We start from the raw sequence: 65903 nt of genomic DNA, 5'->3' as shown, positions 1-65903 counted from the left end.
GAATCTCCATGTTCGTCCCCAAATGGATAAAAGTCTTCAACTGATATAGATAGATATGTTGAAAAGAAACCGGAATAAAAAAACCAGATGAGGCAAAGATTCTTCATGGCGTTAGAATTGTTAAAACAAAGTGCACTATAGTTTATATACATGTTAAAAAGTGACTGACAAGTGAAACTTCCAATCATAATTGTCCACGCGACAAGGCGGCATTTGAACATAATTATTCACAATCAAAATTGAGTTATCAGTCTCTATAGTATTTTTTAAGAAAAAATAACATTACAGTGTCCGTCTGGATCACGGCTGCCAGCCATTATCCGCTGGCCTTTACACAAATCAGGAGTTGTATTACGTGGTAGATTTGATCCTGTTCCGGATCTACATGTTCCGTTAATTCGATGTGAGTAATAAAGCTAATAAATTTGGCAGGGTTTTAGTCGTTCTGTTGAAATTGTTTGTCAGTGAATCCTCTAATCGGAATTGATCTTTATCTAAGTCAATGACATGAGTAAGAGTTACTGTGTGCAGGGAAATATTCTCTTACCCCCCCCCCCCCCCCCTCGCCCCTTTTGCACTTTCACCTTGAAATTTACTGAATGAAATAAAGTATTCTTAAGTTAATTTCAAAAAGATAAATACATACCTACCTCCTTTAACAACTTAAAACAGTTAATCAAGGTCTGGTATATTGATGAAAATAGTTTTATGATGTTTCTTGCAAAGAAAAAACATAATTCTATTACTTAAATTAGATATAATTACCAGGAATGACAATTTTTTTTATCGAGCCGCAGGTCAATCGGTCGGAAGAATTGTAACTATTTGAATTTGTAATCACCAAGATACTTGCATATTATAAAGTGGTTTCTTTAAATTTTTCATTTAACAATTCGCCAGATATTTATATTCGAACAATTGAATGTAAACTGGAAAGGATATTTAAAATTCAGAAAAATAGTCAGTATATATAAATTATATAACACTATTAAAAACATGCTTCTTTCCCTTTTGTCAGGTTCAGCAGTAGAATATAACATCACTTTAAGTACCATTACAATAATTATAGGTACATGTACATAAATTTATTATGAAAAAATACATCATTTTTACAACATACTAGTGTCATGAATTAAAAGCATTTACAGCTGCTTAGTCCGATCTTTCATCACATTATAAACATCTTTTAAAGAAGATGGATGGATAAGATATTAAAAAATAGAAACATCAATTTATCTGATATTTTTTGTTTCACAAAAATTGTTCAAAACATAATGCATTTAACATATCATCGATTTTTAACCTTTAAATATGTTCAATACTTGAAATATTTTGACTTAAACAGACGTTTACCTATTAAAACCTCTAGATAGTGTCATTTTGTGGAACTTCAAGGCCTTTTCTTTTATAGACTCGGTCTGTGCTTATATTTTTCTCATAGTCTTAATATGATCTATAGAAAACAAACCGATCTCGATCTTAGTCATCAAAACCGTGAAAAGATGACCTACTATATACACTAAAAAAATTATTTTGTATACCAACAATTAAAATTTTCGAAAAAATAACACAATTTTGTAAATTCATGGTTAAGGACACAAATAGTATTTAAACAGCCTACAATGTACTTTGTTGTGATTGAAATGTACTCCTCTGAAACCAAAAGAGGTAGATGCTTTAAACTTTACCAATGTCTTCAGTACACATAGAGGGTTCTTCATTCTTTCATACCGAAACGATCTGAGGCCCCCTTCTAGAAGTTAATGCCCCTGAAAGTATTTAAATTTCTATAAAATCACTTACAACTTTTTTATTATTTGTCATAGAGACTTCGGACCACTAAGGATGAACGTCTTTACCTTGGCTGATCAAAATCTCATAAAGGTCAAAGGTCAAGGTCATTTGGAAATTCGTTAATTAATGAGTTTTCAAATATCTTTTGTTTAGGGTGTTAGAGAAAAAACAATTCATGGATGTAGTAGGACATTTTTAGATAATCTAAAATAAGCCTCTTTGCTCCTACTTTTAAATAATTAAATAGTTATTGCCCCTATTGTAAAAAATGCTTGTAATTGCTACTCCTTTGAAACCAAACGAGATAGAGACTTTAAACGTTACCAATGTCTTCAGTACATATAGAAGGCTCTTAATAGTAGTTATATTGCCCCTGAAAGTATTTAAATATCTATAAAATCACTTACAACTTTTTCATTATTTGTCACAGAGACTTCGGACCACTTGGGATGGAAGTGTCTACCTTGGCCAAACACAATGACATAAAAGTCTAAGGTAAAGGTTATTTGGAAATTCGTTAATTTTTTAGAGTTTTTAGATCTCTTTGTTTAGGATGGTACATAATACTTTTTCATGAATGTAGACATTTTAAAATGTAACCCTTCAGCCCCTACCTTGAAACAATTATAGAGTTATTGCCCCTATTGTATAAAATGCTTGTTATTGCTTTTTCTCATAAGCCGTTAGAGGTAGAGACATCAAACTTTTACTAATGTATTCAGTACATTTAGGGACTTCTTCAATCAATTCACAACGAAAGGGCCCGAGGCCACCTTCTAGCAGTAATCGACCCTGAAAGTTTCTTAAGTTTACACCTCCAACCTTTGAACCTTACATTGTAGGGCCATCAAACCACTTTAAATTGAACCTTTTCCAGTCAATATGACATAAAGGTCAAAGATCAAGGTCAAAAATTTGTTTTTGCATGTCAAGGTTTATGACTTTTTTCATAAAGTAACACAGAGAGAAAATGATTTATTAGTTACATTGGAACAAACCATAAAAAATAATGAGGTGAAAAGACCTCTAATTGTTCGAGAACAATTAATCTACTAGTTCACTTAATTTTCCTGATAAAGCAAATTTTTTGTGTAGCAAATGATAGAAGAAGGCCTCAGAACCTTTCATTATGAATAGATTGGAAAAAGCTTCTAAGTGTACTTCAGAAAATGGTACAAGATCCAAATTTGATCTCTTATGGTTTCAGAGGAGTACCAATAAAATACATGTCTTTCTTAAAGGAAAATAACTTTGGAAGATTTAAGAACAAAGGGTCATTTAATATCATACATTTAAATGACATAATTACATAAAGTTTAATTGTTCAGATATAGATCTATTAACAAAAGAGTAACTCGGAGTAAAATAGGAAAAAAAACAATAATAACAAAACCTAAGATCGAAAATAGAGATCGAAAGATCGAAAAAAAAATTCAATAGGAGAAATATATATTAAACAATTTCATTTTGTCTAAAACAAAGTGATATCTCTTTTTCTCAATGTGATAGTTAAATCAAAATCTGCCCAATTCCGCAAGAAGAAATTCTTTCACAAAAATTTCTGATCTTTTCTGCATTTTTTTTTTTCATCACTTTAAAGTAACATAAGTATTTAATATCAGTTCAATCATCAGTGATGCTAACGTCAGGGTTTGCTTACTTTGTTCTCATATAGTTACAATAAATTACACTCATATAGGTACAATAAAGTACAGTCATGTAGGTTCAATAAAGTACACTCATATACAATAAAGTACACTCATATGGGTACAATAAAGTACATTCATTTAGGTACAATAAAGTACACTCATATAGGTACAATAAAGTACATGTACTCAAGCAGTTTGGAGATAAATGATTACATCCTAAATAGGGTAAAAAATCTAAGCATTGTCTTTTTTAGAAAGTATTAAAAGTGCGTTAAAGTTAACACCATATCAATGCATTTTAACTTTTCATTCTACGTGCGTTATGCATGGACTTGAAAACATACTGGGGACATCAACCCGCTTTGAAAACAATAATTATAAATCAAACATTCTTGACTTCGTATTTATTTAGAAGAAAATTAAACTTAAGTTTAAACATGAATCTTCAAATACTGCGGAATATGAGTTACCGTCATTAGGAAGGGCACACTGAAGTCAAACTACGATATTATAATATAAATTGAAAGGTTGAAACACCTAATTAAGCGATCAAGGGGTTAAATATATTATAATAAACTGAGTGATACCGCCAAGTTCTCGATTTGATAATTAAATCAAATTATGTCCTCTTTGGCGAAAAAAAAGTTTCTTTTTCGACAATTTTCGATCTTTATTAAAAGTGCGTTACATAAAGAATTCAGGGTTAGTCATTAAGGAGACCCAAGTCCGCTTTAAAAACAACAATTATGCATCAGGAATTCTCGACTACGTATATAGTTAGTTGAGAGTATGATAACGGTGTTTATATTATTAGATGAATATAATATACAGTTTACTGCCATCCGAAACGGAAAGGGAACAACCAAAGATACAGTTAAACCACCGTATCATTATATTTAATTCAAATGTATAACATTAAGAAGGTTCATGTCTATCAATTTTTTGAATTCAAATCAAAAGAATCTATACTTATAAATTAAGACTTTTTGTAAATAAACTACAAAATGCCTGCACCAGAGTAACTGCTTTCGCCTTTGGTATGATGTTTGTAATCCATAATCGAATGTTACGTTAAAAGTAATTATTGTAAAATTAATTAAAACATACTTTCAATGACGATTAACAAGCCCAAAATAGCAAAAATGAGAGTAAAATAGTTGACACGCTTTGGTTGATAAAAGTCAGGAGTAGTTTGCATCAAATTATACTATTACAATTACATAATATTGAATGAATACGCAAAGAGTAAATATATTTACTAGGAACCTATTTATAGTTTACATATAAGTTAAGATTTGACAAATGTTGAGTAAATAAAATAAGCCAATTCGTTTCTTCAATGCGCGATTTTAGTTTTGATATTTATTTGCATGCGTAATAAGACCTCTGGCGAGAGAATGGGATTGAATTTTCCAGAACGTAGTAACCAAGGACGCAGGTTGACTGCTTAAAGTAAGGCGAAAAGTGCAGGACATCATGTGTCGTTCATCATGCGTCGCGGGCAGATAACTTGGATCTTACTCCGATAAATACAAAAAAAGTTTATAAAGAAAATGGAACAATTTGATCTGATTTTTGTTTTGATGGAAAAAACTTTCCCAAAAGGGATGCCCAGAAACGTGTTGACTAATTAACTTTCTGGCAGAAAGTGTAACGCGAGTTAAACGTCGGGCAGATACTTTAAATCTGACACATTTGGTTTAAAATATGCAAATGAATATGCATACACTAGCGTTTTTTTTTAAAATTACATACATTTTTAGTAGTAAACCTTGGATATTTATTTGTAATTAATGAACAGCTTGTGTTCTACGTGTATATCGATAATTGGTGTTTGAGTAAAAAGGTGAAGATTAATAGGGACGATGACTCCCCCCCCCCCCCCCCCCCATTTTTTTTTATGTTCATACATTTTTATACCACGACATATTGGTAGTAAATCTTTAACATTAATTTGTAAATAATAAACAGCTTGTGTTTTGCGTGTATATTAATAAATGATGTTAGCGTAAAACGGTGAAGTTTAATGGGGATAATGGGGATTACCCTCCCCAACAAAAAAAGGGTTTTTTTTTTTTTATCAAAACACACTTTTATCTGACAATATGGTATTGAAACAGTATTATATATAGTATTGAAAAAAAAACTATAGTAACGCAAATTACAAAGCAAATACAAAACAATTATAGTAATACAAATTATATTAAAGTTTGAACTTAAGAACCAAATATAGAGATATGCACTAGATACCAATCCACTGGTTTGATTTAAAATTTTAATAAATAGTTTATATTTTTCCGTCAGCTGCAACTGACAGAAATAAGGCCAAATTCATGTTGATATTATCCGCTTCAGTTAAGATCTCTGCCCGTTCCTCAAAATATCCAGCCATGCAATTGGGATTTATTTCAGTTTAATTTTAAAGAATAAGTGAAGATAGCAATTAAAAAAAGGTATATACAAAAATGAAAAATAACAAAAAATGTGGTTCGACATTGTAAGCACTGTATTATATTAATGTGTAAAGTGTTAATTCCCGCGCTTGCGCAGGGTTTTATTTAGTAATTATATAATAATGCAAAATATAAACAAAAGCAAAAATCATTTTATAAATAAAGTGTACAGACCTCAAAGCATTACATTCAAAAAGTAATCCTATAGTTCATATATTAAGAGCAATTTCATAAGAAAAAGAAAAACTAAAGATTTTCCTCGCGATGTTTCGTCTACTCTTCTTAGGATTTAACAATTTGTTGTAATGGCAGGGTTTTGATTTCAAAATTAAGAATCATCACGATAAAAGGGGATTGTATCCTAGTATCTGTATCAATATAGCGTTGAGAATTTGATGCGAAAAAGAGTTTACCCTTTTTTCTCTTATACTCTTTATTTGACTGTTTAACCTGTTCCTGGGTAAGACCATTTGCTAAAGGTCATGGTTTGAACATAAAGGCTTCGTTGAAAACGTTATCTTAGCAGTTTTTAGGCAGTGATTCTTGTCTAAGGCACTCATTTTTTCACAGCCCTCTTTATGAGATATCTCAAAATTTTAACCTGTGCAAGCGAAGTTTAATCGGGTTTGATTACATGTTTTTGGATATTAAGTATTTCCGAAAGTGCCCAGTCTTCCACTTTCCTTCAAGACAAATTTTCCATCAGCATATAAAGGAGGAAATCATGGAACAGAGAGCCTCTCCTCTGGTTTGGATGGTGTTCATACCCCCCTCCCGGATCTTCTTTTCATATGGTTAAAAAGTAAATGTTTATGCATATCTCGGATAGTTTCTCTTTTTTAAACAGGTTTTTCAGAATAAAAAAAGATCCAAATATATTTCATGAGTGTGGCTACACCACTGCAATAGTTTTAAAGAATGAATGCTGTGTAAAACGATGAATCTTATGCTTTATATATATATATATATATATATATATATATATATATATATATATATATATATATATATATATATATATATATATATATATATATAATTCGATATTTTTAAAAGTAACATGTTATGACTCAATCTCCATCACAAACAATTCGTGAATCGAAAGATTGTGCATGTTTTTTTTAAAAGACACCGATGGTGCACTGTCTTAGTTTTTTATGCGTTTTATAAAAATAATTTTATTCGTAATATATTGATGGACAGCAAGATCTGTCGTAAAACAGATACATTTTTAAAACTGCTGGATATAGTTCCGCTAAATTTAACCATTTATTAAAATTCCTATAAAGTGAATGTTCAGATCTTGGTGAAATTCAAATCTATTCTGGTTATATTTGATATTCTTAGCACCCCTGGAATGTTGTTATAATGTAATTGTAATGTGTTGTTTTATTTATTAATCCCGTTTTGTTATACATGGATGCTCGTTGAGAAAGATAAAAGTTAACTTTTCATTGTTGTTACCATAATATGATTGTTTTTCGTTAATTAATATTTTTTTTTGTTCCTGTTTTTTTTTTGTAATGCATTGACGTGTATATTCGGTCAACTTTTCTGTCCATGGACAAAGTTGGATGCATATTTTTGGTGATTCTATCGAGCCATAGAAAAGCAAAATACTTCAAACCATGCATATGAAAAGTCAGAATATTACTATTGGTCCATTATATGAGCATTAAATTGCTTGATCGACCGTGCTCATTTATTGTATTGACATCTATATATTAATTGATCGATTGGTTGAATCTTTTTCTGCAAATCACACACAAGATTTCTAATAGCACTTAAATACTGACATGTTGCAGATATTTGCCTTGTGTTTGAAAGCATTTGATGCGACCGTGGTAATCATAAAATACCATGAGATTGCGGCTGGTCAGCTCCTGCATGATGAGTAATGTTTTGAACATTAATGACCATCTGTTGTCTCTCCTTAATGTCCTTTTCTGCCTATTACTGCTGATTAATTGATTTCCCCTCCATCATAAAAGCACTTTCAATAAAGTGAGCTATATCTAGTCAACATTTGCATTTGTTATAAAACTTTTTACCATATTTATTAAACGTTGTTTGCTATTATAATAGTTTTTTTCTTTATACTTTCTTTATGGATCCCCAATGTAAGCGCAACCTACTCCTCAAAATTTTGATTTTAACGAATTGAAATCTAAATTATCTGAGGTTGCTTTCACTAAAGTTACAGCTTTTTTTAGGCAAATGGTTTTTGGAGGAAGATTTTAAAAACTTTTTCTCTATATATTCATATGTAAAGATTCCCCCCCCCCCCCCCGGGTTGTGAGACATCTTATCCCCAGGGATTTACAATTTAACAATCACAATTTAAACAAATTTGAATCTACCATACCTGAGGAATAACCCAAACAAGTGTCAGCTTTTTTCTGCCCAATAGGTTTTGAGAAGAAGATTTTTTTTCATATTTTTCTCTATATATTCCTATGTAAAAGTTCAACCGCCCATTGTGGCTCCACCCTCTCCACTGGGTCCCACCTTTCCTCTGGAGGTCATGATTTTAACAACTTTAAACTTACAATAATGCCGATGTTTCCACACAAGTTTCAGCGTTTCTGGCTAACTGGTATTTGAGAAGATTTTTGAATAATTTTCAAAAATTCTCAATAATTCCAAATTATCTCCCCTTGCAAATTTTTTACAACTTTGAATCCCGTTTGCCAAACGGTGACTTGTGCCAAATTTGTTTGAAATCGGCCCGGTGATTATAGAGAAGATGTTAAAAATATGAAAACTTACGGACAGATTGACAGACGGACGACATACAAAATGTGATCAGAAAAGCTCACTTGAGCTTTCAGCTTAGTTGAGCTAAAAACCCTTTTAATTTTAAGCATTTATTAAAAAATCCCTATTTTCAATCTGAACTATTTTCCAACTTATTTTGAATAGAAGTGATGCGCTGGTTGGTGAACATTCTATTCAAAAGACTATAAATATAATGCTTAACAATAGAAACAAGAGGCTCATGGGCTACATCACTCACCTGAACAACAGTTCCTTGTATCATTTTATATTAATTTTCTAAACATTTTACCAATATATTTCTAAGTTAAACTTTAAACACCTCTCGGGACTCCAGTATAAGGGGTCACATTTTTTACAATTAAGAATCTACACTATTTGAGGATTCTTGCATAATATCACAAATTGAAAGATTTGTAAACATTTTCCCTAAATATTTCTATGTTAAACTTTGAATCCTTCTTGGGGCCTCAGTAATAGTCCAGCCATCACGATTTCAACAATATAGAATCTACATTATTTGAGGATGCTTGCATAGTAATATCAGAAAATGTAGTATTGTTACAGTAGTTCTTGAGAAGATGTTTAAACATTTTCCTATGTATATATTCCTATGTTAAACTTTAAACCCCTCATGGGGCCCCAGTATTGGTTCGGGGGTCATGATTTTAACAATTTATGATCTCCATCATTTGAGGATACTTGCATAGTAATCATGGGGCCCCAGTATTGGTCCGGGGGTCATGATTTTAACAATTTATAATCTACATCATTCGAGGATGCTTGCATAGTAATATCACAAATTGTAGTATTGTAGTTCTTGAGATGAAGATGTTTAAACATTTTCCCTATATATTTCTATGTTAAACTTTGAAACCCCTTTTTGGGCGCCAGTGTTGGCCCGGCTTTCATGATTATTACAATTCAGAATCTTCATTATATATACAAGCATTGGTGTAAATATTGGCATTTCTGGTGCAGTGGTTCTTAATAAGAAGATTTTTTTAAAACATGCACCCTATTTTCACTGTTTTGCAATTATCTCCCTTTTAAAAATGGAGTTGCCCTTTAAATTAAAATTTAGAACCCCCTTCCCATAAGAATGCTTTGTACCAAGTTTAGTTAGATTTGGTCTCGTGGTTCTAGAGAAGAAAAAAATGTGAAACTTTTACAAATGGAAGGACGGAGGGGCGGTTCAGGTGAGCTAACATGTGTTTTTAACATTTTTAGCTGATTTTCGTACAATTTTAAAAGGTTGAATGTAAAATAAAGTAAAATAAATCAATTTACACTTGAGTAACTACAGGAATTTGATATGATGCCCTCTGTAATTCGCTGTAAAAAAATTTGTGCATATCTCTATCTAGGAAAAGAAATCAGCAATGCTTTAAATTTCAAAATGAGCATGTATTATCGTGCAATCACTATTGTGTCCATATGAGGCATCCGACAAATGTGCTTCCACGTGCGCACACATTCCGCTTGCATAAGTAGTTCTTATAAAAACTTGAAGTTTGGTTTAGTATTTATATAACATTTTGCTCAGTTTTATTTCATTTCATTTACCTTAAGAGATGCAAATATACATAAAATACAGTTCGACCAATAATGCACATTTTGTCTCACGCGTAAGAATGCAGTTGACCTCGATGGACTGACCTGAATCATAAGAAGATGCTCCATGAACTGACCTCGATCTATTGATGTTGCATAATAGTAGCTAGGAAGACGGCTTGATTTATAAACAAGGTTACGTTATAATGCGACCTCAATAGCAAGTTATGATGGCATTTAATGTTTTTCAGTCGCATTAAATTATTTGCATACAACTCTTTCTTTGTATACGTGTTAATGCTCTTTTAGAGCCCTACTCAGTATTCTGAAGAAGAAGAATAATTACGTTAAAAATATTAAACTAGACAAGGAGTTTACGAACGGCTTTCCCCAAAATTTCTTTCAAAATTAAATTTGTTGACGGTTTATAATGATGAAATTATGGTGTACAGATTCAAAATATTCAATATTTTTTTAAAAATACAATACTTTTACATCAAACTGATCATGTTGACTGCTTCTTGCTATCAATATATCATTATTGCCGATCATTCCTTTAAAAGGAATACTTGTCCCACCTATTGTATATGGTTGATTTACAAGCATGATCATTTTCAGTTATTCAATTTCTTTTAACGTACTTATAATTTTGATTTGTAATGTATGATGCATTTAATATATTAAATGTAAGTGTATTTGGTTTTTTGGTAATTCCCCCCAGAAGATAAAGAAATCAAAACGACCCCCCCCCCAACACACACATTTGATCAATGTCTTTATTGTACTGTAGGAATGTTTATGAAAGGTTGCAAAGACGGAATATTAGTGAAGAGCAAGATATTCATAAATCTCAGAAAAAAAAGGCTCTTAAAACAAAAGATAATATAAAGAACAGTAGCAAAACAGATATAAGTATAGAAACACATGATAGCGGTTTATGATTTATAAAAGTCCATACAACTTATAAAAGTTTAAATATATACAAGACGATATAAAGATATTCAAAGCAAATTTCGTTTGAAAATCGATTATCTAAAAATAAAAAAAATAAAACGAAGATCTTTTTTTAAGTTCTTGTATTTTTGGTAAAATCAATACGTTTTTAATTTTTTTTAAGGCTATCTATAATGTTTCAAACCTCAAAACATTGACAAAATGTCATTATTTTAAACAAAAAAAGTCAAACCCTCAGTCATGTCATGTCCTATGCTAAACGTTTGTTTAAAACGGCTTTGATATTTAAAGATTTTAACATTTAGTGAAACATCTTAATAACAAAAGATACTAATTTCATTAAAAGTGACACCGACTCATTAGCCTAATCAACTTTCTGTGATTTTTTTTTTCAAATCCAAATAAGTTTGATTTGAAATGAAGATCAAGACATTGAAGTATATTTTTTTTAAAATAGATCCAACAACACAATTGTCTGAGGATTCTAAAGTAAAACGTACTGAAGTATATGTAAACCCTTCATTTATGCAGAATATGTATACAATTAAAAGAGTTTATACAGGCATGTCGATTTTATTTTAAATTTTTACAATGATCTATACTTAAATCCATCGCTTGTAAATTTTTGCTGGTAATTAACGTGTTTGTACATTTATACATAACAATGTTTTTAATGTTTTAAAAAATGATATAAAAACTGCAAGGTGGTATATCTATAATAATTAATCTTGTAAGATTTACATGTAATTCTGAATCTTATAGGTACATATCTAGAGTATTAAATTTTTGTATATCACTTGATAAATAGTTCATGTATCTACATGTTTATTCGTTTGTAATTTTACATAGAAAATATTCACGGAGGTGTTATAGTTCTATGATATGACTCTCTCTCTCTCTCTCTCTCTCTCTCTCTCTCTCTCTCTCTCTCTCTGTTTATCTTCCTGTAAACATGTTGTTTTCCGGAGGAAAGAGATAATTGTTGAAATGGACAGGCATGATCAATTCTGTTATATATTAGTTGATTTATTTCTATCAGTCCTAAAATCAAATTAGCAGAGAAGTCAAAACTCGCCTGGTAAATATTTTAAGAAAGTATACGTCTTCAACTTTCGCAAGTTGATTAAATAAAGAATCAACACTGTTCTGTTGAAAAAAAGATAAATAAATTAATACAGCACGCGAACGTTAGAAGTCAATTTTTAAACCAATCGGAATGAACTGACTTTTTATTTGTCTCACTCGTTATCTCTTAACCTACGAGATATACAAGTACAATGTATACTGTATTGTAAATCTGTTTTGTTCTTATCGACTTTTATTTATTGTGAACATTTAAAAATAAAGATATTTAAAGACAGTTTTTAGGTCACCTGAGTCACTCTGATGACCTATGGCAATTGGTCTTTTTCCGTCGTCGTGCGTCGCAAAATATGCAAAAAAAAGCCAAATTTCAAAAATCATCTTCTCTACCCCCCCCCCCCTACATGGAAGGAAAAAACTGAATGCATAGTTATGATGTTCATAATGCCCTCTACCAAAATTGTGTATTTCGTGGCCCCTGGGTCAGGGTTTCACGTAACGGTTACAGGATGGGGCCAATTAGGCCATATATTAAAATGTATTAAATCTTAGAAAATCTTCTCTACTTATAGAATCTTAATGCATGGTTATGATATCCATGGACTCTTCTATCAAAATTTTAAATTCCAAGTCTCACAATGTAGGGATATGAATCTAGGGCGGGGCCAAAACACTCATATAATGTATAGGGTAGGGATTCTTAAAGTAGGGTACAAGGTCATTTAGTGTTAATGTATATAAAATGTTTAAAAACCGTCTACTGGACACAGAATAAAAACTAAATGCTTTTTTTTTAAATATAAAGCTGTCATCTTTAATAATATCTTATGTCACCTAGATATAAGGCAATGGTTATGGCTGGGAAGGGGGAGGAGTATTTGTCGTTTTATTTTATTCTGCTCATGAATTTCAATGAAAGAAATGAGTTAATTCACATGTTTTAGAAAAGAGAAAGAATGAAGCTGTCTATCAAAGTTGTCAATAAAATATTGTGAAAGCATTTGAAAAGAGTTCAGGGCAGTTAATGGAGTTATCTTTCCTTGATTCTTCATAATAGAGTTATCTTACATTCATTAATTAATCATTGAATAATATATAATTAAGAAGTTGTATGATCAAAAGAGTTATGCTAGTATACTAGCCACCTTGTTTTAATTTTTCTATGATAACATATACGCATAAAATCTATCATGTAAGTTAACCGTTATTGGAAATATATTGTTCAGAACTTTGCACCTTTTTAATATAAGGTTTTTCGCTACATGTATATTATAGGGTTCAGAGTCCTTTTTGAAAGATTTGAAACTGGGAGGAGGCTGTCATTACGATATTATAATTTTCTACTCCAACAGGAAACTCAATTAAAAGCATATGTGAGACTCCTCGACAAGTTTGTGTATGGGTTATGGTACTCAGGTGACCGCTAAGTTTTTTTATACAAATATTTGAAAAAATAGTCTAAATTTAAGAAAACTGGTTTAAACTACAGTTTACAATTTGTCCAAAGTTGAATTCTCAAATGAGTTCTAAACAGTGTGTAAAGTGTAGCTGCACACCGGATAGAATTTAAATACTAGTAGTACAGCATACCGTGTGTTCCAACGATATGTGATTTATGGTTTTGAAACCGAACTTATTTTAATGTAACAACCAGTAAGGCTATTTGGAACCTTGATTGAGTTCTGTAAACATATCATTATTTGCCGTTACTTTACTTACTTACTTAAGCTTGTCGTTCCGTGAGGTACATGGGCCATCAGCAACAGTCCTCCAACGAAAACGTTTCTGGCCTGCTCTGGCGGCGCTGTTCCAGGTCATATCTAGTGCCTGTAGCTCTGCCTCTGCATCCCGCCTTCAGGAGCTTCTTGGACGTCCCCTTTTCCTTTTGTCGTGTGGGTTCCAGGTAAGGGCTTGGCGTGTACTGCTGGATTGTGGTTTCCTCAAGGCGTGTCCTATCCAGCCTCACTTCCAGAGTCTTATTTGTATTTCCATTGCTTCTTGTCCTGCTTTTCACCACAGGTCTTCATTTGAGATCCTCTCAGGCCATCTGATGTTGAAGATGCGCCTGAAACAGGTTTTGTAGAAGGTCTGGATTTTCTGCATGGATGTTTCTGTTGTCCTCCAGGTCTCCGCTCCATATAGTAATATGGACTTAACGTTGGAGTTAAGGATCCGCAGCTTGGTGGTAATGCGGATGTTCTTAGAGGACCATATGTTTTTAAGCATGGAGAATGCAGTCCTTGCCTTGCCAATTCTTGACTTGATGTCAGAGTCTGTGCCACCCAGTCTGCCCACCATATTCCCAAGATAAATGAAGGACTCGACTTCTTTGATGGAAATACCACCTACTGTAACTGGTATCTGGGCAGTGGTGTTTATCTACATCAATTCTGTTTTCTTCAATTTGATCTTTAGTCCAATTCCTGCAAATGTAGTTGCCAGGCGAGTTGTCTTGTCCTGCATCTGATTATGGTTGTGTGAGAGGAGAGCCAGGTCATCAGCAAAGTCTAGGTCGTCAAGTTGTGTCAGGAGTGTCAACTGTATTCCATTCCTTCTGTCTGATGTGGCAGTCTTCAGAATCCAATCGATGACACGGAGGAAGAGAAATGGCGACAGCAAACATCCTTGACGAGCTCCTGTACTGACTTCAAAACTGTCAGACAGCTGGCCAGCATGGGTAACTCTGCATTTCCTGCCTTGGTATGTAGTACGAATTTGGGAGACAAGTTTCTTGGGTACTCCATAGTGCCTCAGTATCTTCCAGAGAGTCTCTTTGTCCACACTGTCGAACGCTTTCTCATAATCAATGAAGTTGATATAAAGTGGGAACTTCTACTCCAGTGATTGTTCAATTATGATAAGAAGGCTAGCTATCTGGTCAGAACACGATCTGTTGCTTCTGAATCCAGCCTGCTGGTTTTGGGTCGACTGCCATTCTCTCCAGAAGTATCCTGTTGCAATTAAAGACCTTGCCTGGCACTGACAAGAGCATAATTTCCCAGTAGTTACTGCACTCCCTTAGGTCTCCTTTCTTTGGCAGTTTGATAATTATGCCTTCTTTCCATTCCTTCGGAATACTCTCTTCCTCCGAGATCTTCTTGAAGAGGCTATATACAGGATGTTAACAGATGTTTCAGTATCAGCTTTGATGGCTTCTGCTGGAATCTCATAAGGCCCTGTCGCTTTCCGTTCTTGAGCATGTTGATTGCCCTTTTGATCACTGTTCTTGTTGGAATGAATTCACAGTTGATCGGAAGATCAGTGTCGGCTGGCTGTATGTTCGTAGGTCTTTCAGGTGCTGATCTATTTAAAAGCTCCTCAAAGATTTCTACCCATTTCTTCAGTTGTTCATCAGTTGTCGCGAGAGGATTCCCATTTTTGTCCTTTACTGGTTTGTTTGACTGTTGAAACTCGTTGAAGAGCTTCTTGGTGACCTATCTAGTTACCTCAAGTTTCCCTGTCCTGCTGCCTCTTTGGCTTGTTTGGCTAGATTGTCAATATGATCACGTTTATCTTTCCTAATGCTTTTCTTTACTTCTTTGTATGTAGGTGTGTATTCCTCCTGAGCTTTTACTTTTGCTGCCCTTGTCCGGCTGTTGTGCCGCTTTCTTTTCCTTCCTCACATCTAACTTCTTCAGTGTGTCTGCAGATATCCACTCTTTGTGCTGAGTCTTTCTTCTTCCAAGGACTTCACATGTGCCACGCCACATCTCGCTGATATGCTCCCACTGAGTTGCGATGTTGGTATCAGTGCTTTCTAGCTGACCTTGTAATGGTTGGAATCTGTTAGACAGGCTGAGGTGGAATGCTCTACTCACTTCCTTGGTCTTGAGGAGACTGACATTGTACTTTTTCATCTTGTTTGTTGTGTTACTGAACTTCTTGAGGCGGAATCTAACTGCTGTCATTAGTAGATGGTGGTCTGATGGAATGTCTGCTGCTCTCATCACTCTGACATCCTTCCATGCACTTATCACCATGTAAAATGTATATTTTACATGTTGCAAACATTTTCTATAGTTTAGCTCGTTATTTTACAAACAAGCTAAACTATAGAAAATGTTTGCAACATGTAAAATGTATTATCACCATGTAAAATGTATATTTTACATGTTGCAAATATTTTCTATAGTTTAGCTTGTTGGTAAATTAACGTTATTTACTATTCTTAATTATCGTGAAATTCCTCCTGACTGTGATGTGATAGAATGTAAATTAATGTTTATCAAACGTCTTAACTGTAACAAAGAAATAGGACATCAAAGTAATCAAGTGTAGCTTTAGGAAAGATACTTATTAGAAAGGCAGGATTGAAGGACAATGGTTTCAGCTAAGAAATGTGTGTTTGAAACTAATAGAGTTAATGCAACAATTACACAACAATTAGCCGATTAACGCAGGTGAATAAATGGGCGTTTACCTGGACAATGGTCAGTTAGGGATCAAGAAATATATTCTCTGATTGGATGATTTATACATGTCAATTATTTAGAGGGTCACGCCAGTAAAATAATATTATATGTTTTAGAGATGATTGTAAGTTAATCTTAGAGAGAAGAGTGATAGAGTTCGATAGTTAGAGGTTAAGAGTCAAGATACAAGCCGTCTGGATAATCCGTTACGTTTTCCCTCACTGTCATATGTAGGTTAACATTAGGTTAGAATTATTAATAAGCGAGTTTCCCCTTTTTAACGTGTACGGAGTGGGGAGTAACTGTTTATATAATTGTGTTATTAACTGGAATAAATGTGGAAAATACAGCGAGTGTTGAGCTAATTCCCTAGTAATCGTCCGGTACGGAAAATACCCCATACGCAGAGGCGGATCTAGCAATTTGGAAAAGGGGGGGGGGGGTTCCATTTGATGAAAATCAATATGTGCAAAATTCATCATTTGTTTATAAACAAGGACTTTTTGAACGTTTTCCGTGCGTATACAACTGTATCTAATAAACATTTATCTCATCACTATCTATTTCAAATCTATTTCAACATCAGAGTGCACTGCATTATTGAGCGTTTTGCCGTTTTGGTTTAGGTAAGGAAGATTTGCATAATATCTAGCATCAAGAAACCCAAGTCTCCAGCAATGAGAAAGTGCGTCTATGCTTGATAGAAAAGAAACACTAAGAAACAAAAGATAACTCAGACTAATTACGACAAACTATTATTAAAATGGATATCTTGGTATTTGTTTTTATGTCTTTGATGTTTTTAAATTCTATCGATGACTTCTTAAATAGAGGTCTAAATGATAGGATATGACAAAAGAATGGGGATAATTTATCTGCTGAAAAGATGGTACGTGTGTAATACAATGGTAAAAGCAATTGTTGTCCCTAGGAACTTGATGTGACCTCTGTAATGGGTGCGCTACATCATCCGGACTAATACAGATGCGATCATATTTAAAAAAGTTTTGAAAAGTTGTGCATTTTCATAATGGTTTACATATAAACCCTTTACACGATATTTTTGTAACAGAATTTCCGATTTTTGGAAACAAAACAAAACAAGGCTTTCTTTTGTGTTTTATGTGGGTATGAAGGTAGCTAGCATTCCAGAAAAATGGCATAACCCGCATAATCGGGTTATGTAGTTTATTTTGTATTTTTCGTATGAAACGAAGTAAAACTCATCTATTATAATTATTTAAGTTAATTAACTAAACAATACATTTGAAAGCTGCTTTTTACAGTAAAACGAATGCGTGTACTCGTACTTGAACGTCGTTTTACTCGATGGCTTGTCAGTTCAAAACTGTATGAACTATAATTGATTTTTTTTAAGAAATAGAGTAGAAAATACTTTGTAGATGTTATTATAAATCTGTGATACTGCTTAATTTTATGTATTTTTTCTTTAATTTACCACATGTTTACTCAGTGTAGTAAACACCGGATGCTGAAGTGGAGTACAATGTACTTTATTTCGATAAAAAATCGATAGGGTTTTTTCATATAAGAACAAAATTATGGGACGTAGTACGAAATTCTTTAAATAAGCAATTTTAAAAGCATTTATTTGAGATAATTATAGTATTCCTATTATAAATGGGAAAAATTGTCTTTAAATAGGCATTAAACGTTTTAAAAAATTGATATGTCCCAGAGAAAGGGGGGGGGGGGGGTTCCGACGGTCATTATTTTACGCAGAAAAATGACCCCCCGGTCATTATTCTACGTCGAAAAATGACTCTCTTGCTTGAAGAATAACTGTCATTTTCATAAAAATGAGCACACTCCACAGGAAGAAAAGTGACCCCTGTAGAATAATGACCCCCTTGTACAATAAAGTTTTTCAGTATATTTTTTTTATTATTTGTGAAATAGTTTTTACACTATTGTAATTTTTACTGCTGCAGTTTACAGAAAGTAACAAATTATAATCTATATTCAAATAAACTTAAAGTGAAAGAAGGGGTATATCTAAGAAAATAAAAATACTTCCGTTATAACAAGACATTGATGTATTGCATCGGGGTATGGTTGTCATCTTAAAGGGGCATGGTCACGATTTTAGTCAAAAATTATTTTTCCGATTTTAATGTTCACAATGCTTCAGTAAGGCATTTTCAATAGGCAACTAAAATTTGAGTGTCATTCGTTGAGTTATAAGCAAGTTACAGAGCTTGCAATTCTTTGCTATGTAAACACAGCTTTTGTTTACATTTTGAATGTTGAAGTGAAAATTCCAATTTTAGACCGAATGAATGTGTTTAAACGAAAGGAATTGTTTATTTATGCTTAAAATGAATAAGAAGATAGACAAATCAGCTTGAAAAAGATTTTTTATCGGTATATTGAACATATGTAAACAACAACAGGGCACGAGCCTTGTTTACATGACAAAGAATTGTGAGCCCTGTATCTTGCTTATAACTTTACAACTGACCCTCAAATATCATTTGATCAGTAGAAATGCTTTCCTTAAGCATTGTAAATAGTGAAAACAGAAAAATAGAATTTGACCATAATCGTGACCATGCCCCTTTAACAATTACATTTACATATATCTATGGTGTTCCGATAGGGCCACTTCGACCTTAGGGCGAAGATGCGAAGTTGCGAAGGCGATAGTGCGAAGGCGAAGGAGCAAAAGTGCGAAGATGCGACGACGAAGCACGAAGATGTGATGCCTAAAGTGCGAAGGTGCGAAGGCGAAGGAGCGATACTACTATCGCTCCTGCCCAACTTCGCACTCTGGCCTTCGCATCTTCGCACTTTCGCCTTCGCCTTTTTTGATTGTATTCACCAAGTCTCGGTCGATTACATAGAATTTAATGCAGGCACCGTACTCGCCAAGGTTTTCCGATTAATCCAGGCTATTATCGGTACGCATGCGCTAGGCCATCGCGCTTACTATGAATGTTTATAAATATTTTAATGTGTACATGTGACATATATGTTTACCAGTGCTAGCTATGCCTAATCATTATCTACTCCACAAAAAATTAAATGTCCACCATAATGTGAACATATGCACTTCCAGACTCCTGTCAATTACCAGCCGTCTGTTTACCGTGGACCAAACACAGTGAATTTTGAATTTTATTATGCGACACCCCTTGCTCATGGATGTATGTAGAGGGGGAGAGGGGGTCCGTACCCCCGGAAAATTAAATATTAATAATTTCACGCAGTAAAAGGGGAGAGGGACCCTATCCCCCTGGATAATTTAATTTTATTAATTTTATAAAAATAAAATTTTCAAAATATGCATCGGAACCCTTAAACGATAGAGAGCTCCGCAATTATAAAACATCGGTAATCACAGATTACAAAGCTTACCGAGACGAGGCATCACCTTTATGAGGCATCACCTTTATGAGACCACCTTTATCATATTATATGAAAACCATCCTTTATGATCTTGGATATTCATGGATTCTGTTTCGACACAATATCGTGTATCATCTGTTAAAAAACTGTATGATAATCATATGATCATACATGTATGTTAATCAATACAATAATATAAAATTAAAAATTGTATCCTATCATACTTACAATATATATCATATAATACCATAAAATACATAAAAAAAATTGTGAGATATGATATTGTAACGTATGATATGACATTGTATTGTATTATACAGTATTGTATTTGATCAAATAATACAATATCATAAAACATAATACAATATAGTATTATATGAAAAAATATCATATTCCAATAAAACATCATAACATTGAAACATATGTTATTATATTTTATAATATAGTATGATATTGTATTGTATGATACTGTATCATATTTGATAAATAATATGATATTGTACTATATGATACAATTATATTATACATATTGTATCATATGATACAATAATATATATGACAACATCATAAAAATACAGTTTCATGTGATATGATAATATATCATATATTACAATATCATATATACAATTTCATTTGATATAATTCTATATTACAGAAACCAATATCATATTATACAATACTGTATGATACAATATCATAGAATATACAATATTATATCATAAGATGCAATATTTTATATTGCAATATCATATGTAAAAGTATCATGTGATTAAATGATTAATTAATAATACAATATAATATAATACAATATTGTATCATAATATACAATACTGTACATAACAATATCATGATACAATACCATATCATAAAATATTAAAAAATAATACAAAATTATATCCTATCATATAACCTTTTACAATGTAACATATGGCATTATATTGTATCCTATTCAACAATAGTGTTTCATATCATACAATACTATATTATAAGAATCATGTTATATCATTTAATAACCACCACATCTATCTATCAAGCAGGTTTGAGTGAGGTAGGAAATTTCTTTAGCATCCTTGATAATGGAGATCAGGCTCTGCATCTGAAGCAACCTCTTCGTTTCATTTATAAAATCGTTAAATCAACTATGCAAGCTATCATCTATAAAACATGTGACCTGTTCCAAAAAACTAAACCTCATCAAGCATCATAAACCTATGGCTCAGATTCAGCATTCACGCCTGTCAGTGCATCAGTATCATAAGACGCACCATCCATGCAAGTTTGGTGAAGTTAGGACCCATAATAATTTAGATATCATCATCAGAGGGCACCAGCAATTAAAATCTTTACCTCCTCCAGCATCCCCAACCTATGGCTCTGATTCAGCATCCATGCCTGTCAGGTGCATCTGTATCATAAGACACACCATCCATTCAGGTTAGGTAAAGTTAGCAAGTTTGGTGAAGATAGGACTAGTAAAAGCTCAGATACAGGACCTGCAACAAAAACTTTAACCAGCTCCAGACGCCGACGCCGGGGGTATAGCATAAGCTCCCCGTGAGCTAAAAAGGCGAAAGTGCGAAGATTCGAAGGCGAGAGTGCGAAGTTGCATAGGCAAAGAAGCGATAGTAGTATCACTTCTTCGCCTTCGCAACTTAGCACTTTCGTCTTCGCATCTTCGCGCTTCGCCGTCGCATCTTCTATATTCTTCATATTGTTCATGAATTATACTTGCATTGAGGATTTCCACTATTACAAACTGCTGGGTATGCAAGTGCATCACCCAGAATTAATGATGAAACCAAAATTATGAAAAGTTTACTCCACTGTTAGGCATTATAACCAAGCTGAAGTTAGTAGGCACTGACAGCAGCCATTACACCAGTAGACTACTAGAGGTTAACGGCCAATAAGGAAAATCGTCAAAGTACTGAGAGTACTCGTACAGAAAATATATTTTACTTTATTGTCGGCATACTTTAGTAAGTTAAGTTAATATCAAGATGATTAATGCATCAATAGTTTGTATGAGCATTGGTAACTTTGGATACAATAAAGATCGTGTGATCAAAATCAAGGGAGATATAAACCCCTAACATAGGCCATAACCTCCTATCAACGCTTTTAGAAACGTTTCTTATTATAATCGATCAGTGTTTATTATTAAGATTTACTATAGGTACTCTTCACACATTTGCTCTAAAAGAATAAAGTCTATTCATGATCACAAATACAACATTACAACAAATGTTTAGAATATTGATGTTCATGTATTACGTAGAAGAAAACAAAACTAACGCAAAATGATTTTTTAAAAATCACTTTCCTCAAGAAATGTAAATATGAAGTATTCATATTCCTACGTTACCTGCCCCCTTAGTCTTTTCCGTAAAGATATATACATGTATCATTCTAAGATTGACAATTCATTCACCAATGAGTATTGCTTATATTATTACAACAATTATTCTTTCATGATTATTGTTCTTTAATTATCACACAATATCCTCATTGTGTATAAATCTTTCTTTATTTGCGTCATTTCTCGCCGTATGTCGACGAGAGAAGTGACGTTACTGTTAGCAATCAATTTGTGGCAATGTAAGAGTGTTTTGTGTGTGCTTGCTATGGATATCAAAAACTATATACAGCGATTTATTTACAAATTCGGTGTTTGTTACTTCAAAATCAGTTGAACAGAGTGAAAAATTAAGTAATTTCAAAGTCATATCTTGGATACGGGGTAACCAATTTCTATTCATGTTTACGGGGGGGGGGGGGGGGGGGGGGAGGGACATGAAGAAAAATAACCCCTGGGTCTTTTTTCTTCAGAAAAATCCAATTATTCTTTAGCTAGGGGGGTCATTATATTCTACGTCGAAAAATGACCCCCGGTCATTATTCTATGGGGGTCATTATTCTTCATTACACCGGCGGTTACAATTATTATCGCCATGTAAAATGTATATTTTACATGGTGATACTATACCGGATTTCTTGTTTATGCGGATGTGGTCGATCTGATTCGCTGTGACGTCGTCTGGTGATCTCCATGTGGTCTGGTGAATCCGTTTGTGAGGGAAGATGCTTCCTCATATATTTGCCGTTATGGGGTCTTTTATATTTAACATAGAATCATAATAAGCCGAGATAAGAATTAATCTGATGTGTAATTGCATGATGACAAATGCGTTATTCAATCTATATAATTATGCGTATGACAGATTTATTTTATTTAATACTGTAATGCTGTTTAACTCTATCTGATTCAAATGCACCTTTTCTAAAAACAAAACTTTAACATTTACTTGTAGGTTGTATTTTTGAAAACAATTTTCTTCTTGGGAAGCCGGAAATGTATGCATGGGGTTTTTTTTCAGGAAAAAAAAGAAAACACTTCACTTGGGTCCATTTTTTCATTTATTTTAACTTGTAACCAAGCTAATCAAAAAGGCTTTAAATGTGTTCAAAATACTCAATGACGAAAGATAAATTCATTAATTGTGCCTTATATTAATTTGGTATACAATGTGAGCTAGCAGTTTTAAACACGCACTAATTAAACATTCCAGCAAAAATTCGATAATCTTTGACATGACGGTATATACGTACATGGCGCCGTGTGCGATATTATAAAATTGTTTGAACATATCAGTGATGAGTTATTTATTTGGTTAGTGTCTCTACGATTGTGCTCTCCTATCTGATAAAATATGTGGCCCTGGATTTTGTTCAGTACATGAAATACACATTTAAACAAGGTCAAACGGGTGCACACAATCATGCCAATAGTAATTTAATCTGTCCTCAAATGGTGTCATTAAATCTCCACGAATGTACTTAGTCCTTAAACTGTTTTGAAGACTTGTTTTCAATGCATAAGTCCCCTGTGCATTCCTTTAATAATCTCTTAATTTTTCATAACACATACATGTACACCTCTCTCTCTCTCTCCCCTCTCTCTCTCTCTCTCTCTCTCTCTCTCTCTAATAAGAAGAATACAGTTAATGACATAAATCATTTAATAACAAGATATAAACAGAACAGTTGATTTGTCATGACTTAATGTCCCAACAAAAAAAAATACCCATTAAATAGGATTTAAAAGCATTTACTCTAAGTTTTTTAAAATACAAAAACAATTATTTCTGACAATGATTGTGTAAATTTGAACCCCATCACTAAAAGGACCTTATAAGTACTGTAATATTTTGAATATGACATAGCATTTTTAGTACATGTAATGTTTCATATAAAATTATACTTAAGCATTATCAATGATCTTACACATTTATATAAAATTGGCAACAACAAAAGTACATAAAATTTTATGTCTTGTTTTATTTTCCAATTCAAGAACTTCTTTTATCTCCAAGCATTTGGCAATAATTAACATAAAGTTAATACATTGTATATTAGGTTCTTTTCCATCTTAGCCAATAATAAAAAGTTGTAGCCACCTTAATTAATTCCAATTTTTATCATTGGCAAAGTAAATGTAAACCAAAGGATTTGTTTTAAACTGTCTTCAAATGTGTTGTAATACATGCACCATCTCTTCCACAAATAATACTGAAAGCCCTGCTCATTAAAATTATGTTAAAAAATCAACAAAAATAAATTGCAATTGAATAAATAAAATTGTTAGTAATTATTACATTGATTAATAATACTTAAAGAAAAACAAAAAAATAATACTGTGAATGCAACAGATTCAATCAAGTAAATGAAAACAAGAGATATGACCCCCTCCCCTCCAAAACTTCCGATATCCACCTCACCTCCGATTAGTATCAAGCATAAAATTCCAATATGGCTTTTACTCAAAAGGGGGGGGGGGAAAGGAGGGACAGAATGCAATACATGGGGAGGGTCCCTTTAATATTTCACAAAGCACCAAGATGTATCACGCGTAGCAATAAAAAATAAAACAATGAATCCATTAAACATGTTAAAACCAGAGAGTTTGCATTGTACATTGTTGTATATGTGTAATCACTAATAAAATCAAAATTACATGAATCACAGTCTTCAAGCTTTGTGAATAAACAAACGTAAACAATAAAATCAATCAATAATTCAATATCACTGCATATATCATATTACATGTACGATATTCATAAATGTATATGATGAAATAATAACTGTATTAGTATTAAACAAATCAAGTTAATCAGAGAATAAATACGGTATACACGAAAATACACGCCCTCGTTTTGTTTGCGCCCCTTTTGCCAACATTGTCATTGGGCAAAAATTCCAGCGTCTCAAATCATCTCTCCTTAAACATAAAAATGTGTCTGCCCAAATTCAAGATGGGCCAAACTGTTTGCATGTGAATGGCAAAAATTACATTACATAGGGTGAAAATAACCCATTATACAGCGATACATATTTTGATTTCCATCTATTAATTCTCAAAAAACGGTTTTTAAACCAGATCAATATTAACAAAAAACATTATTTAAGAGCAATTCAAGAATTTGCGATTGCAGATTTACAATGACATAAAGAAAAACACATTTTGAGTGAAGATTTGAATTTGTTTAGTATTTTATGTAAATTTCAATGTTTGGAAAACCTTCAATACGTTAAAATCATGGGAAAGCAAAAATCATTTCTGATCATATCATTTTCAGCAAATAAAATTCGTGTAAAATTATAAAGTCTTCCTATCTTTTCTGTAATTATATATAAAGTGAATTAAAGCAAGCATTGTTCAAAAGGATGTCAAGTTAATGTGTTTACCACAGCCATTCCGAAAGCAAACAGTTCTTTACTGGATTCCAACGAAATGAGTAATGGGTGGTGCATTCACCATCAACTCTTTATATTTCACGGTGAAGTGCCACATTCTGCTCAGGTAATTATCCTCATTGTATGGCAGGTCGTTTTTCCGCAGAAATTGGGACACGATGGGTTTGATCATTAGACACATGTTGTCGGACATGTGCGGAAACAGATGATGCTCCACGTGAGCGCTGATTATGGCGTGTCCGAAGGTATAGTCCAAAAACGGATTGCGGGGCAGGTTTAGGACTCCCGTTGACATTTGATAGATCTTCTTTGGTCTGTGGTCCCGTGAGTACATTGGAAGCCCAATGTGTTGAAATATATTGACATGGATGTACGGTATAGATAAGAGGGCACGAGACACGTGAATGCACAAGCAGGCTCCGATGAAAGAAAATCCTGAAATTTTCATCAACAGGATCAAGTTGATGGCTATTCCAATCATCATGAGGGTGCAATACCTCGCCATTTTCATCCACTGTCCCCAGAGCTCTTTGATGGAGACAGGTACTGACATCAGAGGAAGGAGAAGAGGGGCGCAATACATGTAGAAGAGAGCAGGGAGGAAAGACACCTTCCAACTGCTGGAGTCACCCAGGCCAATTATGTTGGTGTGTGGATGGTGTATGCGGATGTGGATATCATATCCGACGTCAGATGAAAACGAACCACATAGGTCTCCAAAGAAATAGCCCCAAATGCGATTTAATGTGCGGGACTCGCACAAAGCGTTGTGCACACTGGAGTGTGCACAGCGCACAGAGAACATTTGGAAACAGTATCCATATATAAACACGCCTAAACAAAATGTCAGGAGGTTGGATGACTGCATGCAGACCAGCGCTACATACACCATGACAAAGCCAAGGGAAGTTATGCACCAGTCTACCCCATATTTATCCATCCAAGTGCATTTATCCACAAAGGCCATCACTTCTTGGTTTAAATCGGAGAATTTCGGAATATCAGCCAGTTTCACCTTGTCGTATACAATCTCCGTGCCATTTTCTTCGTTGGGATCTTTCTTTGAACTGGCGAAAGACATGGTTCCTGTAAGGAGTACCAAGGTTTTCAGCTACTGACAGTGACCGCTACACAGTCGAGCCGGATCTAATCATGTGTTGCCCTTTGAACCCTAGGGAGTAGTTATTAAACGCTAATAATGAAACACACAAATAAATTAATTAAGTGCACAAAATTTGGGGCTAAAATCAAATATTTCATAAACATGATATTTAAATATAAATTGAAAATCGCGATTTTAACATTTATGCGAAATAGGCCTAATGTATTTTCCCCTCCTCGAAAACACCGCATACCCCTAATTTGCAGAAGGTGAAGGACGAAAAACAAAGATGGAGTCGTGTAATGCAGTTGAGAGAGAAGTTGATCGTGTATTGTCAAAGTTTGGTGGTCTTAGGGACCATTCAAAGAAAAATTTAGAGGAACTGATATCATCTATTCAGAATATTCAAAGAGAATTGAATGATGGTAATCATTTTTATTGTTTAGATTTGTTTGTTTACAAAAGAAAAGTAAATGCCTTTGTTCAAAACTATAAATATATTACAATTAATTTGCACATCACATAGTAGATAAATTACATCGGAAATAAATAATTTTACTCTAGAACAATATTTTGAATATTATTTTGAAAAACACATTGCATTAAACAGTTAAATACGTATGACGTAACCCGAATTGCCTCGAATTTTAGCTCCAGAAGAACATGAAATCACACCCACCCAGTCTCTTATCTTGATGCAGACGATTCGTAAAATAAAAGAAGCCATATCGAGAATGGGACAAGAACACAAGGACTTGCATAGCACAGTGTCTAAAGTTGGGAAGTCTGTTGACAGAGTAAGATCAAAGTACTGAAGTACTGTCTGGAGTTGATTTTTTTTTATTATTATCAATTTTAAAATCAACGATATGTTATTTTGCCTGGCAAGTAGTTTTTAGTCTGTATTTGAATTATGCGCATATTTATAACCCCATATGAATCATGTTGTGTAATATTTAAAGATAGAATTAATTCCATCAAACTGTGTATCAGTAATGGAAATGTTTCTAAAATTATACATGTCTGGATCCAAGCAATATTGAACCAGACGCTCGGTTAATATGTCTCCGTTAATATCTGACTACCAAGAGAGACTCTTTGCTTCTCGGAGATTTACGGATACAGCCGAGCGTCTGGTTGAACGAGACTATATTGAACTCTGGCGTAGGAATACATACAACTACCAAAAAAACCCAACAACAATTAAATTGTTCGTACTATATAAAATCTGACTATTTTCAAGGTATTTATAAATACTTTTTTTGAAAAACAATGGTACAGCATACAGTACACCGAATGTATCTATCATTTTCAAGATTTAAGTCTTGTCAGCGGTGATGATTTGTGCTAAGGTCCAAACACTGTTTCACTTTCGGTTTGCCAGAGTAACTGCGTAGGAGTGTTGATTAAAATCAACTCCCAAATAATTAAGATTTTGTAGTGTTCAGTGGAGAATTTCCATGCTTGGGCTGTCAAAAGCCTGTGACATCACCTGCCTGTGACATCACCTGCCTGTGACATCACCTGCATTGGATGCTTCTAACTACTCCTGTTAGAGCCTCTATCTAGATATCTTTAATGCAGTTGGATGCTGGGACCCTAATTTAGTGTTTCTGCACTTTATAAATCTGTAGGGAACCCCGACTTGCCATGCAGTGTCTTGACGGGACTGTATAATAACCTGATATGTATAATGTCCTGATGACCTGATGGCGTGTATTTTGTAAAATACTGATTTATGCAATGAAATAAGAACAATATTTTTACATATTTACATTCCAAATATTTTTTGCTTGTAAAGTGTGTGAAAAGACACTGCAGTTATAAGACCGTAACACACACAGGGTACTCAAAGGTTAGAATGACTAGTTTTATTATGACGTCACAAACGTTGAACGCTGTAAAATGCAACGTCACAAGCGAGAATCAAAGTTCACACTTGTGGCTGTTACAGTGGCTTTTCCATTGATTAGAACTTACCCTTAGGATAAAACAGAAATTTTGACGTATAAATCACATTTGCAGACAAGGCAAGAAGTTAAAAAAAATGTAAATATAAGCATTAAATCATTATTTTTTGAAAGATATAGTCTCATAACTGCAGCGGTGTGTGCATACAAATTGAGTAACGCCCTAGCGCACGTTACTCAATTTGTATGCACACACCGTTGCAGTTATGTGACTATGTTCTTTATTTTGTTATGATAATTTTTTTTTAATATATATAAATGTTTCAATATATCATTTGTTCTGGTATTATGTGTCAGATTATGTATGGTGCGTAAAGTGTTTGACAGATTGTACCCCTCTGTATATATTCAGTAGCCTTTATAAGTACGTAATTTATTTATTTATAGTGACATGTGTATACATTTCCAAGTGTAATATTAACAACAGTCAGCATAGATTAAACACCCGGCCCGTCGGGCCTATATGCCACTTTGAACACATAATACATGAAAAAAGAAAAGAAAATAACACAACATCAAGCGGTAAACAAAGATATGATTGAAAATATACATGTACAGTGTATGAGTATAAAACTTGCTTCAGAACCTTGAGTTTGCATAGTTTATATAATACAGTGTATGTTTATTTTCTGAACAATAAAGATTACATACTTACTTACTTACTTATAGCCTATAATACCTACATTCATCTTATTTAACCCCCCCCCCCCCGAAAAAAAAAGAGAGAGAGAGAGAGAGCAGTCTTAATAACTAAGATTTTAAAAAAATTCTGAATTAGTTTATTTTTATGTATTATCGGAATGTTTTCTTCGTTCTTAAATTGTCAGAATCATAGCATCCGGTTCATAATCTACTTGATCAGGTCAATCAGGCCATTCTGAAATCAGGATATTATACCCCGTGTTTTAGATCAAAGTGATTTTTGGAAAAAGTAACCATTTATATATGTTCAAACTTTAAAATTTTCATTTAGGTGATCATAGCAAACTATGTCAATATAAATAATGAAGCACAAAGCTTAGAATTTATAGTTGTGGACTTTTAAAAATCATCAGGTCATCAGGTCATTATACAAAAAAAAAATCAGGACATTATACCCCTGAAAAAATTATATGCTCTGTAAAAATAATTTGAAAGAAGTTATTATTTATTTTTTGTGTTTTTCTGAGAGAAAATAGTACGATCTATACAATTAGATAAAATATTGTTCTTATTTCACTGTTCAAATCAGTATTTTACAAAATACACGCCATTAGGACATTATGCATATCGGGTCTTGAAGTTCAAGTTCCTGTCTTGACTACGCACGTCCTAACTCTAGGACTGCTAGCTGTAGACCTCGGAACTGGCAGTAGAAGCATCCCATGCATTTCCACTGGGTGACATCACAGTTTACAGGCAGCCGATACATGGAATTACTCCACAAACTCATTCTCAACAGTATTTTCGTGTGCTTTTACCAGTACATGTACATCTATATTGTGCAACTGAGTCTAATATTTCTGTATGTCAATATTAATTTCTTTTTCCCCAGAATTTTGTGACAGATTTTACTTCCATATCTCAAGAGTGTAACTTTGAGGAGGAAGAAAAGAGATTCCTTTTGAATGAAGTTATTTCTGAGCACTTCATGAGACAGGGCATGCTACATATTGCAGATGCTTTGATAGAGGTAAAATGTACTTCATATGGGGGTTGCATAGTCTATTGGTTGAGTCTTTTGTTTTGGAAGTTTTGTGAATGTATTAAAATTCTCAACAAATCGTTATGCTGGTAAGACTGAAGAGCTACAATGGATTGAATAGTCTGTCAGATGTCTGCAGTCCAATTAGAACCATTTTAACAAGAGCTTGGACTTTAGGTAGTTGTGTCAAACAGCAATGTGACGTAGGCCTGTCTATTTCATTGCTATCCACTAAGCCATGGCTCTTTGAAATCAACAAGATTTGTCTGGCTTTTGAGCTAAGCGTAAGACTACGCAGTTATGAATATTTCGCTTGAAACCACATCATTTTTAACTTGTTTTGACACAAGGAATAAATAGCTATGCCCTACTGAAAGTCCAAGGTCTTGTCAAAATGGTTCTAAAAATTATTTGTCACACTATAACAGTAGAAAAATAGAAAAAAAATCAACTGTACAAATATTCTGTTCTTCATATTGATACCAATTTTTTTTTTTTAAATTGTAAATATTCAACACATGTAAAGCTCCCTTTTGGGTACAATAAAAAAAATCAACGAGACTGAATGGGGGTTGAAAATTATGATCTTGTTAATGTTCTCCTAACTAAGGAAGAAATAATTTAAGATCCTAAAATGTTGGTTTTTCATTAATTTTTCTAGGATGCAGATTTGGAGATAGCTGCCGAAAAAAAGGAGCCTTTCTTGGAGCTTCACAGGATATTAGGGGCCCTAAAACAGAGAGACCTGATCCCTGCATTACGGTATACCAATGGCCTTGATGCTATGCTGCTTAGAGATATGTGTATCATTGAATTTCATGATTCTTTAATATTTATTTACTAGTATTAAATAAATTTATTTTAGGAGTGGAAACCTGTTTTTGCAGTTTGGTAGCAATTTTTTATATATTTTGTCAATTTTTTCCTTTAATTAGTTGGGCAGAGGAGAACCGGGACAATTTGAATGAGATTCGGAGTTCCCTGGAGTTTAAACTCCATCGCCTGAGGTTCATTGATCTGTTGAAGCAGGGCCCCAGCCATCAGTCTCAGGCCTTGCAGTACTCCCGAAACTTTGAGGCATTTGCAGACAGACACACAAGGGGTATATTCAAATGCAGTTGAATCAGTCTTTGAAAAGGAGTGTAAAATTTCAGAGTGTAAAATTTCAGATTCATATTATCTAGCTAAATCAAATAAATGTAAAACTAAGAAATACAAAATTTTTATTGATGCTTCAAATATTTCTATTATTATGCAAACATCTACATGTATGTACAAAAAAGTTTGACTACGCTCGTAGCCCATCTTTGAACTGTTTTTTCCTGTTTTAATGCTGTAGACCTTCAGATTCTGATGGGAAGTATGCTGTACCTCCAGCAGGGGATAGAAAACTCACCCTACTCTCACCTCCTGGCTCCCATTTACTGGGACGAGATCTGTGATGTGTTCACCAGGGATGCCTGCACATTGCTGGGAATGTCCGTCGAAAGTCCTTTGAGTGTCAGGTAAGGAAGATAAATCACAATGGTAGCTTAAATGAAAATACAGGTATTTATACCCGAAAAAGGAGTTGCAGGTTTATAATGTTTTGACTTATTATCTGTCTGTCAGTTATTCCCGTGTTTTATCAGCACAGTTCCTCTTAAACCATCAAACAGATTTGATAGAATGCTGTTAATAAAGACATTATGCCATTGTATAGAATGATGTGTATATGCTTGTACATGTATTTGCATAAAACTTTGATGTGACAATTTTTCATAGAATCATCCTCCATTTAGTTATTTATTTCATCATTGTTTTTGTTATGTTCTAGTACATTTGGATTTAAAACATACAAGTTCTTTTGTAATTTCTTCTTATCTTGTGTGATACTTACTCTTATGCTAATCTCATCGTTCAGCATTCGAGCAGGCTGCCTTGCCCTCCCCCCACTACTTAACATACGGCAGGTGATGCAGCAGAGACAGGTGTCTGGAGTGTGGAGCAACAAGGAAGAGCTACCGGTCAGTATGTCAGTCAAAGTTCAACTGGGGTCAAGTGTATTGAAGGTCATCTAGGGTCAGTGCCCCAAGCAGAAGCTAGAATCCTTTTAAATGAAGACCACTCAATGGTCAACTGTACTTTGTAGTCTGTATTATTTGAACAGAATAAAACTGGTTAAAGTTATTTCAGTTTAATCAGTTTAAAGACTACCTAACTAGGGTCTGTAGTAGAACAGTCTCTATTTTTGGAATATATTGTATTATAATGGGTCAACCAATATGAGTTTATGTGGGATAAGATTAAAATGGGTCAACAAAAGGGTCATTATCAAATTTTTAATGTATTACATGCGTAGAATAATTGTGCATAGACAGAGGTCATTATAATGGAATTGACTTTAGTTATTGTATGAATTAAAAAGTAATTATGAATCAAGGTACATGCACCTGTATTAAGTAAGGTCAGCGTCATAAATGAGCAGTGACCTACCTTTGCATGTGTTAAGTTGTATACTAGGAGTAATGACATTTAAATGGATAAAATATTGATGATGATGTTGATGATGATGATGATAATGATGATGATGATTGTAGGTGGAGATAGACTTGGGCAGAGAATACAGATACCACTCAATATTTGCCTGCCCGATCCTACGACAGCAAAGCACAGAAGTGAATCCACCAATGAGATTAATCTGTGGTCATGTGATCTCTCGCGATGCTCTCGGCAAACTCTCAAATAACAACAAGTAAGCATTCTTCCGGTCATCATTGAACCATATTTTGATCTGTTATTAGTACTCACAGATTAAACAAAAATTCTCTCAAAAGTCATTTTTCAAGTTTCATGGTAAATATGGTTTTTCTATGCATTATTTTGAGGTACCTCACTACATCAAGACTTAACTCTTTAAGACACTACGTCACAAGATGGCATTTTAAATGTTTTGTTAAATTGTTTGTATTAATTGTCTTGATATGAATATCATCATATCTTTAAATAAAGGTTAAAGATTTGGGCTTTTGAACCGCAAATCACAAGTTCAAATCGAACTTTGGCTTTTGTTCATATTTTCTGAATTAATTTTGTTGAAATTGTATTATTTTTATCCAAAATTGCATATTTATCACCTATTTGATTGCATCATGCTGTCTATCATAATTCAGTAATTTTCTGCTGATTTGATTTGAGAAACTATACGGAGCCACCTTAATTTGAATTCATTTTATGTTTTAAGAGTGAAGTGTCCATACTGTCCAGTAGAGCAGCTGCCCTCAGATGCCAAGCAAGTCTTCTTCTGAACAAACTATGTTTGAGAGCAGATAGTATTTATAGCTTCCTGTGATTCGGGATATCTAGTGACTGATTCACCTGTTAATGGAGCTAAATTTCCTGTCATATGACAGGTAAATGGTAACCAATGGCTGTCACAACACACTCTCCACCAATCAGCTGTCAGGGATTTTATCAGCAATCAGATGATTGATTGATTGTATTGACCAATCAGGATGTTATATCTGTAAGCATTGCTTTGTTTCTGTTATTTTGTTTATCCAATCAGCTCTGCAGAAAGCAATTAGTACTGTATTTTGCCCTGCTACCTGTAATCAGGAATATGGATTTTTGTATATGTAAAATTATTGTATGGTATCTTTGCCTGCTGTGCAGACAGAAAAAAATTAAGAAAGATTGAGTGTGAAAAGTAAAGCATGATAACACATAAATAGTATTACAGTAAAACACTGTTATAGCGAACATGCTTATAATGAATTGACGCTTACAGCGAAGTGAATTTCATTCCCCAAGACTAATTCATGTTGTAAACTTGACGTATATAACAAATTACGCTTATATCGAAGTTTAATTGCCCGTCCCTGGGACTTCATTATAAGCATGTTTTACTGTACAATCTTTCAGATGTAGCATATGGATGGAACTGACAATGTACTTGGGAGTAAAAATGAGCATTTTTTGTACTGTAAGAAATTTTTACTCATTTTTACAATTTGGAACAGCATTTGAAATCAAAATTACAGTTTCCCAGTGAATTACATAGTACATGTACAAAGCTTTGTATATTGTTTGTGAAAGTGCAAACTACAAGATTAGTTTATTGTTTGTGAAAGTGCAAACTACAAGATTAGAAACAATTTGTTTTCAAGGAGTTGGTGTGGTTTTAGATACAACAATCCTGTAAATAATTTGATCATGCAATTCAATTAATTTAATGAAACGCAAAATCTAGTTTGCTGTAGTAAAACATTTCAACTGGATTTTAATATGATTGGTTTTTAAGAAGCTTGTACAACTGATACTGATGATGACGTGTAATTTATATCTTGTTTTGTTATAGCTTATTTCAATGTGTTTTTTTTCTTCAGACTTTGTAATTTTGTCCATCCTGTTCTATGTAGCCAATCTATTTACATGTACCTGTATTGTACATGGCGGCATCATACCTGTGTTGTTGTTGACAAATTTACAGGGGGCTATGGCATTGTGATTTAATTTTTTTTGTTATGATGTAAATATTGAGAAAATAAATTATTTTTAAGAAAATTACAAAGATTTTGTTGATCATTATAGTTTGTACACTTTGTTTACAGGTAATGTAGGATTTGAAATATAGTTTTCCTGAATACAAAGCTTTGGATAAATTGATGAAAGGGCTTTGAAAATTCATACCCTATTTTTCATTTAGAAGAGGGCATGACCCTTCATTTGAACAAGCTTTCTCACCCACAGATTCTTTGTGCAAAGTTTAATTAAAATTTGTTACATTTAAGTATTTTTGGAAAGATTAACATGTCAACGTTTACAACGTAATAAACCAATTTTGATGATACAACATCTTCCAAATACAAATATGTTTTTTATAAATGATGGCACAAAGGGCAAACACACAGTGAATAGACCAATTAAAATGTTGTATCTACATGTAGCATAAATTTTTTTTAAGTAGCCCCAATCTCTTGGGAAAACTTTAAAAGATCTTCTTTTCTTTGTCATGGGTGATATGCATTCATATTATTATGAATCCAGCTGATACGCTATTAAACCTTTTAAAAGGATTTAAAATAAATTCTTTGTGCAACATAATCAAGGCATATTCTTTTTGTCAAAATACATAAATGTGTATAGCAACTATAATTGAGAATGGCCAAAAGAATTAAATCTTAGACTTTAACTTCAAAATATTACATGCATCTAGTAAACAGGAACTTTATCTTCATTTTTATGCATAAATTTAAAACTGAGGAATAACTTAGTTTTAAATTCAAAAGAAGAAAATTGAGATCCCCTTTTTAATACAGCAATGAAATTAATGCATACTGTAAAAAGGGTTATTTACGTTGCAGGAGAAATTTACCCTAGTCACATGCAAAGCTTAAAACCACATAAAATACCCCTGCATGTATGGTAAAAAAAAGTCAGAACTTCAATGTCAGTGGTAAATTACATATCTGCATATTCAATACCTGCGCATACTCTGACTATAGAAAACACATACCGGGTACTTAACCATCAGCATAAATAACCACTTCTATAGTACATGTACTAGGTTATGTACAACATATTATATTATTTCATTGCCTACAAGATTTCCAAATGAAATATCTAGTGTATCTTCAATCGCACATGTACAGTCATGTATTTGTCCTTCATCATGAATAAACAAGAGGCCCATGGGTCACATCACTCACCTGACCTACAATGTCATACATTTGGTTCAAATATGCTCCAATTAAACTTTGAAGCTTTACTATGTTAATGGAAAGACAGATGGAGAGGCAGCATATTAATATTGGACAAAAGGTGATTAGAAACACTCACAAAAGCTTTCAACTCAGGTGAGCTCCAAAAAAAACCAGACATATGGATGACCAATAAAAACATTTATTGAATGGACGGAGAATGCACACACTGAACGTAGAAATTTAATTTACCATGGTCACTAACAATATTACGATAATGTTCATCTCAATGATAAAGTATTCACTACATACACAATCATCATCAATGGTTTAAACAATTTGTAACTGAAAAAATGGACATTAATAGCATTTAATTAAGATATCATGCATTTTAAATAAGAAAATATAATAAATAGGATAATTGCAATAATGAACAGGTTGTAGTAAAAAAGAAAAAGAACACCTTGCTCTGCAAGGCCTGCTCAGACAGTACTATTTACACTAAAAGAATCAGATCCTGCACTATACAACCCCCAAAAAACAACTGTACAATAAAATCATTGGGCCTATTGTGTAATATATGCATCAGTCACAGATAGTCATATGTCATTTATTTACGGGTGTCTGCGTGTAAAAAAAAAGTCAATACACAACTTTGAACACATGATTACTTTCTGTTGCACAATAATTCAAAAGATAAGAAAATATGTTCTCATCATATAAAGTTACAATACATAGAAGTATATAAAATATTTATCTTAAGTTTCTATATACCAGTTTGAAAATTCATACCTGTTGTGAAAAGTCATGAATCACTTTATTCATATCACATGTACATGTATATCAAATCAAAATCATTTCTATTTCATAACATGAAGTAATCCTTTCACCTGTTCTTATAAAAATCCAGACTTCATTTTCTCAAGGGAGATCACTTTTGATGAACTAAACAGTTACAATAAAAGACAAATTTAAATCTGTTACTACAACAACAAACAGTTAACACTGATAAAGAAAATGCTTAACAGACAGACAGACAGACCAACCAACGACAAACATGATCACATTCACAATGTAACTCAGCCACAAGTCTTCTGTGGAATATAATCTCTAGGCGTTGCAGTTATGTATTAAAGTGAAAGTCTCTCTGTGATTCTAAACAATGGAGGCTATACCATGGTGCATCAACTCTGAACGTAGAAGGAGAGGTCACAGCTGTCATAGCCCGTGGTACAGAAGGCCTTACCCTGGGGATGGAGGAACTGAACCCCCACCAGCTGCTGGTCCGTCACACACTCCTGGTTTACATACTCAATCTATGAATAATTCAAAGCTTGTTTGTAACGTGCAATTTGATTGGCTAAATAAATTAGTTTATACGAATTTTCATAATTTATTTGCTTAAAATTTTAGGTGCATGATTTGTCTTAATTTCTGTATGCACTGATAATATGCGAATAGTATTTCCTCTCCTTCATAATTTATTTCCTTAATTTGTCTATATTTTAGGTGAATGGTTTGTGTTAATTTCTGTACGCACTTATAAAACATTGCATCATAAAAAATGAATTTGCAATTAATGGCTTATGAGTTGATACAGATAATGACTGGTGGGATGAAACATTTTACTTTTTTCCCTATATAGACATCTTTATCTCCAACCTAAGTTATATCTGTATATTGGAAGATACAGAATTCATTCCTTTAATAAATAAATGTGTTTTAAACTTGAACAAACATACATTTAAATACATGTATACTATATGTATTTTTGATTTGAAAAACTGCTATTGCTATTATAAAATATTTGAAGTGTACTAAATGTTTCTAAGTCTTTCACATTTATTCTTTTTATAGCTTGTAATTTTAAAAGTATATACAAAAGATCATACAAGTTGCTCTTTTTGGTACTAATGACTGCGTTTTTGCAATATGTTTGCTTCCTTATCAAAATCAAGATTTTCTTCCCTAATTTTCTTTTCTGGGATATCCTGAGCCTTTGGAACCCAATGGGTTCACTAGACCATTCAAATGAAGTATTAACTTTAAGGAAGTATAAACCTTGTGTTATGAATAAAAAATGAATTCAAATACATGCACAAGCATAAGCTTTAAGTGTTGCACAATTTATCTTTTAAAAAAGGAATAAAAACATCAATAATACTTGATCAATTTATCTTTTAGAGTTCCTGTGCACAATTCAGGAAAAAATCTTCCTGATATTACATGCTCAATCAAAATTATAAAAGTGAAATAGAATATCTTTTCAAAAAAATAAAAATCATTAGTATCAAGTGATTTTTGTGATCATTAATCCAAAGAATTAATGAACGTCTACTAAGAGCCCAAACACGCTTTAAGTGTGTTTGTTATGCAACGATTTCTCTCTCATTTCTTTCTATTTTTTGAAATTTTTTTGTAAAAGTACTTTTTTTAAAATGATAAAAAATAAACTCACCTCAGGCATTTGGTTGCCTTCCTTCAACTGCCAGACTCGGACATAAGAATCTTCACTCGCAGATAACAACTGAAAAACAGCATTTTATGGAATAATCTTTAATACCTGCAAGTATAACATTTCAAGAATAAAGAGTTATGGGAACTACCGGTATAAGCCCAAATAAAAATTTTCTCAGCTAGGCCAAAAGGTTTTGACATAATGCAGCAAGTGGATGATAGTTTTTATTTTAAAACTTCTGAAGGGGAATAACTCAAATCGATTTTTTTTACTTAACATAGAATTGAAAGATTGAGTTATTCCCCCCTTTTTTTTTTATCAATGTGACAGCATCTGACTAGGCTCCAGAGTATTAAACTAAGATGAAATAAATTTTGATCTCAATCTCACTAGTATTACAAAAGAAATACATAGTGGAAAAATAAGACTGATGTCAAAGGTGAGACTGTGTTCCCTGGTCTGATGAGGCAATGCTTGAGAAATGAAACACAAACTTTTTTTGGCCATACACAGTCTACACATTTTGTCTCAAATCAGTGGAATTGGAGAAGTTGAAAAGTATGTAATGATACAACAATGTAATACAAAACTTGTGTATTCCAGCAAGGGTTAATTTTTTTTCTCATCAAAGAATTATTGGATTTATTAATACAATTCACGGCAAACTGACCATTCCATTGTCTGAGGCCACGTCTAATGCTGTGACCCATCGCGCGTGAGCGTTGACCTGGGCAGCCAGTTTTCCCGTTTCTGCACTGTATAACCTGATTTGACCATTCCCAAAGCCCGCAACAATCACATTTTTCCACATAAGGATGGTGCTACATGGAAATCTAAAAAAAAACCTTAAAATAGTACCAAACATTGTATGAAATTGGTGCCTATACATCCAGATTGCATTTCAAAAGATATAGATTGTTGACAATACTAGTAATTTCTTTTCATTTCCATAAATATACTTCTTTTTTTCAAAAGCATTAGAATTCTACCTTGCAATCCTTGACAGGCTTTATTTGATAATCATAGTATGATTTCATTTTTAACAGAAAATTTTAAGCTCTAGAATGTCTTTTTTTGAAACCCAAATTTTTTTTTCTGTTTTCTATTACAAATAAAATAAATCATAAAATGTTTAACTGTTAATAATGAGATTATTTACCAAATGAGATATTCCAAAACCTTTTGGCTGTGGTTTTATGTTACTCCTAACACTCAAGTGTAGTTAAGACCCACGAGGAACTTACCCTGAGCCATTAATGGAATGGGTCTGTTTAAATGACGACCCAGAAAGGGACCAAATGATTATGTTTCCTTGTTCATCTGAGCTAACCATTTGGTTTCCACTTGAGGCCAAGTCACAAATAGGGTATCTATGTCCTGACAAAAGACAAAAGGGTATTATAAAAGGTTTTATTTTAATTTTACATGCAATCAACAACAACAAAAAATCAATGTTTTTCTGATAGTCTGCCCTATCAATGTATAAGTCAATTTCTAAAATAACTTCATTATCAGTTTATTACTCATCTACTTTCATACAGTAGTCATATTTAAGAAATGAACTCAATGTCTACCCAAGTTATACTCGTATAACCTGGGTTGGGGCAATTTACGCTTTATAATCCGCGAAGCGGATTATAAAAAAGCGTAAATTGCTCCAACCCAGGTTATACGAGTATAACTTGGGTAGATATTGAGTTCATTCCTTATAATTTAATGTTCTGGAATTTGCTGTACAAATTGAGTCCGTTTTACTTTTAAAAATGATATAAATCTGTTCAAAATTCAAACGTAACGTCAAGTGAATTAGTACGTTGGTGCATTGTGACGTGTCTTGTGACGTGCAAACCAGGTTATACAAATTTAACTAAATTTTTCTATCCAATCAAATGCCGCGTTACAACCAGAATTAAATTATAAATGAATAAAATAGGCATGTATTAGAATTTTTTAAAAACATATTCAGTACCCTCTGTTGAATGCACATGTTGTTTAATAGCTGGTACAATTGTAATTGGTATATATCTGTTGTTAGACACTAAGTTGTGTCAAATCAATATCTTAAGATCTTTGTGCTAGACAGACATCAACACTGGCACTAGGTCTGACTAGGATCTCCCTATGGTTTACGACCTTTACTTTTTATATTTTTAGATATGAGGTCAAAGGTCAAGGATTAAAACTACTCCTGGCAAAGAAAGATATTTCTGGTCAATATCATCAAATTGAATACATTTTGGTGTGACTTTTCCAATAGTTTGCATTGTCATTTAATTTGGACAGCTGCACCAAAATCCATGAAAATTGGTGTTCACAGAATTTTGTGAAAATATACAGAAACTGAAGGTGTTGTTAACGCCACAAATTCCCCCGCTGGCAGACAATATTTCAAACACCATATTTAGTTGTACATCTGTGTGTACAGATTTCTTTTTTTTGTACAATATTTTCAAGGGGAATAACTTTGTCAAAAATCATCTGACCTGGACCAAATTTAAATTTGACCTATATTTTCTGGTAAAATATTTGTATATTCAATTGCAACTTTATATTCACATCCCTTTAAAAGTAGATTGTGAAAAATGAAAATTCCTTATTCTTTTTTCTAAGTTCTAAATCCATTATTTCTGTCCTAAATCATCAGAACTGGATAGAACTTAATATGCTTAATTCCATGACGTATTCATATATCAAATTTGTTTGAATGTGTGTAATTGTTTCCAAGATCATAATGAATTTTAAAAAGTTAATGATGACGGAATGGTGGTACAGGGTATTACTAACTGCTCCCTGCCATTCTATGGAGGGGGCATACAAATTGACTGTATCCATTTGATATGTTGTTGATGGATTGTGTCATTTACACTCATCTGCATGAGTACACACCTACTAAACTTTCCTTCTGTGTAACATTTGTTCCTTTGGCTGGTACATTGAAGACATGAATCTCCCCAAGTTGAGTTCCTTTAAATTAATAATTATTATACATGCATCAATTAACAAAATTTAACATCAATTGAAACTAATACATGAATGTATTTTGCAAATAATTTTTGGTTAAATATTCACATCAATCTGATAGCACTATTTTTAAAACCAATCATTTTCAAATATCACATCTCACTGCATGTATTTTCAAGTACCGGTATACTAGTATTAGTGAGTAAATCAATAAGATTTCACCAAATAAACATTAGAATGATTCAATTTAAATGTTAAGGAATCTATTAAAAATAACAATTTTAGAAATTCAGGTTAAGTTGATTTAATTTTATCCTCACCAATACAAATGAAGTTTTCTCCTATTCCAGTGATTCCTCTGCCAAAATTTGCATGTTCTGAAATGAGTTGTGATATAAAAAAAATAATATAAATGAATATATGCTGAATCTAAAGTAACTTCATCCCAATGCAACACATAATAGCATAAAGGTGGTCTTTAATAAAACAAGAAAGCAAAGTTCACAATGAATCAAATATCCTACAGTACTATTGTGGAATCATTCAAATTTATGTGTATCAATTTCTTATTTACTGTTTGAAAGTATTTCATCATTTCTTCTGAATTGTAGCCTCTTTCCTTTATGACATCAAATGTTTTGAATGTTATGGAAAAGACTTAAGCTAAATACATGTATTTCAAAATGTTCCACATTCAAGGTTATTTCAACATATAAAAATATGAGAACAATATATTTTTTACTCTGTTAAAATATTGCCATAAATTAAATATTAGTTTTGGGCATTAAAAACAAGAATATCAAACCTTATTTAACTGGGTTATAAAAATGATGATTAAATGGAAATGAAATAATTTCCACAACTACAGTCACTGATCAATGTAAAAGAATAATCAATTAAGTTGCATCATTTTCAAAATATTTACAAATAACTTGTTACATGATTACCATTACCTGATATATCTGTACTGTTAACATCTCCTAAAGCATGCCAGTATATCATTGCAGACCCATCCGATTCAAACATCTGCGGAAACATTAATTCAAAATAATTTTAAAAAAGAAATAATTAGTTCATGATTAGAAGAAGATGTGTTATATGAACCTATATGAACTATTTATTTATCATTTATTTAGCCTTAGGGCAAATTCTTCTAGCACTTCTAAGTTCTGTATATGCAGTAGGAAAAATGTATATCTTTGATATAGAGGTCATATATATAAATTATTGATTTTTTTACAATCATGATTAAGTTTTCATCCAATTTCAGTTTAATAGTACAGGGTTGTCTCTAAGACCCGGGAGGCGGGGAATTTCCCCGCCTAAAGTGACGTAATTACCCGGCTATTATTGCATTTCAAACACAATCTTAAAGGACAGGTGACACAATCACAAAAACATTGACCAACAAGTTGAATTGTGAGTGGGATACAATTTCTGCAAAATTTTCCTTACTATGATCTGTTTCACAGCTATTGCTGAATTACTGAGCTGATAAGACGCGTGACCTCAATATGCATATCTGAAGCCTCTGAGATCGGAAACCTTCGGTGCGACGTAATAGCCGACACACTGCCCATTCGCTGTCTCTTTCAACCATAGGGATTTCTAACTTGCTCTTATCTAAAATCTGAAGTCATTAACTTTTGCTCATTGCTAATAAAAGTTTGAGAACCCAGTTCACAAACAGAGTTATTCTAAGCTTAGAAACCCCATTTCTGTTTCCTCAGCAATTATGAATAGGAGTAAAAATTGTGACCTGTTCTATTAACTTTTCATTGATCTGTGTGCTTCATGCTGGAAAAAAATGTCAGATGTTGGATTTTTAAATGATAAAAATCATCAAAAACATAGAATCATTGTTTCTAAAGAAAGGATTTTGTTTTGTCAACACATAGTAAGTGATAATGTATAAAGACTTTTTGTAACCAGGAATTTCACCGGATCTTAAACCCTAAATAAATTTAATAAAGGATTTTTTTTTATTTAAGAAGTATTACCAGAAATCCTGGTACCTGTAAGCAAATATGTTTGTAAATTTCTTTAGTTCCCCAAAATCAGGGATCTACCTTAATCTCAATACTAATAACCCAAACATCTTTTAATTTCATTTTTTAGTATGGTATTTGATCATGTTTGTTTATTGAAATTTAACTACCAATTTTCATAATCAGTAAAGACTGAAACAGTAGTTTTTTAACATAGTATTCAGGTTTTTAAAACGTATTAATCTCAGAATCCTTGAATTTTATCCAAATATAATTTGATCTTTCTTTTAATAGTTTATGAAGATCATTTTTGGTAGTACTTCTGAGTTATGTATAATTTATTTTCTATTGATCAAACCTTCAAAAATGATCAAACCTTTAAAAAAAGCCCCAAAATGAGCTGTTATGCACACTGATGACTTCTTATATACTGACATTAGATTCAGATGGACAATGAATTATTTTTTTTACAGCAACACCAATTGTTACAAATAGTATACAAAAAAGGATTTATATGTGATATAATAAAAATCTAACTCATCCTGCTCCCAGTTGAGTTTTTTTTAAAGAAATACAATATTTAGATTAATATCAACTTATTCAAATCAATGTTTTGGATCTGCAAGATTGGATTAATATGCATATTCAAAAAATACATTTCAAACTTTACTGAAAACTGACAATCTGAACAAGTGGTTGCCTGTCTGGCTGACAGGATGATAATCTGCTATAAAAGAATATCAATCACAGAATCTTCAGATTCATTCTAATTTAATTACTTTTTTTTTCAATTTCTATAACCACTATCTTACTGTACATAAAATTTCTCAAAAACTCCATTAACCAATAATACAACATATAATCTTGTACATTCTATAATCTTACTATTTTGTTTTGGAGAGGGTTCATACACTAAACTTTTCAATAAAATATGCATTTAAAATTCACTTTAATCTGATAGTGCTTTATTTCAAAATCATCATTTGCAACACAAATACACTATCCTGTACGTGTAAATAAATCCTCGTCCATTGCTCTGTTTACTATGTAGCCGATAGCTGACTATGTCATCTTTGACGAATAATGCACAGGGGTTTCTTATCTCATTAAAGATCGGCAAAACTCGGAGATCTGTTGCAGCTGGGATTTTCGGCAAACTTAATTGAGCTGTGTGTTCTTATCTGATGTTAGTCAAATGGGGAAATTGTTATAAACTGATTTATATTTATCAAAGAAAATGTTTTTAGAAGAAAATGATTTTGTGTCACCTGTCCTTTAAGCTATAAGCTAGACCTGCAGACCCCCTTCTACTTTTTTATTTCTCCCTTCTACTTCAATTTTTAGAGACAACCCTGATAGTATGAGTGAAATAATAACGAAACAGACCAGAATTTGTACCCTAGCAGGCTCCCTGAATCTCTGGTCAGGTGCTCTACTAAATGAGCTATTCAGGGCACCAGCAATTAAAAGTGTTTGACCATCACATTCTTTTCCATAAATAATCTTTGCCCTCAAAGATCAACATTTTCAGGTTCTTTCCAATTGCAGGAGTTAACATGTCAGTTTAAGAGGTTGGTAACGCACCAAATGCAATGGGATGGGAGAAATAATGATGGCCAGATCAGGATTCAAACCTTGACCCTCTGAATCTCTGGTCAAGAGATCTACCAACAGAGTTATCAGGCGCCAGTATCCAAATTCCTCTGACAATCACATAAGATTATCAATATTTTGTGACTGGTCCACTCGGTTATGAGATAATGACTTCATATTACTTGCATCTTCATACAAATTACTGTACCTGTATTCCTTTTAACGAAGTCAAGACAAACACTGTTCGTGAAGGCAGACACACCCATTTTGCCTGGTAAAGAAAAATCAAAATATACACAAAGTGTTGTTACTGCTTTTAATTTTTAAACAAATAATTTTTCATTGAATACTTTTTAAAATTAATACGAGGAAATTCGAGCTATATATTCTTATGCAAATATTTTCCGATTTTATGAGGATGAAAGGCAATTAATGCAATTTCTTTACCTGTATTATCATTGGTGTGCTCTGTTGGGCAGCTGATGGCTCTTTGCAGACAATGTTTCGGCTGTTAACAGTCGAACCATCCGTGGATGCCGAAATGATGTTCACAACAGCTTTGTGAACCACAGCGTAGTTCAAGACTCCCTTTTCTAGCGCAACAAGCACAGAAAGATTGTTACTTAGAGACGAAGCGCTACTTTTCAAAACTAAAGGTTTTTCTTTGCGGTACATGGTTGAAAATTGCAAGCCTGGTCAGATTGATCCGTTGTTGCTCGGTACGCTTTTATGACGCATGCGCGGGAAGAAATGAACGAGTTGATAATTTGTACGTGGTTTAAGCCTACAAAAATTGAGGTATCATATTTCCCAGCGTAGTTACAGATCAAAATCATTTAAAGGAAAGTAAATTAATTTGGAACTTTAAAATTTTGAAATTTGTAATTTTGTTCTATCAATCATAATGAATCTTACCTGTTTAAATACCCGACTTCTTTAAAGAACAACTTATCTAAATAGACGAGAACGATGTGAAAAAGGCTTTCTCTTATCTGCAAGTATTTTCTCTGATTTAAATGGGACAACACCAATACATTTAATGAAATAATAATTGCACGGTATTAGGGAAAATCTTTTCTCGGCTACCGTATCAAGACATTTGTCAGGAAACAAGACATTGTTTCCTTCTCGGTAAAATCGTTGTTACTTCCTGGTTGGGGACAACACTTGGACCAAGAAGGAAATTACAGAAATGTTGTGGATTATCAAGCTCTAAAATGTCCAGACGAACGCAGCTAGCAGCCGGTGAAGTGCACGTGAAGAAGGGAAGATTACAGGTGAGTTGACATCATGCCATTTTATATTAGCGTAAATAAGTTGCTACTTTCGATACATGCGTCTGTTGTGCATTTTGTGTGGCCAAAACAAATGAAATGACAGACCAATTCTTATGTTTGCATCAGATTCATTAATTGGTAGAGTAATTGAGAAGAGATTCAAAGGTCAAGTTTTAAATCTGGATTGGATCCAGCATGCTCTCTTTCTTCTTGATACATTTAGTGTTATGACCACCACCTATAATTAACTGATAAGGCCTCAACCGGCAGGTTATTTTTTGTCAAAGAGGTAATAAAAAAAATCCTGTTCATTTTGATAGGCAAAAATCATTTTAATAAGACCAAAAAGTATGATACATAATTTAATCAGACTGTTGGCCATGTTGACAAAGCATTTAAAATCCTGGTCTGTTCAATCATGTTGTTTACCTTCCATGTAAATGACACACTTTTTAATATGTTTATGGTGCTATTGTTACAGTGAGCACAGTCAAAGCATGAAATATGTCTATCTTTTCCATTCGAACACTATAAGAGATATTTTAAAAAAAACCTAACTCACTTGTCTCAGAATAGAATTGTCAGCTGTTAAAAATAATGGTTTTGACTCAACAGTGATGAACTGGTACATAGATCAAGTATCAGAGATAAGTGTGTATGATCTCATTCATCCAATACTTAGTAGCCAATACATTTGTATAATAAATATGCTTGGTAAATCATCAGCATTTTATCAGTATCTGATGTTTACAAATTTACTCACAAGGTGTCCCTTTTCTCTTTACAATCTAAAATAATCAGATGAATTTGAGCAACAAAGTGCATGATAAGATATAGATAAATTTTTAAGTATAGTTACCTGAACAAATACATCCTAATAACTCATATAACAAGGTCAAAATAATATATTCTTGATATTTAATGATTAAGAAATCTCTATTTGAATGATGGCCTCATCATTTTATCTATTCATTCAATCTACTAGTAATTTAAATGCATCATGTTCATAATGTTTATATATTTAGGTATAGCCTCTAATTGACATCCACGTAAATATCCATATATTCTACTCATTGTTTTCATTTTATGAATTGAAACGTCTTGTATGTGATTGACTGTAAAAATACAGACTACTTTACTGATAATAGAGTAAGGGTTCAACTTGAGGGGTGCAATTTATCTTGACATTGACTGCATTTTGAAATTCAAAGTTTTATGGCCTATTTAAAAGACTTGGGATATAAACATGATAAATCTTGTTAAACCTCACAAAAAAAGTAGTCATGTCGTGCAAAAGGGCCCATGATTGTCTTTTATTGCCTGCAAATTTTATCACATAATCATGTGAAAGAGATCAAACTTATTGTTTACATATTTATTACGTAATACATATACATTGCATTATTTTGTTTTGTTTGTTATTTTGGTTATTTTTATGTGTGTGACGGTCAGATTGGTTAGATAACCGGCATCAAATCTAAGCCCCATTAGTATACAACAAGACAAGGGATTCCGGGGCTCGGGTTCGAATCCTGATCTGATCTGTCATTACTTTTCCCATCCCATCACATAATGGTGTCGTACCACTGACAGTTGAACTCCAGCTAAGGGGAAAGAACCTCAGGGATGTTGATCTTGAGGGTATTCAGATCAAACAAGATGGAGGAATGTGGCAGCTAGTCAGACTGGTTTAAGATTGTCAGGGCCAGATAGCTTTGTAGTTGGTAGCTAGGACACCGACAAGAGATTCAGGGAGAGTGGATTTGGACCTAGGTGAAAAGGTCTTCATGGTCCATCATTATTTCTCCCAATCTGTACGTGACATATGTTTGCAATCTGGAAACATGAAAATATTGAAACATCTTGAATTTACCTACTTTTCCTACGTCTTTTTTTCATGCAGTCACCATTAGGTCTTACAATATGCCCTATACATGTAGCTGTAGACTAATTTATTGTGTGCATGATGGCCAATTAATTCAGGTTCCTTGTTGGCGCATGTGGAAAAATCATGCAGTCATTAAGAAAATTGGCTTCAATTTTTATTTATTTTTTCCTTTGATTTTGAATTTGGAAAAAAAATTAAGGGACTTGTACCATCCTAGCTGCAATAATATAGCCCTCTCCGATTTTTAAAAAAAAAAATGGGAGAGGGCTACATTATTGCAGCTAGTACCATCCAATTAAATTCTTACTACCTATTGCATGTGATATGGAATAGTTATTCTGTATGTATGTGTGAGCTGAATCCTGGTTATGAGTTTTGTACCACTCAAGATGAAGTGTAAGTTGAAACTGTTTCTTGGAGCTATAATTACCAGTCTAGTGGAGAAAAACTTTATCATTTGAAGAACCAAATATAATTAAGTCTACACTTATTCATAAATTATTGTTAAAACATGAAAAATGAACAATAATTATAGGGTGATATATTCCATATTTTTAAAGTCCCTATGGCTATAAGAAGAGTTTTCAAAATTTATTAAATTTTTCAATTTTAATTTAATTGATATTTCTAAATAAATAATACATACATTTAGGACATGTACAAATAAATAATTTTAGACCTTGTCTATTCAAATAAGTTTGATTTTTTATGGATCGGAAACCTTTGGCAGGTGCTAGCTGTTAGTTTGACATCAATAATCTCATTGATTCAATTTTATTTGTTTCCCTTTAACACTTAATTTTTTTGATACATTTTATTTCAGAAATTACGAATAAGTGACTATTTTCTATATGAAAACTAGGTTTCATTGGTTGGAAATTTATATTTGATATATATTTTTTTATGCCTAACTAAAGAATATTATAAAGCCACTTCCCATTGAAACTTCAAATTGTTTTAAATAGGGACTTCCCTGATACATTTACCGGTATTTTCCATGTAAACAATGCAAATGGGGAGAGGGGGGGGGGGGGGGGGGGGAAGGGGGGCTAAAAATTCTTAATGTATGTACAATTAAATGTTAAGTTTCCCTATAATTTTTAATAATATGCTACCACAATTAATTAAAGTGGGGAACCATGCAGTTCATTCAAAATTAGATTTTCTAATATGTAGATTTATTGTCCTTTTGTTTCATTGCCCCTAACCCTCAATGCTTTATGCTGTCTGGATGTGATTTTATGTACATATACATGTATATAACAATGTAAAGCAGTTAGAGCTAATTTCAGTGAGATACATAATTTGTTTATGATGTACATGTACAATAGTAGATGGGAGGGTATTTCTTCAAATATATCATTATCATTTAATAGTCTTGATTAATTTGAAGATATAATTTTATGAATATATAAGTGTCATTCAATGTCATAAGTATAAAGTGTAATTTTACATCCTAGATTAATCTATTTTTATGCCCCCTTCAAAGAAGGGAGGGCTTATCGATTTGCTGCTTGGAGAGTGTCTGTCTGTCGGTTGGTCCACCAAGTTTCCATTTATTTTCTTCCCAGAGGTCATTAACAATATCTAGCTCAGGCCAATTAATTTTGATTTTGGGTACAATCAAGCAATTTTTGTCAGAGTTATGTCCCTTGGATGCATAAAAATTCTATTTATTTGCAGTTTTTGTTCATTTTCTTCGCATGGATTGCACTTACACAAATGAAATTAAATGATACAGATTTATCATGATAATAAGTTTTGTCAAGTTATAATGTCAGCAGTATTTATAATATATATGACTTACAGGAGGAAGATTCAATTTATTTTCAAGTAAAAGTCCATATTAATAGTCAGACTTTAAATGGAAATTCCTGGTTTTCTGAAAACCCCGTATGCAAAATACAGATTTGGTGTACTCTTAGATACACATGTTACTTACAAGGAGAGGAAGAACCCTTTAACTACTTCCTTTTTGCAGAAACTGGATGGTTGCTAGTACATGTAATATATTAGTCAATTCTGTACATCTGTTTATGGAATTTGATCTCGTTATATGAGGATCAAAGTTTGATATGGTATAGCCATTAAAAAATCTATAATTAAGAAATATCATTAATTGAGTAACATTTTTATTCACAGACTACATGTACTACAACAATTTTTTTTTTGGGTGGGGGGTGGGGGGGGGGGGGGTGGGGGGTTAATATGAATAAATCGGCTGAAAGTTGTACCTTTTAAATATGCTATAATAGATACTCATTTATGAATTAACAGCTTCTTATAAGCTTGAAGTGACTTAACTCTGTATTCATGACTTGTTATTTTTTTTTTTTCTTCATTTAATTGATTTTGCTTTTTTTTTTTCCTTTTACACTCTTCTTACTGGCTCAACTTCTGTTTCAAATTACCGATAATAAAAATCAGACCCCTACCCCTTTTTTTTAAAACTCGCAACCAATAAGATCATCGATATATAATACACTCAGTGGAATAAATAAATGTACAGTATTATAATACAAATTAGGAAAATGATAATTGCTCCACTCTGTTTGTGATCGCTTAAGGTGGTATCATCAGATACACCTTCATATTGACGTGATCTATGTACCTCCAATCAAAATAAACAATAAAATCGAGCATATATCTTATAAACCTTTTCTTTCCCGAAAATGTTTACCTTAAATAGCTTAGCGCAATGGGTTAGAGTGTAAACTATGAATCTGTAAGTCATGAGTTCGAATCCGCCTGGGCTTATATAGTTTTTACATTTGAAAAAATTTTAAAACATATTTTTTGGTCAAAAATTGTAAAATTTTAAAAAGGTAGCAATTTTTGGATTATAATGTACTTTTATCCCCTTTAACATCGACAGGGGTCCCATATTATACCACCTTAATTAAGTGAGTAGTCACAAATTGACATAAATGACATTTTTTTTTACTAGCTCACGAAGTCACTGAAATAATTAGGTTGCCATAATTATTTCAAGTTTTGAAGAGTATAAAGTCATCTCTGTAATCTACATAATACATGTACATGTTATAATTGCACTGTACTTAATAATATACACACAGTGAATGTGCTGCTTCAACATCTTCCCACACAAAACAGCTTAACTAAAATTGTTATTAAGTATTCACTTGTCTGATATAGAACAGTTTTGGAACAATTGTTCCATTTCTTAGTGTTAGAACTGTTCAAAAAACATTCTGTTACATTTCTGGTTTAAAAATCGGATTCTTAACATCCCACAAAAGTTCCATAAAAAATCTGAAATTTTTCCTCAAGTATTTCAAGGATTATAGTTCCAAACAACCTGTTAGGAACAGTTCAAGAACTGTTCTAGCCAAGCAAGAACAGTTCTAGAACACTAGAACATGTTTTCGCAGGGGCTGTATTACTAAGTACTTTAACTTACAGCTGTTCATTTAAAAATAGCTTTTGTCAAGCCTACTATATATATATTAAAGTCTACCAGTTATAAGTACATGTAGACTAGTATACTAAATTTGAAAAATCACAACAGAGAGTGTTAAATTCGGTATTTCCAGGTTACTGGTATTTTGTACTAATAAATGCAAGCACACAATCTTCATGTTTTAATTTACTAGTGCCTTCTAGATCTCATTAATGTCTACAAATGTTTGTCATAGCTGAATTAAAACATACATGTACAATTTTAATGTCTCTGTTTTAGTACAAGCAAATTACCAAAAAAGTATAGACAAAGTGGTGCAAATAAGTGAAATGTCTTTGCTTAACACAGTTTAAGCAGATTAAATTGAAAGTTAACCTATAGCCAATACATGTAGTAGTAGACATTAGCTGCTGAACTGGTTTAGGCCATATAAAATTAGTATTTAGATTTTCATCCTGATTTGCAAAAAATATGAGGCAGGTCAGCGAATTTTATTTATTATTTTTTATTTTTTCACCATTCATGTTCTAGAAATAACAACTGCTCTATTCTTTTAAGTTGTAAATGCTAATAACCCAGTTGCAATCTTTTAATTCCATTTTATTTCAACTTAACTGTTATTGACTTTTGTATCCTTATGATAAGAAACATGACTTGAATCCACATGATTGTTTAGGCAGCCATTAAAATGTTTTGGAATTTTTTGTATACCGAGCCGGAATTTTTTTCCCTAAAATTTTTTTCACACAACTTGTTTTTCAAACCATTGACGAACCAGACCAGGATTCAAATCTGGCCCCCCTGAATCTCTGAGCTTATCTGGCACCTGTCTGACTGTCACATATCTGTATATTTATTTGATTTGAGTAGCAATAAATCTGTTGCTTTGTTTGGTGCCTTATATGTAAGTGTAATAACTCTGGTTAAATCATAATACAACTGTATAGTACTGGATGCTTCTGTTGGATTTTGAGTTGCTCCTATTTATGGACCCAGTGGATCCAATTGAGACACAGTTTTCATTTTTACAGCATGATCACATTTGATGCTGGTTATAAATTAACAGTTGAATTTTAGTGACATATTGGTTTACAGGTCCATTCAATTGTACTTGAAATGTTGAGTGTTCATGAAATGTGGCCTAACTTGAGGGAAGTTGGTTGTACAATGTCCATGGAATATATGGTGTCAGTTAAATGTCACTTTATAGGTGTATTAATACACGCATGACAGTATCGTCAAATGAGAATTTTGGGGTGGGGCAGTTTAACACAGAGAGGAAGAAATATAAGCTGTGAAAATAAAACCTTAAAAGTTGGAAATATATACATCAATTTGTTTTCTCTCTTTCCCTTGAAGCTGTGGTTTTTTTTTCTTTAATATATACATTTTTGATAATTGGTACAATGTAACTTACATGTATGATAATGCATATATTTGTCTAAATATTATTAGGTAGCAACAATGGTTCAATGAAATTGAAAGTCATTTGTATAGAATTTTACAAAATTTTCATGCAAGTACGTGTATTCACTTTCTGAACAAATTTATTTCTGCTAGATTATTGTACTTTTTCAGATGATTATCATTTATAAGCGTGCGCATGCTCTATCAATGTGCCATACGTACATACTTACATGTATATATAATCTCTTCTTGTTTTTATATATATTTGCAATGTTAAATGAATCATTATTGAGACTCGCCCAAACACACTTGAGCAGCTGGTCATATTATATCATTATCTCTATTCAGTACATGTAAATTATATACCTGTTATTTTGAGTAAACTTAGGATCGGGATGTGACTTTGCTAGAAATAGTACAATCAGAGTACTCAGAGATCATGTATTGAAGAGTTTTCGATGGTTTAATGAGGATATTTTAAAAACTTATAATTGCATGCAACAAATGATTTTAAAATTACATGTAACAGGAACATTTATTTAGTTATTTTAAAGTACGTAAATCGCAGTTATTGTGGTTGTTATGAAAAAGTAGTCTTAAACATGTTGAAAGAACAATTTGTAGCTATTACTGAAATTTTTATGCCCCCCTTCGAAGAAGGGAGGGCATATTGCTTTGCTGCTGTCTGTCGGTCGGTCGGTCCACCAACAGTTTCCGTTCATTTTCTACGCAGGGGATGAACATTTTGAAATGAAATTTGGTATACAGGTTTATCATGATAATATCTAGGTCAAGTTCGATATTTGGTACGATCGAGCAATTTTCGACAGAGTTATGGCCCATGGACATCAAAAAATTCCAGTTATTTGCAGTTTCCGCTCATTTTCTTCGCAGAGGATGATCAAATTGGAAAGAAATAATTTGGTATAAATATTTATCATGATAATATCTAGGTCAAGTTTGATATTGGGTACAATCGAGCAATTTTCCACATAGTTAAGGCCCTTGGACGTAGAAAAATTCCAGTTTTCTGCAGTTTCTGCTCATTCTCTTCACAGAGGATAAACATATTGAAATGAAATTTGGTATACAGGTTTATCATGATAATATCTAGGTCAAGTTTGATATTGGGTACGATCGAGCAATTTTCGACAGAGTTATGGCTCTTGGACATAGAGAAATTCCAGTTATTTGCAGTTTCTGCTCATTTCTAGGTCAAGTTTGATTTTGGGTATGATAAAGCAATTTTCGACAGAGTTATACTCCTTGGACTTAAAAAAATTCCAGTTATTTGCAGTTTACGTTCATTTTCTTTGTGGATGTTTCCACAGGAGGGGGGCATAAGTGTTTCACAAACATCTCTTGTTATAGAATGATTTGTTCTGCAGTTGACAAATTCAGTGCAATTAACTTTAATTAATGCAATTTGGACAGTTTAAAAAAACCCAAAAACCCAAATGGTTTTTTTTACCCTAAAATTGTTGGTATTACATTCATATAAACAGTGCAACAAAAGAATTGGCATACACATTGGCAAAAATAATTATCTCATTCAAATTCAGGAAAAAATTGGATATAACAATCAGTTCAAATTTGGACGAGTAAAAACAACCAGAACTAAATATCTCTATTTATATATTTATTAATATCAACCAGGGATCAATTGACAACATTTCCATTAATTTTTAACAGAAATCTAGCAAATATTAATAACAATAATGCAGTGGTTTTATAAATACACCAGCTGTAGAATGTGAAGATTACTATCAAAATGACAACCTTAAAACCCCACCATTACAAAAGGCTTCACTGTGTGTATAATGGCTTTGTTTGCTGAGTGGAGGAAGTAGATTCTGTAGTATTGTAGTATGTAGGACTTAAATCGACATACTACTCAGAGGGTTTTTTTTACGTGGGTGCAAATGTGTTGTTTACCAGGAAGTTTGTATTTTGCTTCACAAGCGGATCATATTAAGCCAACATTAAGCTGCCGCACTAAAAAAATAAACAGTTACTTGTATATAACAATAAACATTCAGTGAGACACACTTTAATTACTTTTTTTGTTGTTTCGGTGTGGTATTAGCAACAGTTTATTAATGGAAGATATTTCAATGAGGATTTCATTTTACTGCGCCTCATAGAATCCAATTTTAGATATTCATGTACAGATGATAAGTTGCAGAATCGGACTATCACAGGCCACCTTGTAATAACATATCCCCTCCCCCCCCCCCACACACACACACACACACACAACTCACTAGTCATGGTTGCCAAGAAAATTAAATAGCATTTTAAGTATACGTCAATAGTTACAAATAGGAATGTGTCAATTTAAGGGATATACAATTTTGGAAAGGGTACAAATTAAAAAAAACAAGAGGCCCATGGGCCACATCGCTCACCTGAGGAACAATAGATACGATAAAATCAGCTTAATGGAGTCATAATACAAACTATCTGGACAATGTACAATAATACATGTTGATCCTGTATAAATAAAATCCATTTTTCCCCTGGATATTCTTATGTTTATAATCATTAGTCCCTTTTCTAACAGGATGATTTTATAGTCATATCATATGTTGAGTATTGCAGTTCTCAAAAAGATCCTTAACAATTGTTTATATATGGGATATAAACGTACATAAACTCTGAACCTTCTTGTGAGGCCAAAGAATTGTCCTGGGGCCAAAGTCTTAACAATTATAAAGAATCATCTGGCTGATTATTTTCTGAGAAGAAGATTTTTAAAGATTTACCATATATATTCCTTTGTTAAACTTTGACCCCCAATTGTGGCCCCACCCTACCCCTGGGGATCATGATTTTCACAACTTTGAATTTACACTACCTGAGGACGCTTCCACACAAGTTTAAGCTTTCCTGGCTGATATGTTTCTGAGAAGATTTTTAAAGATTTACTCTATATATTCCTATGTAAAACTTTGACATTCCATTGTGGCCCCTCCCTACCCTTGGGGGTCATGATTTTCACAACTATGAATCTACACTACCTGATGATGCTTCCACACAAGTGTCAGCTTTACTGGCTGATTAGTTTCTGAGAAGAAGATTTTTAAAGATTTACTCTATATATTCCTATGTAAAACTTCGATCCCCCATTGTGGCTCCACCCTACCCCCGGGGGTCATGATTTCCACAACTTTGAATCTACACTACCTGAGGATGCTTTCACACAAGTGTCAGATTTCCTGGCTGATTAGTCTCTGAGAAGATTTTTAAAGATTTACTCTATATATTCCTATGTAAAACTTGGACACCCCTTTGTGGCCCCACCCTACCCCCGGGGATCATGATTTTCACAACTTTGAATCTACACCCAATGTTTATATTTTCAACCACTTTACACGTGGTTGAACATGAACGATAACTCTGTTCTGAATATTATCGTTTAGTATAAATAACTGCTAGATGGTGAAATAAGACATACATCTTAAAAGATTTTCATGTTTTAACATAAGTCAAAGTAGGATATGATATGAAAAACGACCAGTACTTTACTGGCTGATTAGTTTCTGAGAAGAAGATTTTTAAAGATTTACTCTATATATTCCTATGTAAAACTTCCACCCCCCATTGTGGCCCCACCCTTCCCCCGGGGATCATGATTTTCACAACTTTGAATCTACACTACCTGAGGATGCTACCACACAAGTTTCAGCTTTGCTGGCTGATTAGTTTCTGAGAAGAAGAAGAAGATTTTTAAAGATTTACTCTATATATTCCTATGTAAAACTTCGATCCCCCTTTGTGGCCCCACCCTACCCCCGGGGATCATGATTTTCACAACTTTGAATCTACACTACCTGCGGATGCTTCCACAAAAGTTTCAGCTTTCCTGGTCTTATGGTTTCTGAGAAGAAGATTTTTAAAGATTTACTCTGTATATTCCTATGTAAAATTTCGACCCCATATTGTGGCCCCACCCTGCCCCCAGGGGTCAAGATTTTCACAACTTTGTATCTACACTACCTGAGGATGCTTTCACACAAGTTTCAGCTTTCCTGGCTGATTAGTTTCTGAGAAGAAGATTTTTTAAAGATTTACTCTATATATTCATGTGTTAAACTTCGACCCCCCATTGTTGCCCCACCCTACCCCCTTGGGGTCATGATTTTCACAACTTTGAATCTACACTACCTGAGGATGCTTCCACTCAAGTTTCAGCTTTTCTGGCTGATTAGTTTCTGAGAAGAAGATTTTTAAAGATTTACTCTGTATATTCCTATGTAAAACTTCGACCACCCATTATGGCCCCACCCTACCCTCGGGGGTCATGATTTTCACAACTATGAATCTACACTACCTGAGTATGCTTCCACACAAGTTTCAGCTTTCCTGGTCTTATGGTTCATGAGAAGAAGATTTTTAAAGATTTACTCTATATATTCCTATGTTAAATTTTGACCCCCCATTGTGGCCCCACCCTACCCCCGGGGGTCATGATTTTCACAAATTAGAATCTACACTACCTGAGGATGCTTCCACACAAGTTTCAGCTTTCCTGGTCTTATGGTTCATGAGAAGAAGATTTTTAAAGATTTACTCTATATATTCCTATGTTAAATTTCGACCCCCCATTGTGGCCCCACCCTACCCCCTGGGGGTCATGATTTTCACAAATTAGAATCTACACTACCTGAGGATGCTTCCACACAAGTTTCAGCTTTCCTGGTCTTATGGTTCATGAGAAGAAGATTTTTAAAGATTTACTCTATATATTCCTATGTAAAACTTCGATCCCCCAATGTGGCTCCACCCTACCCCCGGGGATCATGATTTTCACAAATTAGAATCTACAATACCTGAGGATGCTTCCACACAAGTTTCAGCTTTCCTGGTCTTATGGTTCATGAGAAGAAGATTTTCAAAGATTTACTCTGTATATTCCTTTGTAAAACTTTGACCCCCCATTGTGGCCCCACCCTACCCCCGGGGGTCATGATTTTCACAAATTAGAATCTACACTACCTAATGATGCTTCCACACAAGTTTCAGCTTTCCTTGTCTTATGGTTCATGAGAAGAAGATTTTTGAAAATATCTTTAAAATTTTCATATATTCCTAATTATCTCCCTTTGCAAAAGGGCGTGATCCTTAATTTTCACAAATTTAAATCCCCTTAGGCTAAGGATGCTTTGTGCCAAATTTGGTTGAAATTGGCCCAGTGGTTCTTGAGAAGATGTTGAAAATGTGAAAAGTTTACAGACAGACGGACAGACAAACAAACAGACAGACGGACGGACGGACAGACAGACAGTCAGATGGACGACAGACAAAATGTGATCAGAATAGCTCACTTGAGCTTTCAGCTCAGGTGAGCTAAAAACTGCTCAATATAATAAGGCCAAAAATAATTATATGTTTGTTCTGTTTCTCAGAGAGTTGCCACATTTAGATCAAATGCTGCTGCATTGTTTCATTAAATTGCTGTATTGAAAAGGGGAATGCCTCAAATTTTTAGATATTAAAATTGAGTTATTCCCCTTATCAAATTAGACATGAAATACATGTACCTGTCAGCTGCATTAAATTCAGAATACATTGGCTTGAGAAACTAAATAATAATATTTTTTGGCCTTATTAAAATCAAAATATACATGAGAAAACATATTTTGCTATACCAAAGACTGCTCAGTTGGTTGTATTTAATTTCATTAAGAAAAATTCTTAAATTCTTAATTGAGATACCTAGGCTAATGAATTTTATACTTGATCGTACCATATAATCATGTGAACACTTGCAACCTTAGCACGGAATGCTTTTCTTAGCAGGAAAATATAACGTTCAGCAGCCCTGATGATTGAAATCATGCCACATGCAAAACTTATTTTTAAGTTTTTTCCTATTTCAGAGTAAAAAGGTTAAGTACATAGTTGTCTGGCTGGGAGATGAGTCCTCTGCCAGCTTCATTGAAGTCCATGACAACAAGGCACACTTTGAGACCCCTACCAACAAACACAAACCGAAAGTCTACCAGCTGGAAAACATCAAACCAGATGACTTGGACAAAGTGGAAAGGAACCAGGCTAAGGAGTACTATCTGGATATTCCATTCAAGAAGGAGAAGATGTGTCTGATGTTTGACAGCCGAGAGGAACTTGCCTTGTGGCACGATGCAATCGTTCAGGCCATTAACATGGACGCATTTGAGGAAGATGATCTGAAGGAAAACTTTCTGTATGAATCGGAGGACAGTGGTGGGTATATATGGAAAAGAGGTGTTGATAATATATAGCCAATTGGTTTTTAGTTGGGTTTATTTTGTTTTATCATAGTCAATACATGTAAGTCCATTGATCAAGTCCATAAATTTGGAATTGCTTTACACTGTCTATCATTGCATGCATGATGAATTGTTGTTAAAGTTAATGATATGGGTCAAGAATTTATGCCAAAGGTATAGTATTTTCTTACCTCTAAACAATAAGAGTGAGCTGTTTTATGAATTTTACAGTTACTGTACCTTTATAGTATAATATATGATGATGAACTTAAAGGGACTTGGACACGATTTGACTTAATGTTTTCAAATTTTCTTTTTCCATTTTCAAAGTTTATGCAGATAGATATAGAAGTTTATAATGCTATGTCAAAATTTAAAACACAAATATCAAGTTATAGCAAGATACAGAGTTCATAATTCTTTGTTTTGTAAACAAAGCTCGAATATTCTCATTTTTACATCTTCGTTGTATTGGTGTAAATTTCAATCAAATGTAACTTTCTTTTGTTGACAATAGTATTTCAGAAGATATTGAATTAGTTTAAATTGTTTTTTACATGTCACTTTGTCTATTACATTTTTGTAAACAACTATAAGACTCGAGCTTTGTTTACATAACTATCAATTCTTACCTCTGTATCTCACTTGTAAATTGACTTTAACATCTAATATTTTGGTCAATCATTTAAAATGCACCAATAAAGTATTTTATACATAAAAAATAAAAATAAAATTTTTGATCTCAAATCGTGTCAAAGTCCCTTTAATATTACTTTTCAAAGTATACAATAAATTTTTGTATCAAGTTGTCAATTACTGTGTAAAGTTAAGTTTTAGGAAGATGAGCACCTACCCTATTTAATGTAATTAAGAAGCAGCTTTTATTTTGCAAACAAAATTACTGTATCATTTAACAAAACTTCTCTCTCTCTCTCATCTTTCAGCACAAGTGTTTGATGTTGTGGCGCAGGAAACAGAAGCCTCAAAAAGACTGAATTTGGAGAACTGTGGAAAATTCAAACTCTTTGTTACTATGGCATCTCTAGGCCTTGAAGATTCAAAAACCCATGAAATCAAATGCAAGTGGCATTTTGAATTTATCCGTCGTTATGGGTTCACAAAATCAAGGAATTTATTCACAATTGAGGCAGGAAGACGATGTGAAACTGGGGAGGGAACATTTGATTTCCACATTGTGGGTAACCCCAAAGCATTAACCCTGGCCATAGACAATGCAACAAAATCCAAGCAAAGTAGAACAGTTACTTCCACATTAACAAGGAATATTGAACCCGACAATACCAAAGAGCAACCAGCGAAAGTCAGAGACTCAGCAAAATCAGTCAAATCTAGAGCTTCAGAGCCTTTGACAAGGAAATCCGCTGATTCCTTAAGTTTGGAAAATTCCAAAGGGAGTCAATCTGAGGATGAAACTCAGACACCTTCCAATTTACACCTTAGCTTTAAAAACTCCTTAGAGGCCACCATTAGTCACCACCCAACCTCACCCAAACCTCAAAAAGAGGGTAGCAGCAAAGAAAAGAAGAGGGGATTTTCGTTTCCATGGAAAAAGGACAAGGGCGAGAAGAAAGATTCCAACAAAAGTCTGGAAGGTAGTGAGAACAGTAAGGGAACTGATAATGAGCCCACAGATCTATATGATGAGCCCCTAGTACCTGTATCAAGTAAACCATCAGTTAAGGTGAAGAAATCTGAGCCAATATATGATGAGGCAGGTGAAAATAATAACACAGTTCCCAGTGTAAGGCCACCAGTTTACACAGAACCAGCAAAACAGAAAACAGAGTCTAGTCGGAAGAAACAGGGAGTGGAAGAAACTGCAACAAAAGATGGTAGGAACATGCCAAGTATTCCAGACAGAAAGTATGAGGAGGAGGAAGATGATGATGAAACATATGACCATGTGGAGTTGAAAGCTGAGAACTCCAACCCACGAAAGACAAAAGAAGCATTGGCCCTGCCAGAGCATATTTATGGCATCGGTTCAGGGAAGAAAATTGAAGATATTGACGACGATGATTATGCGTGTGCCGACTTTCCAGAAAATGAACAAAAAGTTGTGACTGCAAAAGCTGCAAAGCCATCAGAGCAAGAAGAAGAAAATGACTATGAGTTTGAAAATGTGGATGAAGACGACACTTACGCAGATACCATGAACCCGTCGGAGGATTATGCCGACGCCATGTCCTGTGTCCGTACAGAACCAACGCCGAAACCCAGACCCCAGCTGTATGAAGACGTCTCGTAGTGTAAACATTTGACTTACCAAAATCGAAAAGTTACAACCTAAGATAAATGTAATATTATGTTGGATATTCTGTTGATGCTGCAAGATCGAAACTTGGGTTTTTTTCTTCTCAGCACACTTATATAAATGGTTTACCATAAATATATTAATTATAGTAATATTTATATAAAAATCATACAGTATAATATTTTAACAGAAGATTTGTTAGATTACTTGTCAGGAAATGAATGAAATGTGATTGTAGATAGTAATAGATCACTCATTTGTAATCTAAAAATGTTTTCATGTTAAAATGCCTCAAAAAATGAATAACAAGCAATTTATTTTTGAATACCTTTTTATGCAACCGTTATTAAAATGAGTGATTTATAGACATTTTATAAATGCGACCTCAGCAATTATTATGTCTGTTTTAAGTTTTTTTTAGTAATATTTTACAGTATGATTGGTTTTTGCAGACAGGTTTCTGCTGTTAAGAGAAGCAGTTGCTGTAAACAGGTTTTACAGAGGAATATGGTTCTCAGTCACAGACATTGTAAAACAGTTACTGTAAATACATTTTACAGTGGAATATTGAGTCAAAGTAGAATTTGAGTGCTGTAAATTGATTGTGTTATTATTAAATCGTTTGTTTACATGTGTAATTATTTTGATATGTTTGTATTTACATTTATTAGTACACACAAGTTATCATGATTTATATTTGATTGTATTGTTACCTTAGTGTGGTTCCTGCCTAGACAATCTAATTAAAATTTGATGGGTTTTTTAATCGATCTGCCTCTCACTCAGCAGCTTCTTTGAGTAGAGTAATGGACCCAAAACATCTAATTTTAATTGGATTGTTGACTACCTGTTCTCAGTCAAAATATAGAGCACCTCTTTGTTCTATTTTTGTCTTAAAAAGGATCACCTCAAACCAGTTTTATGTTAAACGCCATGTAGCAGCATGTTCAGGTAAATTTGGTACATGTAAGTTTTAGCTTTCCTGGACATGTATAAATGTATAATACAATTTTCTTTGAACCATTAAACTGAAAACTAAACTGAAAAGATAAGGCAATTTTTTTTGTATCAGCATCTATATATTACGTTTAAGTCTAATTCATCTTCGATTTATAGATTATATGCTTTTTGTTAAATTTAGTTTTCCCAAAGTTTAGATCCTTTTTTTACTTTGATATTTTATGAGATATGTAAATGTCCTTTTATGACACAGGAAACTCAAAAGTTGATCTTTTTTCTAAGAAATTATTCTGTGCTCTCACATGTTCAGTACTTGAGAGATTTGTCAAGTGTAAAGTATAGATAGCATGTCTCCGTTTCCTCCTAGCCTAGGGGAAGTTCTGATGTTGGTTTTTTTTTTTTTTTGGTTTTTCTTTTGGAAAAGGAAGATGAAAGAGACAAATTAAAAGTCCCCACTACCCCGTCTGTTTAAAAAAGAAGTTCATCTGTTGAAGTGTTTGGTTAAATGTTTTTTAAAGATACACTTGAACTTTGGTGTCTTAAGTTTCAATATATCTATTACAACAGATATGTAAAAATGCATGGGATATCACTGCTTCTTTTACAATTTAAACCGTTAATATATCTTAAATTAACAGAAATTACTATTTTTTCCAAGTGTTTCCTACTCCCATTTAGTTCGAAATAACAAGGTTCAATGGACGTGTAAATAAAAATCAGTTTTGACTTACGTTTACTTAATTCATTCAAGTGTCTCGGTCTATTTTTTTAAAAGATTAAGAATTAATTACTTCATTTTTGCAAAACTAGACCTTGTGTATATTATTGTACATTTAAATTTTACCTTGTTTTTTAGGAAGCCCAATGACATGATGCTTTTTGGATTATTCACAATCATTTTTTTTATACAATAAAGAAAAACATGTATTATACAATACATGAATAATATTGTATATCATTTTTTTTTTAAATGCAAGACAACATACGGCACCTATAGTTGTAAAAATGTGTAGCTCATGAGCTGCAGTGTAAATCTTCGGTTGGACCCATACTTGGATCTCTTTCTCAAGTGCACATTAAAACTGTCAATTCAAATTATGTAATAAGCTACGCAACTTTTCAGATGAGAAGCTCTTCCCTGTTGACTAAATTCAGAGTGGCTAGGTTGTAAGAGAATCAGTAAATTAAGCGTATATTTGTGGTTTTATGCCCATCTCCTATCCAAAAGATTATTTTTGTGGCATGGTATTCATCACGATACTTGTCAAATTAAGTTGAACCGTCTGCTTAGCATCCTTATACCCTGCACTGGTATAATTGGATATACTTAGGATTAAGTCATACCTGGTCTAAATTCAAAGGCTGACAATCACACGTATGTTGCCTTTTAATTCTTAGAACGAGGTCTATATAGTCATTATAACTATGAAATAATAAAGTACACATGAAAATGATCATTCGCAATTTTTTATTTAATGTTAAGTTTGAGGAGGAAAAGACCATTAAACGTTTTTTATCGTTGATCCAAATGTGTAAAGTGATCAGCTTACCTAAATATGCAAGATCTAGCTGAAATCTCATGATAAAATGAGGAGTTGTTTCTGCTGGCCAGATACCCAAAAATGGTGATTTTAAAAGTTTTGCAAAAGCTTTGTTACCTATATACTCAGCTACGTAACACGGCGGAGTATAAATTAGTCAGCAGTACATTACGTTAATGCTTTGTAGACAATTGTCACACCTGGTTTTCTGTGTCAGAGTATTGTCACTTTATAACACAATGTAATACTTATAGCATTCCATTATTATATATAAATATTACCACAGAGCATGGCTCTAAAAATACAGTTTTATTTTGTTTTTCTCTTTTAAGTTTAATTTTAACAACATTTTGTGTATGAGATATATTTTTGTATGTTTTGTGTAAACATTAAAAGATAATCAAAACTTTTCATAAAACATGTAGTTAATCTATTTGAATTTGGCATGTTTATAAACGCTGTGTATTTTGCTACTTTTATATTACTTCTTTCATGTAAATCCCCCCTAAATGTAACATAAAGGATTTTTGTGTTACATGTATTTGGTTACAGACGTATCAAAAACATGGTTTACTCCTGTTACACTTCAACTCGCTTTAAAAAAGATGACACAACTATGAAAACATATATCATATAATTTGATACAACAGGAGTAATTTCAAACGTAAAGGCTGAATTCTTTTTGTTGTAATAACCTCTATGATATTAAGACATGTTTTGAGAAATTATTACAACGAAAAAAAAATAGTCGTTAATTTTAATGAAAATATTATTCAATGGTGTTTTATTTACAAAAATGCAAAATAAAGAAATTGCCATTATTTTACTGTATGACCTGTGGCAATCAAGATGAACTGATTCAATGCGTGCATAAATAATATTTTAAACAAACAGAAAGCAGCTTAAATTTGATTAAAACTTATACCATTACAATATATATGTAAACAAAATCAAGATTTACAAGACTCAAGTTTTGTTTACAAAACAAAGAATTTTAAACTATGTATCTTGTTTGGAACTCGATATTGGACTTTATTTTGACGAGGCATAAAAATACCCATGTTAACCACTCTAGATATTGAAAATGAAAAAAAATTAAAAAATTAAATTTGAAAAGTTTGAGCTCAGATTGCGTCTGGGTCCCTTTAAAGTGACTTGGCTAGACCAGCAATCTATACATAATCTTTTCTGTTAGATTACAATGCATGAAGTAATTGCAACCCAGATAGCATGCTTAAGTTGGAACAATTTTAGGTAATGATTGCATGGTTAGTATCAGTGTTGTGTATACAACGTTGGTCAACAATTGTTTAATGTCCACAAAAACATTCTAACTGCGTGTCAATGTAAGTTGGAATCACAACATTGGGGATATGCCTTCAAAGTTAGTTGACACCAAGAAGTATGCCCAACATTGACCCAACATTTATTGTTTAATTTTGTTGGTCGGTTACATATATTGATGTACACTTACAACTTTAGAAAGATTGTAGCTTTATCGTTTATGGGTATGATGAATTTAAAAACCTGAAATACTGTTTTCTGTAAAACATGAACTATTTTACTCTGTATGAAAGAAATACAAATGAACCATTCGTGTGACAATAGCATAGGAATGAACGAGGAAAAAGGTGAAGCGGAGTAAA

The 65903-nt window shown here is 33.1% G+C and overlaps 4 protein-coding genes across 4 annotated transcripts; 2 read left to right on the top strand and 2 right to left on the bottom strand.

Annotated features, from left to right (window-relative positions):
* Nucleotides 1-24176: 24176 nt before the first annotated feature.
* LOC105330324 (fatty acid desaturase 6) lies at nucleotides 24177-26985 on the bottom strand. Its single transcript, XM_011431950.4, has one exon. The coding sequence runs from the start codon at nucleotides 26876-26878 to the stop codon at nucleotides 25817-25819; it is 1062 nt and encodes a 353-aa protein (XP_011430252.2). The 5' UTR covers nucleotides 26879-26985; the 3' UTR covers nucleotides 24177-25816.
* A 172-nt stretch (nucleotides 26986-27157) lies between these two features.
* LOC105330325 (E3 ubiquitin-protein ligase RMND5A) lies at nucleotides 27158-35098 on the top strand. Its single transcript, XM_011431951.4, has 9 exons — nucleotides 27158-27324; nucleotides 27551-27696; nucleotides 30404-30541; nucleotides 31215-31315; nucleotides 31489-31655; nucleotides 31893-32058; nucleotides 32457-32559; nucleotides 33133-33287; nucleotides 33777-35098. The coding sequence occupies exons 1-9, from the start codon at nucleotides 27189-27191 to the stop codon at nucleotides 33838-33840; spliced, it is 1176 nt and encodes a 391-aa protein (XP_011430253.3). The 5' UTR covers nucleotides 27158-27188; the 3' UTR covers nucleotides 33841-35098.
* Nucleotides 35099-36420: 1322 nt separating this feature from the next.
* On the bottom strand, nucleotides 36421-45997 carry LOC105330326 (WD repeat-containing protein 54). Its single transcript, XM_034472643.2, has 9 exons — nucleotides 45682-45997; nucleotides 45443-45505; nucleotides 42607-42679; nucleotides 41974-42030; nucleotides 41579-41656; nucleotides 39937-40069; nucleotides 39363-39525; nucleotides 38693-38761; nucleotides 36421-37550 (listed from the first exon to the last, which is right to left on the bottom strand). The coding sequence occupies exons 1-9, from the start codon at nucleotides 45907-45909 to the stop codon at nucleotides 37419-37421; spliced, it is 996 nt and encodes a 331-aa protein (XP_034328534.1). The 5' UTR covers nucleotides 45910-45997; the 3' UTR covers nucleotides 36421-37418.
* A 171-nt stretch (nucleotides 45998-46168) lies between these two features.
* Nucleotides 46169-64171, top strand: LOC105330328 (docking protein 1). Its single transcript, XM_011431954.4, has 3 exons — nucleotides 46169-46511; nucleotides 59110-59455; nucleotides 60426-64171. Exons 1-3 carry the CDS (start codon nucleotides 46452-46454, stop codon nucleotides 61748-61750), a joined length of 1731 nt encoding a protein of 576 aa, XP_011430256.3. The 5' UTR covers nucleotides 46169-46451; the 3' UTR covers nucleotides 61751-64171.
* Nucleotides 64172-65903: the final 1732 nt, after the last annotated feature.

This window comes from Magallana gigas, chromosome 8, assembly GCF_963853765.1.
Source record: "Magallana gigas chromosome 8, xbMagGiga1.1, whole genome shotgun sequence".
NCBI lineage: Eukaryota > Metazoa > Mollusca > Bivalvia > Ostreida > Ostreidae > Magallana > Magallana gigas.
This window is presented reverse-complemented; position numbering and strand designations above follow the sequence as displayed.

Bases quoted from the DNA above. Each gene is read 5' to 3' on its own strand.
- LOC105330326 (XM_034472643.2), bottom strand. From the start codon at position 45,909: ATGTACCGCAAAGAAAAACCTTTAGTTTTGAAAAGTAGCGCTTCGTCT. The intron at 42,680-45,442 runs GTACAGTAATTT...ATGTTTCCGCAG, and splicing joins CTTCGTTAAAAGGAATACAG to ATGTTTGAATCGGATGGGTC. The intron at 39,526-39,936 runs GTAAGTTCCTCG...GTTTTTTTTTAG, and splicing joins CATTCCATTAATGGCTCAGG to ATTTCCATGTAGCACCATCC.
- LOC105330328 (XM_011431954.4), top strand. From the start codon at position 46,452: ATGTCCAGACGAACGCAGCTAGCAGCCGGTGAAGTGCACGTGAAGAAG. The intron at 46,512-59,109 runs GTGAGTTGACAT...TTCCTATTTCAG, and splicing joins TGAAGAAGGGAAGATTACAG to AGTAAAAAGGTTAAGTACAT. The intron at 59,456-60,425 runs GTGGGTATATAT...CTCATCTTTCAG, and splicing joins GTATGAATCGGAGGACAGTG to CACAAGTGTTTGATGTTGTG.
- LOC105330324 (XM_011431950.4), bottom strand. From the start codon at position 26,878: ATGTCTTTCGCCAGTTCAAAGAAAGATCCCAACGAAGAAAATGGCACG.
- LOC105330325 (XM_011431951.4), top strand. From the start codon at position 27,189: ATGGAGTCGTGTAATGCAGTTGAGAGAGAAGTTGATCGTGTATTGTCA. The intron at 32,560-33,132 runs GTCAGTATGTCA...TGATGATTGTAG, and splicing joins GCAACAAGGAAGAGCTACCG to GTGGAGATAGACTTGGGCAG. The intron at 33,288-33,776 runs GTAAGCATTCTT...TTATGTTTTAAG, and splicing joins AAACTCTCAAATAACAACAA to AGTGAAGTGTCCATACTGTC.